This window comes from Rhipicephalus sanguineus, chromosome 4 (genome assembly GCF_013339695.2).
Source record: "Rhipicephalus sanguineus isolate Rsan-2018 chromosome 4, BIME_Rsan_1.4, whole genome shotgun sequence".
In the NCBI taxonomy this organism is placed as follows: Eukaryota; Metazoa; Arthropoda; class Arachnida; order Ixodida; family Ixodidae; genus Rhipicephalus; species Rhipicephalus sanguineus.
In genome coordinates, this window is record NC_051179.1 from 105942125 (window position 1) to 106014213 (window position 72089).

The 72089-nt window shown below is 47.0% G+C and overlaps 2 long non-coding RNA genes across 3 annotated transcripts; both read right to left on the reverse strand.

Moving 5' to 3' along the window:
- Window positions 1–8920: 8920 nt before the first annotated feature.
- LOC119390522 (uncharacterized) lies at window positions 8921–35513 on the reverse strand. 2 transcript variants are annotated; one of them, XR_007416020.1, is made up of 3 exons: window positions 35489–35513; window positions 11359–11431; window positions 8921–9115 (listed from the first exon to the last, which is right to left on the reverse strand). It is a non-coding gene; the product is annotated as an uncharacterized LOC119390522 (long non-coding RNA). The 2 variants fall into 2 exon arrangements; XR_005183345.1 differs by lacking the exon at window positions 35489–35513 and adding an exon at window positions 13717–13828 and having other exon boundaries at window positions 8922–9115.
- Window positions 32677–33794, reverse strand: LOC125758402 (uncharacterized). The gene is made up of 2 exons (XR_007416019.1): window positions 33718–33794; window positions 32677–32998 (listed from the first exon to the last, which is right to left on the reverse strand). It is a non-coding gene; the product is annotated as an uncharacterized LOC125758402 (long non-coding RNA).
- Window positions 35514–72089: the final 36576 nt, after the last annotated feature.

The window sequence follows — 72089 nt, forward strand, 5'->3', positions numbered from 1 at the left end:
TCGCAATTATTCAATTGTACATACTGATTTCCAGTGTGAACTACGTTTGCTTTTCGCGTTAATCCACATTATGCAGTTAAATAGCGCGATTAGGCATGTCCGCAACAGGCTTTAAGGACGTACTACTGTCGATATGGGAAGAAATGCGAACAGCGGAACGCGTGGCTTCTCGCACAGTCAGCGCAGTGTGTGTTCAACCCCGATATTTGTGCTTTCTGTCGGCAACACCGTAGTGCTAGAATCTTGTTCCGGCCGCCGCTATCGTACCGCGTACGTATTCTGAGTGTGAGGCATGACTGGCAGATAGGCTTTGCTTGTCAGTCTGCCCGGCAAGCAAAACGCGACATGCTTTCAGGACGGGACGATGATTGGACGCAGTGTGAGCTCACACTGGACGCAGTGCAATCCATTGTGAGCTGGATCGTCGCTGACTCGTAGGACTTCGCGGCAAAAAATAAAACTTCCAATAATAAAACGATCATAGGAAGTGGAGCTGAGCATGCGCGATTCACTCTGCTTCGCTGTAGGAGCTAAGCGGCTGGCTTGACTTTGAAAAGAAAATGATGTTCCGTCTGTCGGACGCCGACAGGATCGGAATGATCGGTTTGTATCGCAAAGCACTTTCCCAGAGAAGAAGCGCGCAGATTACCTGAAGAGCGTTTTCGACATTCCATATAGTTTTTAAAGCTGACAAAGATGAAGGTAGACTCTGGAACTTTTTCTCACCTTGTGCGGCCACGTACCAGGACCGCAGAAGAAGACTTGCAAATTATCGCAGCCGCCGCAGACAATCTTTCTTTAACAGCCGAGCCCATCAAAAACGAGCTCCGGCTAAAGGTTGGTATACAAGTATTTCGAGAAGGCCTCCCCGCAGCGGGCCTAAAAAGCATGACAGCCACAAGAAAGCCTTTGCTTTCGGACCACCACAAATCCACCTGTCTACAATTCGCACAATCGCACAAGAACTGGTCTGTAGAGGATTGGGACCAAGTGATAATTCACTGATGAGAGCACCTTTACCACATAGGGTCACGAGATAGTAAAGGTGCAGCGTCAAGACCATCATCGGTAAGCCTTTGCATCGTAATGGTCTTGAGTTTCAATGCTTTGTGCAAAGATGTATGCCTGAATTCGGTCACTTAGGGCTGACGTTTTGAGAGGAGAACGAAAATTTAAAAGCTCACAAGGTTCCTTATGCATTCACTTAAGTCGACTCGAAGGCGAACGCCATCTTATTTGTCTTCTCAGTCGATGTGTTTATGCTGCCCCACCACCTTTCGGAAGCATCTCACCTGGTTTTGCATTGCCTCCGTGATCGGACCACCTTTGGCGAACTTACTATGCCATGTGAAGACGTCATCACGTGACTATACGTCACATGACGTCACCATGATGTCATAATGGCGTCACATTTTTTATCGGCGACGTCATCGGGTGAAAATATATGTACAAGCTCCTGAGATATAAAGCTCAAACCGAGATGACCCGTTCACCCTACCGTGCCCCCTGAAATGCCAGAAAGTGCTCCGCAATTAGCCTCGCTACTTTCGGATTGCTCTATGTATTGAATTAATGGCTTGAGGTGCATTTTGATTGAATAAAAACGATGTTACCGTACCAGCGCAGTCCTTTACATAGCTGCAATATACAAGGAAAACGTTGGCATGCAGGAGCGATTGGGCTAAACGTATCATACTACTTTGAAGCGCGTAAACGTAAACTTAACTTGCCTTTCTTACTTCATGCAGCTTTGACCACACCTGCTTCAAGCGAACAAGCCATACATTCTCGGGCGCTGCTCCTTGAATGTATGGGGCGCCATCACAGCCGATGGCTTGGGTCCCCTTATAGGGCTAGATGCACGCTTCACTCACGCAGAATGCTCGAATGTAATCCAGCACGCTTTCGTACCCCTTCCTTTTGATGGGCCATTGAAAGATAGGCTCTATTGTTATCAGCATGACCTACTCCCAATCCATACTTCACGTTCCGTGGAAGCCTTGCTAGAGAGCCTTGCCATCCGTTAACTTTCGTGGCTATCTAAAGGAGCAGTCATAAATTCAATGAAAAAATAACACCATTTCCCGCAAAAGGGGACCATGAGGCGATGCGAAGCCAGAGAACCTGCACGATCGCGTTCGGTTGGCGCTCGTTGGGCGTGCTGCTCCATAAAATGACCAAGGACTCGTTTTGAGCGGCTTTTTACGCCGAGTGGGACAGGCTCCGAAACTATGAACGGCAGGCACACACCTGTTTGCTCCTAGACAATACGCATAGAAACTCTTATTCTTGCTGAAGAACTTACCAAATGTTAATGCAAAGTATTTTTTTTCAGCAGCTCTGCTTTGTGACAACCGAAGAATTTGTGCCAGCGTGTGCTTTTGATGAAGTTGTTGATATTTTTCTTAGTCTAATCAATCTGCTACGGACTAAAAGACCCGTTTCGGTTCTGTTAAGCACACAAGCAGCGTGACAGCATGAAACCTCCACGCTTTTTACTTGCCAGAAATATTGACAACTGTCGTGAACTCGAGGAGCACGAAAGAAAGCCACTGTTCACAGTGCTGCCATGAATAAAATCCCCTTATTTCACATGCGCCCGGACGATACGCTCTGTGGGAGGGCTCGCTGCGCTCCCCGTCGTCTACATTAAGCTGCGCGTGCGCGTAAGAATAATCGAGGCGCCATGCCACCAGAAGCAAAGCTTATCACTTGCAAGTCATGTCTGATCTGACATCGCAACAGACGAGCGGTGCGACAACTCCAGACGAAAATACAGATTCTAGCGCTGCGGTTGCGCCGACCGAAAACAAAGGTTCGCACACCGACAGCCGAAGCATATCGCAGTTAATTGCGCACTCGAGAACTAGCGGACCGACGTTAGGCTGCGCTTACTGCGCGGAAAGCCACGGGTTCTGTTATTCGCATTTCTTCCCATAACGACAGTACGTTAAAATGCTCAGCATGTACAGTCGCCCATTTTTTTAACCTGAACGCGCGAGCATCGACCGCCAAGTTGATAAGCGCTGTACAACGGAGTGGAGCGGTGAAATGAACGAGAATACGCGCATGCGCGCAATGAGCACTCTTGGACAGCTGCCTCCTGAGGAAAAGCCTAGCAGACGGCAGCTGCCCACGACTGTTCACAGCGCGCATGCTCGTATTCTCGTTCATTTCGCCGCTGCGCTCCGTTGTACGGCGCTTTTAACTCGGCGGTCGACGCTCGCGCGTTCAGGTTAAAAAAATGGGCGACTGTACGCGAAAACTTTACGAACATAGGAAAGCCTCACGTTTCTAAAGTCTTCATTTCAGTTGTTCCCAGATGCTCCTTGAGATTCAAGTGCTTTATCAGCACTCGTTAAGACAGACAGACAGACAGACAGACAGACAGACAGACAGACAGACAGACAGACAGACAGACAGACAGACAGACAGACATACAGATAGATAGATAGATAGATAGATAGATAGATAGATAGATAGATAGATAGATAGATAGATAGATAGATAGATAGATAGATAGATAGATAGATAGATATCACCAGCGCAAGGCATAATTGTCTGTATTAGATGTGTCATCTTTGGCACCAATCTGTCATGTTTAGCCTACGCTTGTTCGAGCAAAAACGTCCCGTGTGATTTTGGTATAGCGGCGCGTCACTCTCGATGATATTATTGGTTACAACCATAGAAAAAGTGCAAGATATGCCCACAGCCGTCATTGTCACACCCAGAGAGAATTTGCATAAATGCCCCATGCAGTTGCAAATTCTGGAGGACTCCGCTGGTGAGATAGTTATTATATGTCTTGATATATGCTAAGCACGTGCCGCGCAAGGAAATGAAGACCAAGGGAAGACACAACATGGACTTGTACTGACTTCCAACTACCCTTACTCAAAGCACGCGCTTCGCGCTTTTACAAAAAAATCTTGTTGCATTTCAGCTTATGCGTCTTCTCTTTGTATTCATTTCTTAGCGCTGCACGTGCTTAGTATATATCTATAATTATAAGGACGAGGAGGAGGAGGAGGCATCAGCCTTATTTACTTAGGCATCAACCTTAGATGGCGCGGTCCTCAGGGTGGCTCCAGGCGGGCAGGGACCCTTCCGGCCAAGGCAGCAATATCTATCTCTTTATACTTAGTCGGAGCTTTAATGAACTTTCTAGCTCATTCGAGTAAAGGTTACGACTTAACTACTTCGCCAAACTTCACATATTAACGAGGGACGGCGAACTCTTAATTCATAATACGCGTAGTGTCTGCATTACCTTCGAAAAAATACTTATGGCTAGAACGGAAACCAGCAAGCACGACTCTCTCAAGCGGATGACTGACAGGCGCGCCGCAGTACTGAGGGCGGAGCTCGTATTTATTCTTCTAGGCCGCTGTGATCTTTTTTAGGGACGACATACCTTGTCCGTATTTGATCTGTTAAATGATACGTATCCTGTTTTGCGCACTTGTAATTACATTCATTAAGTTGCTTGGGAACAGACGACATAGGAAGTATCGATGACAAGTTCACAACTGCTTGACACGAGCGCCCTGCACTCTTAGCACGGCACATCACTTGCATGCGGCATATATATTTCAATTTCATAGCACGAAACCTATGGCGGTAAGCTGCCAAGTCCAGTCTACGCGCGATGAACACTATGATTTCATTCATGTGCAACAACTACGTAACTTAACATTTTAAGTGCTTTCTTAAAGTGTAGTGTCTTGTTTAGTACTGTTCAGAAAGTCTATAAATGCCGTTGTAGCAGTCGCTAATGCTGTCTGATTGTACAGTGCGGTCAATAGGCTAGTTTCACTGAGAGTTTTCACACCGATGCCTGCCAATGCTGAAGCCAGTGTCTTCCGTTAGGACACGTATAGAGGGCAGTCGCAAAATCAGTGTGTTATTCTCTCATCCACTTACCTGCGGTCACAGTTCGGACTGTCCACACGACCGATAAGGTGCGCGTAGCGTCAAGTAAAGGCGGCGCCCAGTCGCCTTTGCTAACCTCACCATCAGTACCTAAGAGAAAATTGGCGTGGCTTCAGTTTATTTTAGCCGGGAGACTCTCAGTAACGTGTGACACACACTCGCATACCACAGCTCATGTTATGTGGGTACTCAACACAGGTGATTGACAGTCTCAGTCAACAAAGTAACAGGGAACATCATCATGAGCCTGACTACGCCCACTGCAGGGCAAAGGCTCTCTCCCATGTTCCGCCAATCAACCCGGTTCTCTGCTTTTACAGCGAAAGCTGTTATGAAATCATTTCACCGGCCGTTTTTGGTGGCGTAGTTGTCCGCCGCCGCCGCCGCCGCCGGTGTCCGTAACCACTATCGCTCGAAATAAGAAAAAAAAGACGAAATAAGAAAAAAATTCCAGGATGGAATGGGGTTCGAACCTGGGTCCTCTGGGTGGGAGCCCAGTGTTGTACCACAGAGCTATGCCAGTGCTTGGAACTGCCTTGCAAAACGACGCTATACCGGCCTCATGTCCGGAAGGAACCACATTAACATATATAATTTAGTGTGGTAGAAGAGTGAAATAACAACCACGCACCATACAACGCGAATTCTGTAACCAGGCGTCACACAATGCGAATTGCGCAACGAGTGGCCTGTTGGATGCTTCCAACCCACTACATGGGGCACTGTAATAATTCTTCATCGTCATCAGGCACAACACCAACAAAGTGCGCATGATGCCTTACATGTTTTTAGCGGGTACCACGGCTCTCCGTTGAATGACGAAAAATGGCATAGTGGCTGCTGCCCTACTTCACAGAAATTATGATTTATAGCGTAGTGGGTTTCTCGCAAGTGCACTTGCATTGGTTGCCAAGGAAGCCCTTGAGCCCATCATCCATTTCCTCAGGGTCTCAACAAAGTTCTTCCCCCCTCTCTCTGTCTCTCTTTCTCACGTCGATGCATGTATATTGCGTGGTGGGAGAGTTAAATAGCGACCGGGCGTCACACAATGCGAATTACGTAACTGGTGAGCCGTTTAAAGCTTCCAGCCCATTACAAAGAGCTGAGCCACAATTCTTCATCGTCATCAGTCGTCACGTAAGCATTTCCATTTCACAGAAATTATGATGATTTATAGCGTAGTGGGTTCCTCGCAAGTGCACTTGCATTGGTTGCCAAGGAAGCCCATAAGCCCATCATCTATTTCCTCAGGGTCTCAATAAAGTTCTTCTCCCTTCTCTCTGTCTCTCTTTCTCATGCATCCGCATCCGTGGTAGAAGAGTAAGATAAGCATGAAGCGTCGCACAACGCAAATTCTGTAACCAGGCGTGACACAATGCGAATTGCGCAGTCATCCATATCTCACGGACGACTGTTCTCATCGATAACGCGGCAGGTGTTCTGATTACGGCCAGACTCTGTAAAGCCAAGTGGTGCGTTTCTAGGCCGGGGAGTGGCAGATATAGCGATGCGTTTTTTTTTCTTTCTGCATTTTTTCCTTGATACTGTCTGCCTCATAGGGAGCCTGTTTGAGGGCGCTGGTTCCCGACGCGCGCAACACTCTAGTCACGTGTCACTTTTCATATTTCGCGGGCTTTCTTGATCAAGCGGAAAAAATGAGCGCGCAATTAGCACGTTGTTGAAAGTAGCGCAGTTAGATGCCATTTGAACATGCCTACATACGCCTCATTGACATTTTGACTATTAGGCGAGTACTTGTCGAGTTAGAAATATAATTACGACTAATCATTAAACCTCATTAACGAAAAAAATAGCAGTGGATACTCTAGTGTACTAGGAACAATATGCTGTAGGTTTGATTCGCGTAACGCCTTTCCTCTTTTTTTTAAATCGTGCTGCGTGATAGTTGGGACACCCTGTATATCTGCTTATTGCGACGACCAAGTGCTGTATAAAGCTGAGTTTCGGCGAGTGTGCGATCAGCGTTTACAAGTCGAGCGCTCCCAAAGATTTACCTCGCACTTCGAACAATTTTATGTCCCGCAGTGCACTGCCTGAAGCTTAAGATTCTAGGAGGCGTGTAGACTTCACCCTGCCAGTGAACACATGTGCAATAGCATTCTTGTGAATTCATTCCACGAGCTGTTGTTGTTTTGCTCTATGCACGTGTGCTACCAATGGAGTATATTCAGCGTTTTTGTGTATCAGATGTTGGGAAAAATAAAGCCCTATAAGCAGCCTCGATGAAGAGCTCCAATATTTACTTATCGGTATGCCGTCGGCAGTGTTGCGATAAAAAAGGCCATCGCATTTGGTGTCCTTTCTTTCACCAATAACAATGCTGTTTTTCCTGTTTATGCGTGTACGAACAAACTCAAACAAGCGCGCTTTAATAGGTGGCTTCACTTATGTAGTTCCGTTGCCTACATTGAAACCTTCGACAGACGAAATTATCCCTTAAAATTGCAATTATATTATGAAACTCCCAAACGACTTTTGTGTGAATTGAAACTCTAATTAGTGAGCACCGTACATGACAATGTTATGTACATGCTACGACGGAAGAAGAGTGTCAAAGTTGCTGATTACGAATTGCATAGTTTGTCTGTGAAATGTTATGAATCATTTTGATAAGGAGTGAAATGCGAGTGCAGAAATTTCTTATAACTAGTTTGATTAATTGTTCTGATCGGTGGAGATCTTCGATTTTCTGACTTCTGGCAGTTCGCTCGCAGCCGGAACTACGCCAGCTAGTTCCGGTCGTGACAGGAAACAAAGTCGTGGTCACGTGTGTTGCAATACCAAGGCAACTCGAAGATGCAATGACGAAAAATTGCATAGTGGCTGCTTCCCTACTTCACAAAAATTGTGATGATTTATAGCGTAGTGGGTTCCTCTAAAGTGCACTTCTATTGGTTGCCAAGGAAGCCAATAAGGCTCACATAATCCATTTCCTCAGGGTCTCAATAAAGGTAATTCCCTCTCTCTCTCCTTCTCACGTTAACGTATGTTATACATATAGCGTTGTGGGCAGAGTGAAATAAAGACCGGGCTTCACCCAATGCGAATTACGTAACTAGTGGGTCGTTTAAAGCTTCCAACCCATTACAACGGGCTCAGCAATAATTCTTCATTGTCATCAACCACCGCATCAACAAAGTGCACAAGATGCCTTACAGATGGTACCTTGGTTCTCCGCAGAATTACGAATAATGTCGTGGTTGGTGCTTCCCAACTTCACAAAAATTATGATTAGTAGCCACAAGACAGTTTACAACGAGCCCTAGAAATGCCGCTCATCCAGCTTTCGCTGTGACTGTGCTGCGATTTCCGCGCAGGCCTGGGGTTTTTTTGTAGCCACGGTATACACGCATACTTCTTAATATCATCTGCCCTCCCAGCTCTCTCTCTCTCCCTCGCGCGTTTGCCTTCACTTGGAATCCAGTCTTTTAGAGTACGTACTGTTACGTACGTACATAGTAGCTGCCATATTCTTCTCAACTTGCAGAATGAGCGGCGTCGTTGTACCAAACCTCGACTGACTTCACTTCGTCGTTGTGCGAGTCTCGTTTACGATTAGAGCAAGTATGGCGCACCTACGTTAGCTAATGCAGAACTGACACCAGTGAAATGGCCGTCTTAAACAGTGACGTCATTCTTGTCGTCTGCTAGTTGCGATTTTCGAATGTTCGGTTTCGGTTTCGCCAGTGAAATTGGTTGAATGTTAAGAGTTAAAATGCCTTTTTAGTGTATATTTTAGCCCTTTTTGTATGGCTTGCATATGGGGGCTCGGGCGCTTCTGAAGTGAATTGATTTTTACTTTTTCCGCGAGCATTCCCACATTGTGACGATGCAGCAAATAACCTTTAATTTCAACTTTACTTAATTTACCACTGCGTTGAGCCCTAATCAACAAACATTCATATTCGACACTATCTTATGATGCGGAGCGCTCGACTGTACATGAAGTTCAAAACGAGCTATTTTTATCACGTGTACGACGTTCGTTCCAATGTGCCTTTATTTGCATCGTGTTACTAGCGGCACAGGGATTCCATGCATCCTTGACTGAACTGGCGTGCCTCCTCCAAGTCGCGTTCCTCTGCGCGTTCGAAAGAGTTGGGTTCAGCCCTGGCATCGGCCTCAGCGGCACTGCTGCTGTCCGGCAGGGCATTACTCCCTGAAAAAAAAAACGAGGGACATAATGGAGCGAGACGTGAATACCTTCAATGAGCCAGAAATGACCTCCCGAAAATTCAAATTACAATGTGATTGTTCGGGTCGTTATCAGGTTAAGAAATAATCCTGAGAATAACATTATTCGAGATTGTGCTTTTGTGGGCAAGGATTGACTGTAAGTTAAGACGGTTTCCATTTGCCTACGTACAATAGAATAATGACGATAGTTATAGTACATTTTGGTGCATCGCTTAGTAACTGCCGGATAATAAGGCCTGTGGCGAGCACACGCACTGAGCTTGACACGAGAGATGTGCAATTTAGGTGTCTCTTGAATGCGTGTGCCTTCTGGAGAAAAGAAAAGAGAAGGACAAGCTCCACTCTTAGAACAGGGTTGCGCCACTAGCGCAAGCCGCCCAAATGTTTACTTGATGGCATATATGCTATTTTAATAGAATCAGCACGATGTGGCAATGCACACAGCACATATAAACAAAAGAGACCTTAAGGTCTTGTTAAGTAATTGTAGTCCACTAATGTTAGTACAGTTACTATGTTCCTAGTGGAGTTACTGCCTACTTAGAAAGAGACCCACGTTTTGAGTTAGTACTATTTTATTTATTAATTTATTTATTTATTTACTTATTTATTTATTTATTTATCTATTTATTTATATCCATCAGAGTGCGGGCCGTGGGACCCAAGCAGGAGGTGCAAGGTTTAACACAAGAAATACACGTACAAGACACAATTGAAAACATGAAACGAAGGAAAGTAAAGAGCCACTAGCATAAAAATGAAAGAAAGCAAAGAAACTTGCTGAGAAAATAGCCAGAGCGTATTCACTGTTCACTAACTAACAGCCTCACTCCTATGTCATGCATGTCATCAATGCCATTATGTACATGCCACGGTTTTGGTGCTCTCGCGGCCGTTTCGTTCAGGTGATATATACCAAACTTGCTATGGCGCGACAGGACTGCACGGCGAACACAAGTGAGAGGTTGTAAATGAATATCATGATATCCATGTCATGTACGGCGTGATTTACATGCTGATTGTGCGCTCGCGGCCGTTCCCCTAGCTTGATGCCAAAATTTGTGTGGCGTGACATGACTCTCTAACATAAATGACAAGTATTAACATGAAAATCATGGCATGCTTGTGATGTAAAGCATGATTTACGTTCCACGCTCATGGTGCGCTAGCGGTCCTTTCAATAACTTGATATGTGTAAATATTCGTATGGCATGGCATGAGTATATTAAGAATGACACAATATGCATTCTATACATCACGATATCCGTTTCATTAGCATGGTATATACCAGATCGTGCATTCATGACATGCATTACAAACATGAGACAGTCAGCGTCATGTCACAACATGAATGCCTTGTTTTTCCTCAAAGAAAACAGTGCGTTGTATGCAGGTCCTCGCTGACTGCATCGCATCACCTGCTGACCCGAAGGTCGCGCGATCGAATCCCAGCCGCCAAGGCGTCATTTTCCATGGAAGCAAAAGTGCTTGAGGCTCGTGTATTTAGAAGTTGCGAAAGCATCGCGCGGGGTGCGCATCGAGTTTCCCTTTCTCTTATGTGACTTATGAGACGGTGGTTGTCGAGGCTTTTGAATTACCGCTTGCCGACGCAGACGTTTAGGTTCGGCTTCCCGAGCCTTCCTCTGCTCCGCGGTGGTGGCGCTGCCGCTGCAACTAGCACCGACGTTGGCGTTGTTCATAGCGTTTCGCACACCGCTGCACAGAGCTCGAATGACGGAAGCCCAGCGAACTCGCGCTTTCGAAGCCTCGCAGCTTCAAGATTCGCCTGCCCGCGTTGCCGTTCACGTTCAGCTTCGCGAGCGTCCATAGCGCCGTTGCGAAGGAGAGTACAACGGGGACCAGCGCGCGCCGCATTATATACGGGCGCACAGCTGTGGCGGAGAGAGAGAAACGGGAGAGGAGAAACGAAGCAGAGGCAGAGCCCACGCCACCTCCTCCACCTCACCTCCGCGCGTGAGCGCGACGAGAGGGGGGAGAGATGGCGCATGCGCAGTATGGGTGCGGACGCCGCAGAACGGACACTGCCCCGAGCATAAGATGTTCGCATCTAATAAGGTGCAGGTTGAAGGAACCCAGGGGGTCAGAATTTACGGATCCCTCTTGAACGGTGTCCCTTATAATCATATCGTGGATTTGGGACGTTGAATCTCAGTAATTATTATTATACTATCCTCAGAAACTCACCTGCAACAATGAGACCAAGAATGGTCAGGCCCACAAGCATACCTTTAAAGTGCATGTTTGTCTTTTGTTTTTGCTGGAAATAAAACAAGGAAAATGCATTTGGCAACGCTACGTAAAACAATCTGATGTATTTCTCTTGTTCCCAAGTCGAAACGATATATCTAGGCGCAGACATATTTTAGTCTCCTTGCGGATATGGTATAGTGCTGTCAAGCAGGAGGACTTGGGTTCGATTACATGCAATATCGACAGCATTTCGATAAGGGCAACATTGCAGAATACCGACACATTGAGATTTACCCTCACAATCAAGATGACCAAGCTGTCAAAATTAACCCGAACTCGATCTCGACATCCTGCGTCGTAATCACAACGCGGTTTATGATCGTGAAGCCTATGAATTTATTCTTTGGAAAAACCTGACAACCTAGTTGGTTAAACATGATCAACTTTCTTTACCCAAATATACAAAAGTACTGGATACCTCGACAAAAAACACATAAAGTACACATCAACGCCAACTATTCACTGTTTAATGCGGAGATGAGCATTATATTATATATATATATATATATACATATATATATATATATATATATATATATATATATATATATATATATATATATATATATATATATATATATATATATATATATATATATATAGGCACAGCGATGCCTTCTGCCTTAGTTACGGGCGCCATCTAGGCTGGGTGCTATCGAAGGAGTACACACACGCGTGCCAGCTGCAACCGCTACTTTATTGTAAGCTTCCACGGCTTCCATTTTCACATGGTTTTCGTCTCAGGGACATCTGGCGACGAACTGCATCAGATCAAAGTACAGCGTTTGAAGGAACAAAAACTGTGAACACGTGAGCAACCAGGCGAAAACGCACGTCGTCGAAACTTACAATATCAGAACGGCTGCAGCTGGCGCGCGTGTAAGCGCTGCTGTCATGGCGCTGAGCCAAGAACTTGCGGCAGCTACTCACATGTGGTGCGAAGGCTAAGGAAGCAGAGGAACTCGTGGCATTGCCCTTCTCCTTTCCCTCCTCTTCTGCCTAACTTACCATTCACACCCCTTGCTATACTATATATACTATACTATACAAGACTGCTTTGCATGCTTTGCCCTCTGACATTCTCCCTTCTCTCCTCCTCACTCTCATTACTCTTTCCCACAGCTTGCTACACTACATTATACAGGGCTATGCTTGCTTTCTTTTTTCTATTTCTTTTGGTCACTGATCTTTTACAGCTCTTTTTCTCTCTGGCTATTTCTTTCTTTGACTATTTATCTTTTTCTCTGATTCTTTCGTTTCTTTATCTCGATTACTGTAATTCTATTTTTCTATCTCTTTATGTCTCTTTCGCTCTGCACTTAGTAGGGAAGCTACTGAGTACAAGTTGATGAATCATGATGGTAAGTATAGCGCGAACGTAAAGCGCAGAACGAGGAGGGAACATACACGATAACACGAGCGCTCACTATCAACTCTTTAGTTCTTGCTTTTGCCACGTATAAATACCTATACGTACCATCTTGTAGCCATCCATGAGTATAGTGGGCTGACAGGCAGATGTGTCAAGAGCATGTTAAGGGAACACCACTACAGTGTTAATGAAAGCAAACAGGGACACCTAAAGATGCATTGTCGACAGTGTGGAACTGTATCTGGGCCACAAGGTCCACCCGGGTCATACGAGCCCTTTTTTAAACGGAGTGAAATTATCAGTCGTCACACGGACAAGCATTTTCGGGAGATTATAAAGGCTTTAAACATGGCACGTGCGAGAAATAGGCATGTGAGCGTGGCATCTCTAGCACTATCAAGCAAACACTTGCGCTATTAGATCTTTGAAAAGGCTGAGTCGTCAAGTGGGTATAACATAATCTTCTTTCTTTTCCTTTGTCTTGCTGATTGTTGCTGTAGGTAGTTACATGTTCTTGTATGTTCCGTCTTCGTTCCGTGCTTTACGTTTGCGCTGTTCTTATTATCTCTGCAGTGTACTCGTTTCCTCGTCGTCTATCTCTTCCTCTCTCTCTTCCTTTTCTTTCTCTCTCTTTCGCCCTTTCTCTATCTTTCTGTCTCTCTCCGCACTCGTTCTCTCGCCCATCAGAGTTGCTGCGTCCTACGCCGGACAAATCGGCGCACATGATCTGGGGGCGAAGCAGAGAATGAAGAAGAGGATGAAGGGAACGCGTGCCGGTTCGTTATTATTATTGTATTCAGGTCACGCCACGCGGCATAAAGAAATGCTTAACCGCCCCGCTGTAAAACAAATTTGTGCTTTTTGGCATCTGTGGAACAATCGTCAGCACTTCTTTACACGAAAAAGATATTACGCCTCACCTTGCGAAATGACTCCGGCTGAGCTGTTTCCAAAGCTTCCTTGAGTTTTCAGTGCTCGTTGAATAGCTCATGCCTCGTGTTTTATACAGGTACAGGTCCACCCACGTGCACAAAAACATTTCAGTGAACATTCTTTAGGACGGTCCACCTTGTCACAATTTGACCGTATCAGTGAAGTGTAACCTCTTTCGCATTCCGGAAATTGTATCCATCTAGGTTGCTTGCAAACAGCACGACCCAGAAATAGGAACTGCGATTACATTCCGTTCATCTAGGCTGCTTGAAAACAGTGTGACAAGGAAAGTATGATCCGCGATTACTTGACAAGAATGCACTTAACGATGACCGGTTCACATCACTTGGAAATGAGAGTGTCATATAAGTTTAATAGTAAATCCCCCGTGACAGTAAGCTGATACAGCCTCTATCCGCTTATCTTACAGGGCGACGTGAGATTAGGCTTTAAAAACACTTTAATTTGGTCTCCGGCCCGTGATTCTACATGTCATCTGTTTAATTTACATCAGTGGAAAAACAACTCTGAGTAATGGGGACGCTTCTTTTCGAGTTCTGGACGTAAACAGAGGATAAAGTCCAAAGAAGTGGGACCAATAACTATGCTGACTTTTTTCTGAATTCCATGCTCGGGAAGCATAACAACAAGGTGCATGACAAAAGCATCATGTCTCAAAAGAGCGGCGACGAGTTTATATCAAATATAGACTAAATATTAGCAACCACAGTATGGCTGTGGTTGCTAATATTTAGTCCCTCCTCTTCAGTGAACACCATAAACGGAGAGCTAAAGGAAGGAGCACTTCACAGTGCTCGGTCCGCAAGCACTGCAATGATGCTCACGAAATCTTTGACGCCGCAGCTATCGCAAACAGCAGTGCGTCTGGCGTTAGCTTTTCGCGTGCGGTGTTGTGTGATGCTCATTGACTATGCAATTCTTGTTAAATCTAATGCCCGCTACCTCGAAGTATTCTCAAGCTCCTTGTCATACGCGATGGTTTAACGGCTTTACATAGCACGCATTCATGTTCCCTTCGTAATAAAGAACTCACTCATAAGTCAGCGCCTGTTTTTCGTTCCACTTCTTTGGCCTTCGTCCTTGCTCGCTGCTCTCTTTCAGAAGTGCTCGAAAAGAAGCGTCTCCATTACTCGGAGTTGTTCTTCCTGATATCTTAACAAGCGCGAAGCCACTCTCATACAAGGAAGCAACACGTGGACATGACGGGAGCTAGCCATTGGACGTTAAGCGCCCATCCTGTCTACTTTTCTTCTCCTTGTGTGTTTAATGGTCTTGTTAAGATTTATAAGCACAATGATTACCAGCTAGCCCTAACTTCTACGTATTCTCCTTGTGTGTTTTTGTACTTGTTAGCAATTCTATGTTCAGTTAGCGCCAATTATGCCAAAATTCTGCGTCTTCACCTCGTGTATTTTTTGTGAAGATTTCTAAGCGTAGTTATCGCCAAATAGCCGAAAGTTTTGCGTCTCCTTCTTGTGTGTTTCTGTATTTGTTAGGATTTCTAGGTTAAGGTATTGCCAATGAGCCCAAAAATGTGCGTCATCTATATGTGTCTTTTTTTGTAATTGTCAAGATTTCTAAGTTCAGTTATTGCCAACAACCCAAAATTCTGCGTCTGCTCTTTCTGTTTGTTGTACATGTTAAGATTTCTAAATTCATTTATCGTCAACTAGCCCAATATTCTGCGTCTTCTCTTCGTGTGTGTTTTGTAGTTTGTTAAGATTTCTCAGTTCACTTATCGCCAACTAGCCCAAATTTCAGCATTGAATGGGTAGAGAATAGCACTCGTCCGTCAAACTTGTCCTATTAGTTGCCTGGTTTTATGATATCGCTTAATTATCCGGAGATTACTGAGCATTTTATTGTTCCATAAGCACTACCAAGAACACTCAAGTTTTTCCTTGAAGGAATGGTTTATGTACAAGGTAATTACAAATACGGTGGTAGCACCTTGATTGAGAATCGAGAGTCCACTCTAACGACATGGGACCTCTTCCGCACCTTATTTCTGAACACCTTTACGAACATCCTCCGGAAAGAGAGGCCTGAAACCCTTCTGGAGACACGTGCGGTTTTCTCGTTGGGGAGCTCCCCAACGAGAACATCGGCCAAAGTGCGTTGGCGGGCTACTTGGCTTATCATGTTAAGTTTGAACAGTGCGATAGAACACGGACGGACACACACACACACCGCTGACTTTCAACCGGAAATGTTTAATTTCATATGCACGTGGCGGATATATATACATACGCGAGCAGGTGAAAACAAAGCAAAAAAGATACAGAACAAGGACCCAAACGCGCATGTGTTGCCGCAATCACAACCTTTTGCAACCAAACTAGGGTGACGGATCAAGAAATGTCATTTCCTTTTCGGACAGTGACAAAGATGACATGCTGACTCACTTATCATTCATTTTTTCTATTTCACAGGCTTCAATAATTTTCCTTGTCAATCTATCTTTAGCCTTGTTCAGAATACTCGTTTTTTTTAACATCGGGAAATAGACGCATTTTTGACAGTGAATGAACAAAAGTAATTTCAGGGCAAGGTGCCCTGAAATTACTTTTGTCACGTTGTATTTGTGCTCCTTCAACCTTTGGTTAACACAACGGCTTATTAACTCTTGGCTCATAGCTCCAACAAACGCCTCTTGAACAGCAATACAGTCGTATTTCCAAAAATCTTATGAAATTGCCCTTCGGGACTTCATGCGTCGGTAAGAGAGGGGACAACACCTCAGCAAAAAATAGTCAGGGTTCTTGTGACCCCCGAGTCAAAGTTTTTCGAGTCACTGCGTAAAATAATTGGGGTAATCGTCTACAGATCTGAAGACGCCAACGACGTCCGTACTGATTAAACGATCGTAGAGGAGCTTGTTGCGGTTAGTCAGAAATAGGTCGCTCAAACAGGGAGCGATGGATGACCGAATACATGCAAGGAAAGAATATTGATGCGCACACATATAAAAACATGGACTCAGGAGACTCGGAGGAGCGCAAACGTTCAACTCAACTTTCAAACTTTCAACGCCGCTCGTCCGAGTCTCCTGAGTCCGTGTTTTATATGTGTGAGCATCAATATTCCTTCCTTGCAAGTATGAACGAACTCGCCCAGCAGCAAGTTTTATTGATCCAATACATATGCCAATTTCTTTTTCATAATGTGGTCGTCCCAAGTTGAGTAGGTGGAGTTAACATAAAAGTGAAGGAGCTCTAAAAACTGTTCACGGGACCAGCCGGAAGCGTTCTGGAATCCGATAGTCCCCAACCTGGCAATACTCTCGGCAACACGTCACGAATTCTGTCTGGGGGACCGAGTAGAACAGATCTTAAACGTCAATCGAAAAGACGAGTAGGTCCTGGCCCTGCCTGACCTTTAAAAATTGAACAACTTGCCCCGAATTAACTACCAAATAAGGATCATTAACAGGAAGCGTCTTCAAAAGCTTCTGCAAAAACAATGTCAAACACTTCTGCCATATGTCGTTTTCGGACAGTATCACACGGTGAGGGCAGTCACTTTTATTATATTTTTTACAACAAAAAAACGCCAGGCCTGCGCTGAAATCGCAGCACAGACCCAGCGAAAGCTGGAAGAGCGGCGTTTCTAGAGCCCGTTGTAAGCTCTCTTGGGGCTACAATACAAGTACACTAGAAAGGTACCCACTACGCCATAAATCACAATTTTGGTGAAGTTGGGAAGCACCTACCAAGCCATTATTCGCCATTCTGCGGAGAAGCGAGGCACCAGCTACACGTCTGTAAGGCATTATGTGCAGTTTGTTGACGCGACGACTGATGACGATGAAGAATTATGGCTCAGCCCTGTGTAATGGGTTGGAAGCTTTAAACGGCCCACCAGTTATATAATTTGCATTAGGTAACGCCCGGTCGCTATTTCCCTCGCCCGTCATGCTGTATAACATACGTTGACGTGGGAGAGAGACGGGGGGGGGGGCGAAGAACTTTACTTAGACTCCGAGGAAATGGATCATGCGCTTATGGGCTTCCTTGGCAACCAATACAAGTGTACTTGCGAGGAAACCACTACGCTATAAATCATTGTAATTTTTGAGAAGTAGGGCAGCAGGCACTGTGCGATTTTTCGTCATTCTACGCAGAGTCGTGGTACCTGCTAAACGCATGTAAGGCATTATGCGCACTTTGTTGATGTTGTGCCTGATGACGACGAATGATTATGGCAGAGCCCTTTGTAATGGGTTGGAAGCATTCAACAACCTACTCGTTGCGCAATTCGCATTTTGTGCCGCCTGGTTACAGAATTCGCGTTGTGCGACGCTTGGTGCTTATTTTACTCTTCTACCACGCTATATTGCACATGCTAATGTGGTTCCTTCCCGAGATGAAGCCTGTATAGGACCTTTTTGCAAAGTAGTTTCAAGCACCGGCATGGCTCAGAGGTTACAAAGAAAAAAAAACCGGCATGGCTCAGAGGTTGAATACTGGGCTCCCACGCAGAGGACCCAGGTTCGAACCTCGTTCCATCCTGGAATTTTTTTCTTATTTCGTTTTTTTCTTATTTCGAGCGATACTGGTTACGGACACCGGCGGCGGCGGCGGCGGACAACTACGGCGCAAAAAACGGCCGGTGAAATGATCTCATAACAGCTTTCGCTGTAAAACCCATAAAAGTGACTGCCTTCTCCGTTTGGGTCCCGCGTGCGCATTTCGGTCCTCGTTCTGTATCTTTCTTGCTTTGTTTTCACCTGCTCGCGTATGTATATCTATGCGCAACCTGAATATGAAAATAAACATTTCCACTTGAAAGTCGGCGCTGCGTGTGTGTGTGTGTTCTACTCTGTGTGCGTTCAATCGCGCTGTTCAAACTTAGAGAACATCGGGATGTACACCGAAGAAATCACTCGCCTATTCCACCATGCTGACCCCGGCATTTCCGAAGAAAAAAAGGTTCGCTTCCTGATGCCGGTAGTGAAGGCAGAACATTTCGCCGGACTTTTGCACAACCCGCCGATGACGGTCTCCAAATTTCTTTAGGAGGTCACAACAATTGAAACGGCGCTAGAAATCCGCACCAGGCAATACAACCGCCGCATGCCCACGAGGAGCGACGGCGATGTTCAAGTTCTTGGAATCAATGACCTGCGCGAGACAATCAGAGCGGTCGTGCGTAAGGAGCTGCAGAAGATGTTCCCCAGACCGCAAGCTCAGGTGGATTCGATCACCGAAATCTTTCGTGAGGAAGTCCAGCAATCGCTGGGAATTCCCGAAGCACCACAGCCTCATCTGGAAGATATGAGCTATTCTGCTGCAGTCCGTCGTCATGCATTCCATCCACGACCAGGTGAAGACAACGCACCGCTGCAACTGTGTCGTGAAACACCACTACTCCCACCGACGCCATCCCGCCCTCCTGTCGACGTCGCTACGCTTCGAGAGAGACTGACGTCTGGCGTACCCCAACCACCGCCTGGCGGTATGTGCGGCCGTCTTCACCACTGCGGTGAAGACGGCCACACATACTGCCGCTTCCAGTACCGTGAGATGGGACTGCGTGGTTTCGCCGTGAACATGCCGTGTCTGCAGCCAGGTGAACGACCTCGGGACATCGCCAACTACATCGCCGGAGGACAACGTCAACGACGACGACCATCCCGTTCGCCGTCGCCTGGCCGCAACCTCTCGCGGCATCGCCGGCAGCACACCGGCCCAACCCTAAGATTCTCCGTCGGCGACGACGACGATTTGGGAATCACCAGACGCTACCTCGCCGTTTAGCAGACAAAGCCTTATTGAGGGGACTTCGCCAAAACTAGACCAGACGACACAACGCAGAAGTATTCGAGAAAGAAGACGCAGCCGTGATCCGACACAGCGACCTAGCCGTAACGCCAGACGACGAACTAGTGACCTCTATGTGCTTATCGACGGTCACAACATCGTCGCTTTGGTTACTCCGGCGCCGACTACTCCGTCATCAGCGGACCTTTCGCTACGAAGTTGAAGAAAGTTAAGACGGTCTGGAAGTCACCGAAATCCGCACATCTGGAGGCCACCTGATAACGCCGGCTGGAATCTGCACAGCAGAGTCACGATTAAAGACCCGACTTATCCTACGAGCTTCGTAATTCTGGAGCAGCGCTCGAGTGATGTCATCCTAGGCACGCACTTAAACCTATACGGCATAGTCATCGGCTTAAGAACCATGTCGATAACGCTATCAACAGACAAAGCGACGCCACTCTGGATAAAGACCAGTGTAACCGTTCCTTGAACGTACTCGAGTAACGAGTGCGCCACATTCGGGGGTCCTGATACACGCAGGCGCAAGAACATCACCTCACATAAAAGGCATTATCCAGAATGATCGACACCAGCTGATAGACCAAGAAATTAGTGTCGCGCGCGGAATTTCTCGAATAATGAAGGAAAAGAAATTGTGATACTGAAGAACTTCAGCCACGAGTTCAAACGCCGCAACTAGGGCACGAAGATAGCGCATCTAGAAAAAATTGGGGCCGTCAGCGATGCCTTTGCCTTCTTGGACACCGCTGGAACTGAAACGGTAAGCCGAATGCCTGAACCGATATTCGAGACCAACCCAGACTCTCCGGCTTGCAAACAGGGATAGCACCCAAGGCTTTTTCAAAATGACTGGGAATGTTTTCTGTCGTCGTCAAGGAATCGGCAGATGTCACTTGCGAAGCACCGTATCATAACTTAAGAAAGTGCTCGTCCACTCCGTCAGAGTGCCTATCGCGTTGCGACGCGTGAACGACAAAACATAAAACAAGCCTCATTGATGCTGCGGAACGACATTATACTAGCATCCCAAAGCACGATGGATCCCTGCGGTTCTGCGCGGACTATCGTTGCTTGGACAAGGTCACGAAAAAGGATGTGTAGCCCATCCCACGGATACACGACACGTTGAACCGGCTAGGCGACGCAATGTAGTTCTCGTCCATGGACTTGTAGACGGGCTACTGGCAACTTGTAGTCGATGACAGGAACCGCATTCATCACGCCAGACCGCCAGACGGCCTCTTGCAGTTTAAGATGGTGCCGGTTGGACTGTTCTCTGCACCTGCGACATTCCAATGCGTGATCTACACAGTGCTGGCAGACTTGTCTTGTCTACTTGGATCACGTCGTCGTCTTCGCATCAAGTTTTGACTAACACCTCCGGCGCCTTGGAACAGTCCTTCAAGCAACCAGGTCATCCGGTCTTACACTGAAGCCGCAAAAGTGCCGCTTTGCATACGAAGAGCCGCTCTTCCTTGGACATTCGATCAATCAGTTGAGCTGGAGTGCACCCCGGTCCCCAGAAAACCACTGGCACCGCTACATTACCACCACACGGTTACATGAAGACGGTACGCCGATTTCATGATCTGTGTGCCTATGCCACGCGCTTTGTAAAGAACTTTTCCCGCATCGCCGAGCCACTTACTAACCTAATGAAGACAGACGTCGAGTTCTAATAGCAAACGTGCCAAGATGAAGAATTACAAGAACTCAAAGGACATCTTCAGTCCTGACCGATTCTTGCCCACTTCCACAAAGATGCACACACCGAAATACACACTGACGACAGTAGTGTATGCCTCGGTGCTGTGTTAGTTGAGAGGAAGGATGCACTTAAAATAGGCGTAAGTTACGCTGGCCGGTCGCTTTTAAAGTCGGAAGCAAAATATTGGACGATAGAAAAGGAGAGTCTTGCCACTCTAGTGCCATCATAATCGCCCTTCATCATCATCATAACTTTCCAGTCACCACGCCGCGCCTCTCGCGCAGCTCATGCCCAGAGCTCGAGGCGCGAGACAGAGTAGAATGCGCTCACGCTCCTGGCGAACTTGACGCCTGCAGCGCCCGCCGCTCCGCTTAGCCTTGTAATAAAGTGGCGAGACAACAGTACGGCCACGTCGGTCGCCTTCACTTCGTTTCACGTCTCACGCTACATTGGTGGCCTGGAAAAACACGCCCTTCGACGAGTGGCATGCTGCCATGCTTACGCCACTCTGCCCGCCACTGCCGCCGTTCCGCCTGGTCTACCCCGAGCGTGGTTAGTGCAGCTTTATGCCATTTGCGCATTGAATGACGTCACCACACAACCGCTGATGCGCGCCGTCTTCCTGCATGCCCTCCCAGGTGAGCAGCGTCATCTCGCTGCCGCGTCGACCTCCAGCCCGCTGCTATACGACCACTTCTGCGCTGCGGTGCTGGCCTGCTACGGGGAAACCTGCCACCCGCTTCCAGTGAGCCAGTCTCCCCGTCCGTCGCCGCGAGCAGTACCAATTGGGCCACAGCCCTCCCTTGCCCAAGACGTAACCCCCCAGCTACGCCTCCTATGACCTCACATCCCGCCGCCAGCGCATCGATTCCCGCGCCCCACCTACCCAACCCACGAGGTAGAGGTCTTTGCTGCTGCCATCGGCCATCATGTACAGGTCGTTGCTGCTGCCATCTGCCATCATGTTCACTGAGAGGTCACTATTTTCGACAGCCTTGACCGATGGTCCTTCAGGCGTGCCGGCCATCTGACACCTTCAGAGACCTCCACGACCTTTGACACGTGAGGCTCCACGACGGCTACCTTGCCGCACGTGGAGTCTACCACGGCCACGGACATCGTCTCGCCCGCTATTACACCCCAGTCAGAGAGGCATCGCCGTCCACGGTGTCCAACCAACCCGACTTTTCATCAAACTGGACACCTTACGAATCTTGCCAGCGGCGACCACCATCGTCCTCGAAATCTGCCGCAGCAGAGGTTCCCACCCCTCACCAGCCACAGCCGAACGCGCAGGATGCTGCAAGCGCGACCAAAACTCTCGAGGACCGCTGATCTGGCTCGCTACAGGTAGAGCAGACCGCGTGTCTGCCACGCAGGCGGACAATCAGCCTGCCGCCCCTCATAGTGAACCGGCCACGCAAGCATTTTCAGTTACTGTAGTTGACCCACTTTCCCGGTTCACTTCCCTGTCCAGTGCGCTTGCTGTCATCCCCAACATCCGTTCCCACGAGCAACTGCCGCTCAAGAGCAATCGGACCAACATAAGGCCACGAGCTTATAGAACTGCAACAGCACCCACGCCCCTCCCCAAGTGTCGCCATCGTTCAGGCCAGCATGGAAGTCCGCCGCTGTGGTATAGCGGTTACGGTGCTCGGCTGCTGACCCGAAGGTCGCGGGTTCGATCCCGGCAGCGGCGGTCGCATTTCGATGGAGGCGAAATGGTAGAGGCCCGTGTACTTAGATTTAGGTGCACGTTAAAGAACACCAGATGGTCGAAATTTCCGGAGCCCTCCAATACGGCGTCTCTCATAATCATATCGTGGTTTTGGGACGTTAAACCCCAGATATTATTATTATTAGGCCAGCATGGAAAGTTTCGACGTCAGATTGAGCCACAGTCGGTCTCGCTACTGACCCAGTTCAGAGCCACTCTGCGTGCCAGCGTCCATCGATGGCCACGCGCGTGCAGGAAACCCCGACACCATCCCGTGTGGTTCGCGTTGCGCGATCGTTGGAACCACTCCCATCCGCCCCCCGCGTACGTCCACCACACAACGCGGCGCTTGGGTTTGGTATAACGACTTCAACGTTTCTTTTACTCTACCGTCCATGGGGTCTCCCGCCTTCACGCCACTGTGTGCTCGAGTCGCCTGCACCAGGAGAGCGCACAACCATACCGTCGTCGATCGGGCTTGTGCCGTGCCCAGCGGATTTCCTTCGTCCGACTACGACACCTACGTCATCAACACCACCTTCTACTTCCGACAGCTTGTTTTCGTCACGACTCTCGGCCGCTACGCAGCTCCCAGAGCCACCCGCCAGAGACCCACTGGTTCCTGATGGTCCGTTCACGTTGACGACCTGGACTGCCCATGTACACTATGTTTCGCGTTATGGACACTTGTATATACGCGCCCATATTTTAAATGCGAAGCATTTCTTAGCGAACTTCTGCGACTTTGAGCGTATCTATCTATCTATCTATCTATCTATCTATCTATCTATCTATCTATCTATCTATCTATCTATCTATCTATCTATCTATCTATCTATCTATCTATCTATCTATCTATCTATCTATCTATCTATCTATCTATCTATCTATCTATCCGCCTACGACTTTGTGCTCTCCTGGTCGCTTGGTTAATCGAATGTACACCAAAATTGGTATGGTGTAACATGACAGTATGACGAACAGAAATGACAAGTCATAACATGAAAATCATGACACGCATGTCATGTACAGCATGATTTACATGCCACGCTCATGGTGCGCTGCGGCCGTTTCACTAGCTTGATATACACCAAAATTGGTATCTCGCGACGTAACTGTGTAACGAACATAAATAACACGCGTTAACATGAAAATCATCACACGAATGTCATGTACAGCATGACTTACGTGCCACGCTCATGGGGCGCTGGCGGCCGTTTCTCTAGCTTGATATATACCAAAATTGGTATCTTCCGACGTGACGGTGTGACGAATATAAATAACAGGAGTTAACATGAAAATTATGACACGCGTGCCATGTACAGCATCACTTGTGTACCACGCTCATGGGGCGCTGGTGGCCGTTTCGCTAGCTTGATATACACCAAAATTGGTATCTTGCGACGTGACTGTGTGACAAACATAAATAACACGAGTTAGCATGAAAATCATGTCACGAATATCATGTAGAGCATGGTTTACGTGCCATGCTCATGGTGCGCTGGCGGCCGTTTCGCTATCTTGATATACACCAAAATTGGTATCTTGCGACGTGACTGTGTGACGAACATAAATAACACGAGTTAACATGAAAATCATGACACACGTGTCATGTACAGCATGACTTACGTACCACGCTCATGGTGCGCTGGCGGCCGTTTCGCTAGCTTGATCTACCCCGAAGTTGTTATTGCGCGACATTACTGTGTGACGAACATAAATAATAGGAGTTAACATGAAAACCATGACACGCATTTTCCTTACTGACAAAGAAGACGATGTATGCAGCTCTTTCCTGGATGCTTCGCATTACATCGACTCCCACAATGCGTGGGATCTGCCGGCTTTTTTTCACTTCGGCGTCACTTCTGCGGGCGAATTTAGCATCATCGTGGTTTACAAGTCCGGCCGTAAGGATTCTGATGCCACCTGCTTGTCCCGCACACCTGTTGACCCACCGCCCCATGATTATCTCGACTAGGACACCTTCCTTGAACTCATCAGTGTCGACGACTTCGTCGAACAACAACGAAGTGATACAGACCTGAGGTTCTTGGCAGTATGCTTAGAAGGCAATACCACCGTTGCATCCAACGCATTTAGACGAAGATTGACGTTGTTTTGCTAACAAAACGAAGTTCTTCTAAGGAAGAACTTCTCACCGGTCCGAGATAACTACTTCCTCATGGTACCTTCAGCACTGCGACCAGAAGATCTCCAGGCCCTACACAAGACCCGAAGGCTGAACACGATGTTTCCCGAACGCTTCCGAGAATTTAGGAAACGTGCTACAGGCCGCGCCTTGCCACCGGCATCGCTCGCTATGTAAGGACATACCGAGACTATCAGCGACGCGAGAGACTGCCTAAAGGTATTGCCGCAGAAGTAGCGAAATTCTTCGTTGAGAACGTCCTGCTGCATCACGGTGCTCTGGACGTCGTCGTCACCGGCAGATGTTCAGCTTTTATAGTGGGCCTAACTAAGCCATCTTGAAATACAGGGAGACAAGTCACCGACGGACAACTGCCTACCACCCACAGACGAATGGCCTCACCGAGCGGCTAAATAAAACCGTTACCGACATGCTGGCAATGTACGTCGTCGTCGACCACAAGCCATGAGAAGCCATCCTTCCGTACAAAACCTTCGCTTATAAAACTGCAATGCAAGAAACAACGCACGTGACGCCGTTCACGGAAGAATCCCCTTAACGACGCTTCACGCCGTGCTACCGACTGTCAGCGACGAGGACAACCTGGACGTTGCACTCTACCTTAGCGCCGAAGAAGCCGTACTGCTCGCCCTTCTATGCATCAAGAATCAGCAGACGATCGACAGCCACCACTAGAATCTGTGACGACGCCACTTGGAATACCAGCCCGGTGAACGTGCGTGGGTCTAGACGGCGATACACCGACGCGAACTTAACGAGAAGCTTCTTTGCCCATCACATACGTAGCCTAAGTGGAGAGGGGGTCAACCACGCCTCTTGGATATCGGTTTGTGTTGCATGTATATATCTACACGCGCGCAGACAAAACCACGCACGAACACACCTAAAACATCGTTCAACATCCCCCCCTCCCTCGGAAAGAAGTTCGCTACTGTCGCTGATAGTTCAGCCTCAGCCCTTACAACGTACTTACACGTCTCGGTGCACTGGACTACGAGGTCGTTCCGGACGGCATATTTAGCTCTCAGCGGCACAGCGCACGACCTGAATTTGTTCATGTCGTGCGCCTTAAGCCCTTCCATGGGCGTTAAAGAACCTGAGCACTCTAGATTTTGCTTGCTGTATTTTTGTTCCTTCGTATTTCATGGATTTTTCAATTCCATGTTCTGTTTTAAGCATCGGGGTGGTGCTTTTTTAGGCGGGAGAGGGGAGGGGGGGCATTGTTACGCGCGTTTATCGCTGTTATGACGTGTTCGGGTTTCACCCACAAATACTGTTAATGACGCTCGCCAAAAACCGCAGATATATGGGAAGCTTCGCTATGGTTTGAGGTCATTCTCTTAAGATTACGCACAGGAAGCTAACAGTCAATTTTATTTAATAACTTACGTAAGAACCAGCGATAACGCTGGAAGGTTCGATTACTGATGTATAAATGACGATGCGTTCTACCGATAAACAGATTAACAGCGACCGACAACAGTGCTTGCCGCTATCATTGTACAGGCTGTATCACTCGTGCTTTAACTTTTATTGCGATAGCAATAAAATGTCCCGGATATGTATATGTATATATATGAAGAGGGCACAAAGAGAAATAAAGCAGAAGACAAAAATTCTGAAGTACCCGGCCGCGGATTCGAACCAGGAACCCCTCGCTCCCCAGCGCTCTGCGTTAGACAACTCAGCCACACGCCATGTATGCGCCCGCGAAATAACGGCGAGCTATTTATATACACCATGTACCGCTGGTGGTAAGCAAATCTCGGAGGAGCGTGAGCGTGTTTTCCATCACACAAGGCTCCTAATTTTCTTTCAATTTGAAAACTGCCCTTGGTTCGCGCACGACAAAGTGGCCCTTTTCTGTACCCACTCGTGATGTAGAAGGAAAAAAAAAAGAAAGAACATCGGGAACACCTTGCATCATAACGCCTCCGTGTGGCTGGAGACGCAGGGGGTAACTCCACGCGCCACAGTTTAAAAGAAAAAAGAAATATCTAAGAGCGTCTGAGTCTCCATTGTCGACACTTGCAGACGCAGCGCTCCTAATTTTATTTCACTTCGAATACTGCCCTTGAGAGTGGCCATTTTATGTACCCACTCGGGATGTCAAAGGAAAAGAAAAAGACAAAGGACACCGGGTACACCTAAAGTCCCTCAATAAATTCAAAAGTATCGAAAAGCTTTCATGAAGCCGACGGCGCCCGCGATAGGCTGATCTGTGACACGTGACCTTGCCCCGCCATGAAGGTTCCCGCGCCCCTGGAGGAGAGCGCTCGCTTCGCCTGTTCCGCTATGCACGTTGTGCGGTGATTTTGTTCTGCAAAGTCCGATATGCCTTGTTGCTGCGCGTTTGGGTGCCGAAACCGGACGGAAGACGGCAAGAAGTTATTTTGCATCCCGCGGGGCAAACAGAACCTAACCAGAAGAAAAGTGTGGTTGCACAGAATTGGACGGAAAGACTTCGAACCGTCGGCCACTGCACGACTATGCGAGGTAAGTAGCGCGACACAAAGGCGCAAGAAAAAGCATACGCGTGCATGTGCCGAGCTGCAATAGCATTTTATTCGTGCGCGCTGGTTTTGATGGCCCACATTTGTCGAGATTATTCATTCTAGTGCTTTATGAACCCGCTGACGTAGGTCATGCAGTACGAACCTAGCATGCAAGTAAATAAAGCGAGGGAAGCGCACTAACTCGCCGACAGATATCCGCATTGTGTTGCACGCGATCAAAATTTGTCCGCCGCCGTGGTATGACAGTTACTGCGGTTACGGTGCTCGGCTGCTGACCGGAAAGACGCGGTTCGATCCCGGCCTCGGCGGTCGCATTTTCGATGGAGGCGAAAATGCTAGAGGCTCGTGTACGGCGCGTATTCAGTGCACGTAATAGAATCCCAGGTAGTCGCCAAATTACAGGAGCAGTCCACTACGGCGTGCCTCTTACTCATCTCGTGGTTTTGGCACGTAAAACCCCAGCAATTATTATTATTGTTATAGAGATAAAAGTTCATAAATTTCGGCAGTGAGTTCTACTGTTATACTTTTCTATCTCTGCGCGCGTTGTTAACTTCGTTTTACAACATGTTGAGAAAGTCGTTTCCAAATGCAATGTAATACGAGCGCGAATAAACGAGATGTAAACGTGCCAAATGTAGGCGACGAAACATTTTTTCCGCTCTCTTTTTCAATGTTTATTTGAAATAAAGGCACAGCTTTAGCATTTTGGGGCCTTATTTCGGCCTTCATTACAGTCAGGCATCAGTAGCTTTTATTTCCTAGCATGTGCAGATATTTTTCCACCAGCTGAATGCCCTGCTTTAACCTGGGCGTCGTCTGCTACAGGAACTTTCTAGGTGGCGCGCGCGGCAGATGTCGCTACCTTAAAAATTATGGAGGGACCTTAGGTACACCTTGCATCGACGCCCCCCGTGGTAGGAGACACAGAAATTCATTCCACGCACCGCAGTTTAAAAAAAAAAGAAGAAATATCTAAGAGCGTCTAAATTCTAAATTTCCCAACTTATATTAACCGCCGGTTTCATGGCCAATCCCCAGTAGTGAGCAAGAGCCAAGAATAAAGGGTCAAGCAAGCAAGCAAGCGTCTGATTCTCCATTGTCGACACTTGCAGCGTGTTGCTCAAGCACATAGGCGTAAGAACTGTGACAGTTGGTAGTTCACGCTGGCCCTGTTCATGCCTGTGCGTTCTTTAGGGCGCCCTTCTTTGTGCTTCAGCGGCACGCTGCAAGTATCGAGCTGCTTCTGGTTCTTCGTGTGACATTTCCATTTCTTGCTATCGCATTCATTGCTTCGCCCTTGCGGCGAAACTGTGAATTCTTATTGCCCTGTCTTTCTGCCAGTTACATCCGCCTTTGTGCACTTTCTTTCTCTCTATTCCTCTTTCTTTCTCGCTATCACTGTACTCGTTCTCTCGCCCATCAGAGTTATTGCGTTCCACGCCCGACAAGTCGGCGCGAGTGTTCTCATAGCGAAGCAGAAGATGGAGAAGACGACGAAGAGAGGGCGTGTCGGTGCGTAACGATGACAGTTTTCTGTTCGCTTTGCACCGACTAACGGTCCGCTTAATCAGCTGCGTTGTTAAAATGTCTATACGGTCGGCATCGTGCGCCTCTGCACCTGGCGCACCTGGTGCCTTTACTTCCGCTGCGTTCTGTGTTAATCCAACTGGTGTTTCGCTTCCGTTTTGCGCTTGGCCCTGCACATTACCGCGAAACCTGAGTACCACCAATGATATCGAACATCAGAGAGAAGGGTAACATAATGTCTCTGCCGTGACCGAGAAAGCAGAGCCGCACCAGACAGCGCGCCGACTTCGCAGCTTATTCTACACTGCGAGGCACACGAAGCGCAGGCCACTAAATCTTGCTGCCTTGGCTTCGCTTGACCGCCTTGCGACACCCAATGTCGCTCTGACGGCGTTACGATCTCAGAGGCCACGCCCAAACCAGGTGGGGGGCCCTAACGATGCAATAGTCATTGCTCGTCACCGCACGTAATCAACGGCTCGCCATTGCATTTACTCTCACCTTTCTACTGCTCGGCGTCCTACTACTTAGTTAGGCGCGACTTGTGAGATTCTACGACGCCATATCGAAGGCCATCCTTTGTTCAGGCCAAGGCACCAAAATCTCGGAGTTCATGCCCCAACCTCACCTAGATGCGTCGGCCTGCGCCGAAAGCCACAGAGAAAGAGGTGGGAATTGTCTCGTCTTTCTACCTGTCTCTACTGCGTGTTGAGGTTTCTTTATTGATCTCACTCTTCTTTAGTTAACTCTATTCGGAATGCATTCAGTTTTGTCAATTCATTGAATAAATTGATCGAGATACCACGTCCTACTTGGTATCAATACACATCGCATGTGCGACACATACAACTTCCATAAAATGCTTGCTTGCTGATGTCGTCTTGGTGTGCACTTGTGTCTTTGGCAAACACGTCTTCCCGAAGTTGTGGAGGCCCCGAAGGAGAAGCATGCAAAATGGTATTTCTTGTTGACTTTGCTGTGATGGTGTGCCGTAGTCGGTATGAGTTAATCTTTTCCTTAGTTTTTTTTTTTTTTTTTTTGCATCGCATCAAGAACAATACGGTATCCCCACACTGAATAAACTCATTCTCGAATGTTGCCAGTTTTTTTCTACAGTGGAGAGTCCTCCTTTCGTTGTCCAATGCACGAATATGCATTTTTCTTCAAGGCATACTTTCACCGGGAGAGTATGTAAGTACTCTGTGAATGGTTAGTCGATAAATATTTCCACGTGTCCAAGTTTATGCACGTGGAGGCAAAAGTAGTGTTTAGTCGGTTAAATGCGGTGTATCCTGTTTCGCATGGTCGTAATTGCATTCACCTAGTTTGCTTCGAAACTGCGTGACACAGGAAGTACCTGCCCGTCTACTTGACTGATAGCTGAGTGAGGAACTGCTGTCATCAGAAAATTTCCAGCGGAATCTGAAAACTTGAACCCCCCTCCACCCACGCCTCTGATACAGACATGTGCCCAGCATATCCAATTCCTTAGTGTTGCTGGCCCTAATGTGAATAACTTTGCAGCACACGTGGTATTTGTATAGGTTAATGCTAGTGGCATTGGTACATCAGGAACTATGCCAAAAGTAATAGGGATAATTACTTTCGGGGACAGATATTTTCCTCTTAGAAATGGTGTTGTATTGAATAGGTAGGGTGACCTAAACTCCGGAGTATGAATAGCTAGAACTCCAGCTTTTCCGTGACTACCGACAGGAATGTGCTAAGAAGGTCATTCTGCAGTAGCGCTAATTGACAATGTTGATTGATACTTAATGAGTACGACTAACCTGCTTTATGTTAGCTGAATTCTGCTAGACAGAGTTTTCTTGAGAAAATTTTGAGAAGGTGTTCGTGAATGTAAACAGATACCATAGAAAGCACATTAGCCTTATTAGACAGCAAGTTGTCGAATGGTGATAATCGCTCGCCAAATTTCAATGAAACACCTCCGAAATGCTGAGTAAAGCAACCTTTTGGTTTATCGCTGTAAGAGCGTTGGTTTTCAATTGGAAGTGTTGTCGACTATGCTCCTCCCTCGCGCCGCAGTTGCCATTTATATTTTGATACTGACACAAATGCTGCCAAGGCGCAATGGACGCGCAGCTCGCGCGCTCATGTGGTGCACCCCACAGCGTGACGCATAAAGTAAATCTAGCATTGAATTAACGCGAACCATTGTCTTTACAAAGCCAGTATTACGAACGTTGGGATGAGTGCTATGTCAGCTGAGAAGCAGGGTGAAAATAAGTGATCGCGAATGGTACCTTAAATCGAAACAGACAGTGAATTAACCCAGCAGTGGAAGTCTGGCCCCATAACTTTTCGGCATATGTGCGGGATAAACGGGTCGATATGAATATCACTACTGAAGATTTCATAGGTCAGGGCTATTCGGAAGGGCATCGGAAGAGTGCTTTGTCGGGAAATGGATATAAAGTAGGATAACTATTTTGATTAACAATGCACATAGCGCATGCCTGGCGATGGAAACGGCTTCAAAGATATGGGTTGCCTGTGTACTATGGCGGCCTGCAAAGGCAAGTTTGTGCAGCCGGTTGATCACGTAGCAGAATCTAGAATGAAGCTCAGATAGCCTGATCGGTCATAGCAAAAGGGCACAGGAAAAAGTGTTCCTTACTGCAAGTACATTGTGCAGCGTGCTGTATTCATGGGTGGTGTGGCTCGTTTCCGCGGCTATGAGCATGTGCATTCACGGTTGCTCTATGACGCTGGAATTTCAGTTGTCTGCTTCTTGTTTCCCTGCTAGAGCGTAGGGAGGCCCATGAATTTTCTTTTCCTTAATGCGGAAGTAGTCTTGTTGCCTTGTATTCTCCGCTGGGTCTCTCAAAAACCGCATATAATGTACGATACCTACATTCAGAAGCCATCGGCTATCAGGGCAACGCCTTATCAAAAGTTAGACAATAAGGAAAGCTTCAGTCCGACGCTTGGTTAGTTTAGATATCTCATTGTTTCAAAAGGGAGTCAGGCTTTGAGAGACTCCGTAGTGAAAGGCTCCGGCTAATTTCGACCACCTGCGGTGCTCTAACGTGCACTGACATCGCAAAACACACGGACTTCTGGTATTTCCACTCTCTGGGAAAGCGACTGCAGCTGCCGGGATCAAACCCGCGTCTTTCCTGTCAGCAGTCGTGTACCCAAACTGCTGAGCCACCGCGGGGGCATGCAGTGAGGCGGTAATGTCTCGTAAAGAAGGCAGAGAGGACGAATGTGTCATGCAGTACAGCTGAATCATAATTTGACATCACACGTTCACCCACTGTTGACCACTAAGTATCCGTCTTCCAGTGACTCCGTTATATTCTTTCCATGAAGTATTTGCGAATACAGTTGTCATAAGTGCATTTTTCCTGGGAGTTACCTAGGCCATCTGAGAACCGCTCTTTTCGGAGCAGGTAGCGCTTCAAAGGCCGTGCCACTGTAAATACTTTCATCCCTGATCCACTGTGCCATTTGAAGTCCCAGCACGAACGCTTTTTTACGAAGCAACTTTATTTAATTCAATAGCGCCTTCAACATCAATCAGCGGACATCAGCTTTCGGCACTGGAATGTGATGTGTAGTGGTCGATTCCGCGTTAATTTCTAAACGATCTAGTTTTATCGCACGTACGACATTCTTGCCAACATGCCATTTCTTTCCAGCATGTTACTAGCCGCACAGGGATGCCATGCATCCCTCGCTGAGCTGGCGTGCCTCCTCAGCGTTGCCATGCTCTACCCGCTCAGCAGGGTCGTATTCAAACCTGGCTTCGGCTTCATTGGCACTGTTGCTGGTCGGCACGGCAGCGCTCTCTGGGGAAAAAATGAAGCAGATGATGGAGCGAGACAACCACACCCTCAACAAGACATTTATGACATCCCGAACAATCACAATAATATTGATCGTACGGGACATTATTAGCACACGCAATGATCGTACGAAAAATATCCTAGATTACGCGTTCATGGGCATTGGTCTTCTTATAGTTCGTATCGTGTTGAAAGACTTGGGCTGTAACAGCAAATCAATCACAGTGTTCTTGTTAAAGCGAAGTGTACACATTGTCGCGCTGAACTTGTTTCTGTCATTTGTAGCTGGACATGGGTAAATTCATGTACTCGGGAAAGAACAATGCTTTCGTAAAGAAAACACATGAAAAGCAATATGATGTCTGCGATAAAAAGAATGCGCGTCGCCGAAAACGTTAGCACAATACCATTACTCATAACGAAAAAGGGAAAGGTTATCCGATTTTCCCAAAAATATTTACTTACGGGGGCACCAATGAATAGCGACCGCCAAAGACATAATGTCGCACTGAGCACTTGAACCAGCACGCATGAGAAGTTTTACAAAAAAAGTCTACAAACGACCTGAGATACTTTTCAAGCTTCCGTTTTTTTTAACGCTGCTTCGCTACGATGTCTAGATTCCCAAGGTACAGCGAATGTTCAGAAGCCGCACACAACATTACGAAGGTAATGTTCTTGCTTTTGGAAGGCTGTTGTAACCCCAGAAAAAGAGAACTCACCAGCAACAATGAGACCCAAGATGGTCAAGCCCACGAGGATAACTTTCAGCTGCATGTTTTCCTTCTTGGCAGTAACTGGGGATCGAAAATGAAGGGCGCTAATTTTGTCACTGCTGCATTATACTAGTCCCATGTATTTGTTGCTTTCACATCTCCGTATGTCGTATATTGTCGAACAGACCCACCCTCGTCCCTCAACGGCTATAATATCGCGCTGCTAAGACTGAGGACTTGGGTTCGATTCCTGGACATGGCGACTGCTTTTTGATGAAGCCGAAATGAGAGAACACCCGCATTTACTTGCAGGAGAAAGAGCCCCAGGTTAATCCGCAGTCGCCGACTACTCCCTGTGCCTTAACTATATGGTTTTTTTGCTCTTAAAAGCACAGCACTTAAGGCATTACGACAACATTTAAACATTCTTCAAATACCTAAGCAAGGTAGAAAATACGGCCCCTCTTTACACGTACAGGGTCGACCACATCTAAGCTGAACACCTCATTAGTATTCAAACCGGTAAAACTAGAACGTTTCTTATACTTCACGAGTGCAATGCCCGTTATAGAACGTCTAATCGTGGTGTCGACAAACACAGTAATGATTTTCCGAATTATGTATTAAACAATAGCTTCAATGAGGTCTTGAATACTAATGAGGTGTTCAGCTTAAATGTGGACGACTCTGTACATCTAGGTTATGACCGCGGATGCAAACAAATAGACGTTCTCGATTTCCGGTTGTATAAAACGAAAGCACTGACGTGGCTTCTTGACATGGCGCAGAGATAGCGTTGGAAGAAGTGTCTTGCCTGATCCGCATCATGCAATACTTTTCCGAATAGAGCATGATGTTTCCACATTAGAACTTGTTATATTTCTCTGTGGTTGCCTGCACTTAATGTTGCTTTCTCTGTGTTGGTTTTTTTTTAACAATTTTTCTACGGAAGCAGCTTTATGCAATATTATAGTTCTTTCAGGTTAAGCACGTAGCCTATGCGCACGAACTCCACACTATTAGGAAAGTATACTGACTGCTCCATTTAAGTAGGAACCATCTCTGGTCAAGAGGATGTGTCAGTGTAAAACTAACAACAAAGTATTCATACAATTCTGGGTCATGACTTGCATCATTGAATTAGGTGCTCGAACACGTCATCGTCCCGAATGTGGGATCACTTTGTATTAACTGCTTTGAAGCGAGACTGTATTAACTGCTTTGAAGCGAGACTATAAGGCCTCACTACAAAGCTGGTACACACAAAATTACCGCCAGGAAAACCACAACTACCACCATTTATAAGAAACATTGTTTAGTTTGAAAAAGTAGTGCCTTCCCATTTCTTCCTATCTCGACGATTTCGAAGACACAAGAAAATTATTCAGGTCAACCGATCAAATCAAGCCTTCTGCCATGTAATATTTAATAATTACGCCATACAAATTGAGAATGTTTGTCTGTCATACTTGGAAAGTAACCGCATAAAGGCTTACTTAAAAAAATATCACCTATTGTTGAATGCTTTAATGTGTGTCCGAACGTAATATTTCATATCAATTGCTTTAAAATTGGTAAACTTGCAGTTGCGTACATCGATTCCTTGTACGAATGACGTGTGCCTTTTGTGCCAGTCAACCTTAAGAAATCAATTGCGCTGGCTATCACAGGGAAGTTTTAGTCTGCTAAAGCGAAGAAACAGCTGCATTTATACTTTAAGACATGTAAGGGCCAGTACTAACCACACCTTCACATTGAGAATGAAATGACGCCTTACCTTTCGAAAAACCGAGGCCTCAGTTGTCTCCGAATGCTCCTTTAGGTCGAAGTGCTCTGCGAGCATTTGGTCGCTCGTGTTATATACCCGTACAAGCTCATACACGTGACGACCAAGATTGCAGACAAACTTTTTTTAGAACGACAATGCTTGTCAGAATTTGATCTGTTCTATGAAGTGAATCCTGTTTGGAACATTTGTAATTGGATTCATCAAGTTTGCTTGACGGAAGCTTGACACAGAAAGTATATGCCGCGAATGCTTGAAACGAACGTACTGCACTCTGACCAGCGCACGTCACTTGCACATGACATTCTTAGCTATATTTGATATTATAACAGATAGGTGACAGCCTAGGCTAGTCGTGACTGACATTTTAATTTGATCGGAATTAGGGAACGGCCTGCTTGCTATATATTAAAAGAGGATGAGTAGAAAATCAGCTTAAAAAGATGGCAAGGCTTGCTTTCGCATTCACATAGGGCTTTGTGTATTTTTTATTGCGATATAAACTTGCCGTTAAGGCATTAAACTCTGTGTCTATATCTCTATTACATGTGTGCTGCGAGTCCTTTGCAGTGCACGAATTAAATAAGTGCTTTGTGGAATTTGTTGTCGCGTATCCAGCGGTCACAGCTCTCTGAGTATGTGTGAACTCTTTTGACAGGTTCATACATCTTGACGGCGCCACGCCCTCGTCCGTGACGTCATCTTTCGTCGCACCAAACAAAAAACATGAATCTATCGATGAGACCATCTGCTTGAAATGATGCCTGTGACCCTTCTATATTACACATGCCTCATGAACGCTGTCCAAGGAACTAATTTGTTTGCATAAGCATCACCTGTAGGTCATTGTTTTGGCTAATCGTAGTTATAATTGGGATTGGTTCTAAAGTTTGATGTTTTGTTTTCATGATTTAATACTTATAGCTACGCGTACAAAGCGTCTAATTTGCATTCTTACATATTAACAACGAAATAGCGCCTTTTCTAGAGCTCGCCCAGATGATCTCGCTTCTCTCTCAAGGTCACTTGAAATGGCAGACAACACAAGCAAAAATCCTTTCAGGCTTGGACATATAGGATATGAGATGCTGCCACGCCCGCTTCTTGTTTTATTTTGATGTATTCCGGTTTGACTGGCAAGTACAGTTAGCAACGCTCGACACAGACTGCGCCGCAGCGTTTCAGAAGCTTCGCGATTTTTATAGATCACTCTGTTAAGATTGCGCGCAGGACGCGAATAGTCTAGATTACTCCAGAGCTTGCGCGACCACCAGTGATAAGAATAGAAAGTTCGATGCCTGATGTATAAAAGACGGCGCGTCCCAGCCATGATCATTTGTTATCGACGGTCGACGCTAAGTTCGCCGCTATCAGTGTACAGTGTGTATGGCTGTAGTTTGAGTGTTAGTTTCCCGGCCACAAGTCCGGCCTTATAAAGAGTTTCATCTTGGACACGCCGACTGCTGCCTTCGTCGACGTCACGACTCCGTGACAATATGATTACAGCCGTGGAGATATGAGCGCAATATTCTAATTCGCGGGACTAACGTACAGTTTTCTTTTCTGCATCTGTAAGGGCCCTACTTGCCTATGTGACCATGCACTCTTAGGGATGTGTCTGTAGTTGCAAAATAACGTCGTTGTTGCCAGCGCATGCACGTGGGCACTTGGTAGCGTTTAAATTCCAAAGCACGGCTTCTGATCTCGAGCAGGCTCGAGGGTTCCAAGTACAGCTCGCAATTATTCTGAACATACATTAGGAGTTCTCGACGAATGGAGTCCCTGGAGTGGTGATGCGATGGCGAAGTCGCGCATGAATCACCGGAAGTATGAAACGAGGCCACAAGGGCTACGAAGGACTTTGGAGTGTTGAGGCCGGGGTAACCGAAGGATAAGGTTATTGTTACCACAGTCTGGCTCAATTTTATCCTCGCTGGCAAGGCAGCCAAGTATGTTAAATATTTTGCCAGCGAAGAAGCCCTCCTTAGGAGAAGGTCAGCATTAAAAGGGCACTCGAAACTTCATAATTATGTCATCAAAGATACTCTTGGAACGCATCGTCTATGGCAGCCAGAATCAAAGTGCATAGGTCCGAGAAAGAAGGTGTGGTACAGGTGTCTGGCTCTAAACAAGTGGCTTACAGTTCGTCCAAATAGTGGCAAATCCGATGGCATTCTCCACGGTACGACGATTTTTAACGACCAATGTGTTAAACGCGAGGTGTATGATGCTTTTATGGTGTGACGAGCACCTATCGAAATCCTTCATAGTGGAACCGACGCGGCGACAAAGGGTGAGGAAGTGTTCGATGTAAGAAGTGTATGTTTGGGCAGGATGTATTACATGCCTATGAGCTTTTCTCTTCGTGACTTCAGGGCACACATCTGGAGTTCTGAAATCTGCCGAAGCATGTGCTTGAACGCACACCAGTCAGCGAAAGTGCATCAAGATATACTTATGGTTTAAAAATTGAGTTTTACCGACGTCGCAAAGCTAGAAATGTAAGCTTTGGACTTTTTCACTCGCAGTAGTTGTTATAGGGTCATTCCATGCCAAACGTCTCAGCCATTTTGGCGACCATCTTAAATTTCATAGAAAAAAAAACGTTGCAATGGCTTAGCTCGGCTATGCCAGGATAACGTAGCGTTAGCAAAGGTTCAGCTGATTGTTTTAGCTTTCCTGATTGTCTAGGATTCGCTTGATTATCATGCTTACTGCTGCTCGAATGACAAACACATGGTATACATATTAGGTGGCACATGTATATTTCTTTTGCCAGGCAACTACTTCGGGATTCGATGAGTCAACCTTCTCCGCTCTTCTGCACCGTTGAGTAGCATTTGCGCTCTCCTTCTGCATGGCTAAACCACACTGGCAAACGCCAGTCAGAGGCGCTTTCAAGCGGCTCCAGCGCAGTGTCAGACGGCGACTGCACAGCGAAGGCAAATAGCTGCGCGCGCGACGGCGCCAGTACGTCTACCTCGGCTACGACGTCGCTCCTCTGGAAAGCGCAGACTGGCGGAAGCGAATCGCGCGCGGCAGCGGCGGAGTGCGCGGGCGGTGCCGGCTCCGATGCACCAGCTGTGTGACATCACTGATCTTCGCGCATGCGCTGCACGGCTCTTGAGGAGCCACGCGAAACTGGCTTGGCTAGGCCAGTGTAGCTAACGCTACAAAACTCCGGTTACTCAATGTACAAAAAACAGTGAATTACTAAAATATTTCGGAGCGAAAAAAAGTTTTGCTCATGTTGGCGCCTTTCGAGTTTCGCATAATGTCATCTGAAAGATGTTTGTCAGCAAATTTATTCGGAGAGTATTTTTTTCGCGTTTCAGTAACAAATTTGGTTTACATATTAAACAAACATGTCTGCGTAAGTTGTTCGAAGCTCAATAATATTACTAGAATTCTTGGAATTATGCTGCCATCTACGTCTCCAAAAATCTTGCGAAAATATTCTATGCTTGCATTGTGCAACTTGTAATGTCATGCTATGCGCGAATGTCTTAGTGAGCAATACTTACTCTACGGAAGGTATATTTGGAGTTAAAAATATATGCAGGCCACCGAAGTTTTCAAGTCTTACGAGAAAAATCACGAATTTGAGAATATCTTCATTCTGGTTCTCAATGAAACGCAATATACGCCACCTGTTGCTCCCATTAAAAGTCGGGTGCCTACCTAAATCGAAAGTAAATAAATCGTTCTTCTTATATGCCAGGTTTTATAATCACATTTTTTAAGGGGGTATGGTAGGGTAGGTCGACCAAAAAAGCGATTTTTTGATTTCAATACTAAAAAATAATACACTCTGCGGAGCAAAACTATGCATCGACGAGCACGTTGGAGTGCTCCAAGGCGTTTACGAATGGCGCCAAAGACCGCGTCTCCAAATGAATGCACGGGCTCTTTTCCATACTTAATTCTTCGCTCATGCTTTTTTAAATAAACTATGGCTACATCAGCTGAATATATTCACTTCCTGCCATTTTCATACTTTTTGATCGCGAATATTCCCACCCAAATGTTTTCCAGCGTAATTGTTGATGTACGTTGTGAGCACGTTCCCCGCGTATTTTTAAACATAAATCTGTGTTTTTATTACGATCAGTTTCTCGAAAATTTCTCAAACTTGATGTACTTTTTCTGGAAGATTATCCGACCGATCGGGCTCACACTTTCTCAGATTATACGTATGTTCCTTTCAAATTGTCTGAACCTAATACATTGAAATTTTTAAAATTTATGATTAAGAAAGGAAATGATTAATTGGACAGTCTGCCTCACGGCACATGACAAGTGGGCGCAATATAAATTTTCTTGTGAGATAAATGTAGGAGCCCGCTTTAGGTTCGGATTAACACCAATAACCATGTTGAATGAGGGTGCCAAATTTCAGTGTCCTACTGTTCTTGGTTTTTGAGAAAGGTACACTTAATTTGTGCACCTGTCTGAAATTTGGTACTGAACCAGAAGCAAGTAAGAAAAGCTGCGTGATTGAAATTACACAGACTGAAGGCCACAAGCTGCCCTAATGAGCGCGCAAAATCTCACAACAAAATGTAGCACAGTTCCTGAGATATAAAGCTGAAACCAGGACAACTTGTTTACCCTACCAAAGCCGCTTAAGAAAAAAAAATCATTTTTAAGGGTCCTCCTTGATGGCTATCTACCCGTGTGTTAGAGGGGCAGCTTCAATGAAGTCCCCCATCGCCGTCAATGGGGAAGTTCAAAAACTATTTTATTCCTTAAAAGAACAAAAGATGTTACGATAAAACTTGGCATATCAGAACTATTTATTTGCTTTTGATTGTGGTATAAACCTGATTTTTAATCCTTCCTTTTATTGCGGCCTCCTTTTATTGTGTATCCGTTGTTTTCGCAGTGATTTTCGAAGAGTGCATCGATTACAACTGGCCCACCTTTCTACCCCTGTGTATGTATCTTTTTACGTCGTTTCTGTGAAAATGTCATCACTCTGAAAACGCAGGTAATTTTCTTTTGCCACTACATGTCAGACAATATGTCTGACATGTAGTGCGAAATGTCATATTTTTTGTTACATAACACTTAGGGGTCAGAAAAGTGTCTTCTCTTATTTTTGACAAAATTTTACTACAGAAACCACCTTAAAAGCAGCTATTGGCGAAGCACTTAGCACTTAGGAAACGATAGTTCTCCTAAAATGTTCGTTCACTCCAAAAGTGCAAACAGGGGAAAATGAGTTCAAACGTTTCACAACACGCTACTTATTCGCATGGTGGAAAAATTTTATCAAAATAGCCTGACTCAACGGTTGGGCTTTGCATGGCGCTCTTCTTTAACAATTCCATTCAATCTTCAACTTTATTTCGCATCCTTCTGGCTGTCCATGTTGCTCACAACACGGACCGCCCGCTAATGTCAATGAACTCACAAGAGAAAGAACGAATAAACACACTTAGAGGACGCTTCAGCTTTGTCTTCAAGAGTAGAACGCGGTAGCGCAATCGGGTCCCGTGCGCATCGCCTTTTCAATTGCTAGCCTGGCTTCGGTTCTCGGTACATGCCTCAACCTTGCCGTAAGGAAACGAATGGCTGCGCGCGTAACATTGGCCCTTTCAAACTATCCTAGAATGCCCACGGCAAGTACTGCTGTTAAATGTCCACTACGCCATAATTGTTCCTTTTGCGAATCACGAAGGGCCCACTACGCGTCCGTAAGGCAACACGCGAACCTTCGCTGCATCTCACTACCTAGATGCTTTTGCAGCTGATTATGATTAAATATATCTGAGCGCTTAGTAATCGGAGGGCTTTTAAAACACCCGCTCAGTTGCGCAGTTCACATGTTTTGACGCCTCGCGCTATTCTACGCTTCTGCCACGCAATATAACATGCGTTAAGGAGACTCCTTCCACTACATAACATTCATATACTCGTCTTTTTTTTCTGGAGCAGTTTCGAGCAATAGCTTGCCTCTGTGGTATAACACCCGCTTGCCGCGCAGACGGCTTGGGTTCGATTCTCACATCACCTACCTCCATAAAGTCTGACGACAATAAAGTTGTGTTCTCTGTCTCCCTCAACCAAAGTTTTTTATTACTTATTTTATTTGGAACTTTCCAGATTTTTCGGACAACCAACGACGCAGACACCGACGCAGCAATTCCTGCGGAACGAGTTTTTTAACGCTGTTGCATTAATATAGCCCGCGTAGCACACATACACAACAGGAATAACTCAGAATTGGCGCGACACCACCGCCGGCTGGTCACGAGATATGTTCCCGCCAATGCGAGCGTCAGTTTCTGCACGCCAGGAACTTGCCATCGCCGCGGCTAAAAATATGCCACTCTTCTTTTCTTTTTTGGTGTACTTTTGATAGGAGGTGTCCCGTTGTTAAATGGTGCGAAAAACAAACGTTCTAACGCGGCTATCACTTAGCCTTGGGCTTCTTGCTCGTTCTGCAGCCGCGTCTTGAAAAGGGCATTTCAAAGACGCTTTCGACACCTAATGCGCACCACCGCCACGTGAAAAGAATTTATTTCATTCTTTTCTACTGCTAAGATAACAACCAAACTTGGTGAGCACATTCTTTAATAAACCGGCAATCGAAAGCAACTCGAGTTGGAGAAGACACTTTTTTTTTTTGAAGATCGCTTTTTAGTCCCGTATCTCTTCTTAAAAACACTTGACATTTCGCAAAGCCTACGCCTTGGTTATTTTCAAAAGGTCCTTTAATTTGGAAAGCCATGAGAATTGTTTGTCGCTCGCAAGTAACACATGTGCAGTTTCATCCACGAGCACGAAAACATTTCAGGGAATATTTTTAGACGACCTAGCTTGTCGGAATTTAAACATACCCGTGATGTGTATTCTGTATGGCATGTGTGGAATTGCATTCATGAAGATTGCTTAAAAACAGCATGATGCAGGCAGTATGGACCGCAATTATTTGATAAGAATACATTCTTATATGGCAGCTGTGCATCACTTGAACATAATAGAGCGATATCAGTTTGATAGCAAAGGCCTCCTGCAGGTAAGCTGTCAAAGCCTCGTGCCGCCACGCTGACAAGATCAGGCTAGCCGGGATACATGGAAAACTTTTCAATTGCTTTGAGTCACGTGAATGTACTTACAAACTATTTACCTAGGATAAGCAGTAAAAACCCTGAAAAATGTGGATACTTATTTTTCGTAATCACTTGCCACTTTCTACTACGTTTTCGTCATATTTTCGAGTGCACCATAGAGCTGAGTGAGGTGACGTTACCACCGATAACAACCCTCAACTGTTGTGTCACTCGAAGCGCAGAATGTAGTCGTGTGCTTGAAATTACGTAATTCAACTTGGAAGATATTAGACTTACCAAATAAAGGCTATGCAAGGAGCTCAATATTCGTTCTCGTCATACTTCTAATCGGTCTGCTGCGGTGTATTACCATTGGCGTAGTGTTATTTTGCTTTTACGTCTATATTGCCAAGCACGCTCCTTTTGTTACTTTATGTAACTAGCCCGTTGCACGCGTAGCCGCTGGCTTGCGCAGGCCGCGTCCTAATGTCTGAGAACCTTCAAGACTGTTTTAGAATCTTCTAATAGGATTGAGCGCACAAATGCGAACATTTGAGATTATTGTGGAACTAACGCGGCAACCTACGATAAGGCTCGAATGTTCGATGGCACATGTGTAAATGCCGACGCGCCTTACTGTAGAGCAGTTTTATCGACGGCCGACGCTCTGTTCGCCGCTATCAGTGTACAGTGTGTACTGCTGTCGTTTGACTTTCCGCTTCCCGCCCACAAGTTCGGCCAAATAAAGAGTCTAGTCCAAGACGCCGACCGCTGCCGTCGTTGAAGTCACCACCACGTGACAACATAGCAAGGAAGTGCCTGAAATGCATTCACTAGAACTCGCTACAAAGAGGACTCTTGGGCGCTTAACACGGCATTAGTCTCCAAAAAAATACTTAAAGTACGGCGAAGGCCACCTGCAACATTTCCACATTTATAAATTCAAAATAAACCACACCTATAACGCAAAAACGCCAGACCAGCGCGGAAAGTGCAGCACAGTCATAGCGAATGCTGGAAGAGCGGCATTTCTAGAGGCCGTTGTAAGCTCTCTTGGGGCAACTAATACAAGTTACAGCACTGCACGAGCTCGGACCTACCCGGCCGAGCCATGCCGAGCCATGCCTGGCTGGGCTTGGGTCTGAAGCTCCGGGCTTAAGGCCAGGCCCGGGTTTGTGGTGGCCGGCTCGGGTCGAGCTGGGATCGGACTTCGCTCAATTCTTAAAGGGATGCATAGTGAAACAATGAATCGGTTTAAGACTGGTAAAGTGTACTCTGAGAACTGAAATGTCATTAATTTTATCATCATCAGTTTATTATTTATTAGAGGACAAAATCAACGTGAAAGTTCCATCTTTAAAAATTTTGCGCCGAAATCTCCGCACCTGACGTCACGGATTTCAAACTGTATGTGTCGTATTTTTGGGGACATTGGCGCAACAAAATTTCCTGAAACGTTGTAATTGAAGTTTCATTTTTGCCTATTAAGGGACTACGTAGGTCCCAATAGACGCAGTCAGAGTCCGTGGCGTCACGGCGTTTCCTGCGCGAACTTCAAGGCGGCGCCACACGCATTTTGTTTTGTTTTTTCCGTGCTCTCGCTTACCAAGAGTCTTGTCGCTTGCCAAAAGCCTTTGACTGACTTTCTCGGCCCGGGTCACTTCTGGCTCCTTTTTCTTGTTTGTCTTCAGCTTCTGCTCCTCGAAACGTAGCTGCCCCTCGACCTGTTTCTGGAGCGTTAGCGCTTCCCGGCGCCCGGAGGGGTTCCCTTCGTCTGTTGAGCCCATTCCATTTCGGTCACCACTTTGCAGCGTTCTCTTCTTACTCTCACTACGTAGGCTATTTGGTACCGCTGATTGCAAGCCTTGTCACCTGTGGGGTGATCTTCACTGCAGAACTTGCATTTGGGAGAGCATATGTGATCCTCCCCTGGGTCTTGCATACCCCATCCCCTGCACTGCACTGCATCAGGCGTGGGACAAACGTACTGTCAAAAGGCTAATTGTCTTAAAAACAGAAGAAGTGTTTGTTCTGACCCGATGAAAAGAAGAAGAGTTCCACATGGATAACTGTCGCACATGGCGTTTAGCACCATAGAGGCAAAAGAAAGAGCTCACGACGCAGGACGGAGCGCGCCAAGCCTCCACAAGGCGACCCTCCTCCGAAGGCGCGGCCTCCTCATGCTTATGGTAGAATTCCCATCATGCCCCTCTTTCATTTTCTTTTTTTTGCCGGGCTCATGAAAATAATTTACGAGCGCGCGCGCCGAGCGTACACAAGCCAAGCACCTACGACGCCGCTCTCTCCTCGTGGTCCTTGTCCTCAGTAGAATTCCCAGCATGCTCCTGTTTCATTTTTTTTTTTTGTGGCTGAGCTTCAAGATTTTCACGTGACGCTCCCTCCTAGTTTTTTTGTTTTCTCCATGTTTCGCATGATGCGCTCCAATTACATCCTACTGACCAGTATACTGCACCTAAATACATTCCAAATAGAGACACCATTATAATATGGAAAAAAAAGAGCACGGTGCAAACCATTCATAGGGTACACTGCTGAAAACTGCAAGGAGAATTCCTCAAATAGGAGTTGTATAGGCGATATTGAAGACTGGCTCGACGCTCGGGAATGAGGGGAATGAAGAGATGAGCTGGACAGCTTTCTTCATTCTGCAGAGTTCCACAAAGACATCCTAAGTTTGCTCCAGTGGTGGAAGCTAAGAACAACGACTGCCGACGCGTTCACAATTCGCAAGGCAGATATGCGCCCCTGCGGGTAGCGCAAGCAGTGCAAGAAACTTTAGCGCGGCAGGATATGTGATGTAACAGCGCATGGCACACTTAAACCCGGAATCTCTTGATAATTTAATTTTTTTGTACAATAACATGCGAAGAAATAGTCTATAAAGAAGAAACTTATACTGTAAACAGTAGCAGTGGTTTTAAATATGAAAAGTATGCCAATAGCTTTTTCTCTTCCTTTCGGCGGCCTATACGTATTTCTAGCGGCGAGCTATTTATATACACCATTTACTTCAGCGTGCTTTCTTACTCACCAGCGAAATGGCGCGAAGTGCACGCGGGGCGCGCTTTAAAGGTCTTGGCCCCGCTCCTGCGAACGCCGCCCTACAAGGAGAGGTCGCCTTCGTGCGCTTATCTCGAGAAAAGAAGGAAGGCGAGCGGGGGGGGGATGGAGAGGGGGGTTGTATGTCTTGTACTTTCCCCGCGATGTTCGCGCTGAGGTCACAGAGCATACGAAGGTCACTTCGCTCGCTGCAGCGGCCACGTTCGCGAAAGGAGCGCGCTGTTCAAACAGAAATAACAACTGTGACAGTTTGCGCTCGTCTTGTGCGTACCTGTTCGTTTGTTTCGTGCGTCCTGCTTTATGTTTGAGCAGTGCGCTTCAAGTGTTGAGGTGTGACGCATGATAGTTCGCGCTCGTCCTATGTGCGTTCTTTTCGTGCGTCCTTTGAGTTCAAGGGTCGCGCTGGCAATTTCGAGCTGCATTCCGTTCTTCGTGTTACATTCCAATTTGTTGCTATCGCATTCATTGCTTCGCCGTTGCGGCGAGACCGTGACCTTTTTATCTAGGTATTATATTACCTTTATTTACAATAAAGGTAATATATTTGGCTTTTTTCCTCTGTTGCCCTTGCTTTGGCAAGGTGATACTATGCTGAAGGCAGGTGCTACATATCCAGAAGGGTGCACGATTGGCTTTGCTTTTAAAGACGATAGTCTTTCTTGGGGAACTTAAACGCAGACATTTTGGTCTCTCTGTCTGTCTGTTTGTCACACGATTCAGCCACCCGGCCAAACCTTAAGCACTTGCTGAACGCCTAGCCATTTGAACTAGTAGCTGCGTTCATACTTGTGAACATTGTCGATCAAAAAGCAAATATTACGCATATCTGAGGCGCAACATCAATACTTAAGTATTAGGTGGTGTGTTCCTTTACTATAAAATACATAGATACGTAATTGTAAAGACCCTAGTGTTTCTTAGGCTGCGCCGAAAATGCTATAGCGTCTTAGGCTGCGCCGAAACGGCGCAGAAACGCCGTGCAGAAAAAGAAACGGCCGGCAGAAGACGATGGTCTTTCGACTACATTTAAAGCGGCGCAGGCAGATACGCGGCCAATTTTTTTTTGTTAGAGTATGTTTTAAATTTTAATAGACAACGCAGTGAAGAGAGCGTTTGTTCTCATTTTAATGCGCTCCCTATCGAAACTCAACTCATGCCGCAAATCACTTGCCTTAATACAATATCTACTAATATCTTGATCATCCCCATTGTACTTGCAGAAGAAATAGGTACGGTATACCACTGCCGGGAAAACATACATCGTACCCACTATGCCCGCTCAACAGTTTCCACTGCGAGCCTCTTTTTACAAGAAATTACCGTAGGTTGAACTATAATTGTTAGCCAAGCCTGCGCCAATAAAGCGTAGATATTTGCCCTTTTAAACGCCCTGCTTTCAATTTATATTCGGGCAACACACCTAGATTATTGGATCGGACCCCTGCCGGGCCCGATCTGCGGTCGGGCCGGGCCGGGTAGGTGAAATTTTATCTCGGGTTCGTGCCAGACCCGGTTCTCGCTTTGAGTCACGGGGACGGGTTCGGGCCGTGCATCACGGCCAGTGCAGTACTATACTACATGTACACATGATTAATGAGCGCTAACGGACAATAATGCCAAGGAAAGTATAGGGGATGTTTTTAGTAGTAAATGTAAGGTAAATGTGAAGAAAGAAAAGTGGACGAAAAGATAGCTTGCCGCGGGCAGGGACCGAACCTGCGACTTTCGAATAACGCGTCCGATGCTCTACCAACTGAGCTACCGCGGCGGCCATCCCCCCGTCCACTTTATTGGGTATATATGTACGTTTAAACGTGGGAGCGTCAGTCAGCGCCGCCAGTAGCCATGACGGCGAGTGTGGAACACTCTTTTTGCCTGTGGGCTTCACGTAGCACATTAACTTATTAAGAGATGGCAGCTGACCAATAATCCCTCACATACTACCTGAAAGCATCAAGTCTGCCAGAACGACACGCGTTATTCGAAAGTCGCAGGTTCGGTCCCTGCCCGCGGCAAGCTATCTTTTCGTCCACTTTTCTTTCTTCACATTTACCTTACATTTACTACTAAAAACATCCCCTATACTTTCCTTGGCATTATTGTCTGTTAGTGCTCATTAATATTGTGTATAACAAAGAAAACGAGCCCTTAAAATTAACACTTCTTTCCTTCATTCATAGCAAGCGTGTCGTTCTGGCAGACTTGATGCTTTCAGGTAGTATGAGAGGGATTATTGGTCAGCTGCCAGCTCGTAATAAGTTCACGTGCTACGTGACGCCAACAGGCAAAAAGTGTTCCACACTCGCCGTCATGGCTAATGGCGGCGCTGACTGACGCTCCCACGTTTAAATGTACATATATACCCTATAAAATGGACGGGGGGATGGCCGCCGCGGTAGCTCAGTTGGTAGAGCATCGGACGCGTTATTCGAAGGTAGCAGGTTCGGTCCCTGCCCGCGGCAAGCTATCGTTTCGTCCACTTTTCTTTCTTCACATTTACCTTACATTTTCTACTAAGAACATCCCCTATACTTTCCTTGGCATTATTGTCTGTTATTGCTCATTAATATTGTGTATAACAAAGAAAACGAGCCCTTAAAATTAACACTTCTTTCCTTCAAGTACACATGAAATGTATACGCTACGCCTTGAATCAGTTTTTGTGAAGTAGTTAAGCGCCCACTATGCCATTATTCTTCATTATATGGATAAGCGAGGTACTCGCTATAAATGTGTAAGGCATTATGTGCACTTTGTTGATGCTGAATGTGGCTGATCACTATGACGAATTATGAATTGTGGAAAGCACCCCCTATGCGACTTTTCGTCATTCTTTGGAGAACCGCGGTACGCGCTACAAATCTGTAACGCGTTATGTGCTTTGTGCTCTGGCTTATGGCATATGCACAAAAAGACCAAGAATGGCAGAGTGGGTACTTCCCTACTTCACAAAAATTATTATTTATGGCGTAGTGCATACCTTTCATGTGTAACTGTATTATTTGCCCCAAGAGTGTACAACGGGCTCTAGAAATTCCGCTCTTCCAGCTTTTCATGTGACTGTGCAGTGCTTTCCGCGCACGCCTGGCTTTTTTCTCATATCATTTTTTTCTTCTTTCGTGTGATAGCGGTTACGGACGCCGGCAGCGGCGGCGGCGGAAACTAGGGTGCCTAAATCCGCTCTTGTGACCTCATACCTGCTTTCGCTGTAAAATGCACCAATACGGCATACCTAAAGTACGGCAAAGGCTACCTACTACCTTTCGATGTATATGAAATAAAAATAAACGATATGTATTAAAAAAATCTTCAATTCGGCACACCAATACGGTGGCAGCGGCAGCAAGGCGAGGCCAGTAGTGCTTTTCTTGTATACAAACTTTTTTTTCACGTTACCACGCGCGGAAGCATGCTGCACACTCAATGTCGATGGAAATGTCATTATGAAGAAGACGAAAGTGCATCTCAAAACGACATTTAGCACCTTCAGCAGTGCAGACACAATGTTCGATCAGCAAACAATGACGCTTGAGAACTGTTTGCATCCCTCATTTTATGGGAGCTTGTAGAACAACGCGCATAACAGGTGCCACCAGGCTAACTAGCACTTTGAGTTGGGCATCCACAACAGCCCCGCGGACGCAGGTTGCTGTTGGAAATGGCTGGCAGCCTAATTCCGCAGAGCTACTGCAGGCGCCCAGCTAAAATCGCATAATTAGTACCTACGAAAGCAGTACACTCACGGTTAACAGGCGCACGTACTCCGTGTCCGCAGCTCCATGAATATGCCGCCCTCCAAGCGTCACTTCGGGCACGGAGCCTGGCGTCACCGCCACAGAAGATGCGCATGTTCGATCGAACACAAAACTGCAAAACAGGCAACTGACGCAACACGCGCCAGCCCGCGCAACCAACGCAACGCATTCCAAAAGACCGAGGAGACTGAGAGGAGGCGGAGGCGCCGCGCTAGCCCGGCTACGCTGGCGGGCCATAGCGCGCCACAACGACGCCGAATGGCAAACGCGCGACATGTACGGCGTGTACGGCGGCGCCTTCATCATGGAAGGCAATCGAAACGCGCTTCATGAGAGTCCACTGACTCCTTCAGGAATGCTAACTCTCCTTTTCGGCTTCTACCTTCCAAAAAGGGTCAAATGGATGCCCGAAGAGAGTCACCGTGACACTTTCTTTTCTTAGAGTGTGTTTGGGTTGCCGATTACTTAAGTTTCGCGCCAGACAGAACAAAATAAAATCATGACTGATTGCTGTAATGTAATAGAGTTCCTGCTGAGTGATAGCCTACTCTGCAATGCTTGAGCGCAATGTACGAAAACGTGGAACAGGCATCACTTACCGCAGAGAGCGTACAGTGCGTCGTCATGGCACACGGAGGACAGTCGTCACAGCAGAATCGTAGGACAAATTTTATTACATAATTACGATATTGCGGCGTTCAAGCAAAACTTTGCCTTTCTTGTTAGTTTGCCAGCCTGCAGCTGGCAATGACCACTGTCGAAAGTAAGGGGGAGGGGTCTTCGCTTCCCTAACATTTCTCATCGGGGCGGCAAAAGCCCTCCTTGCCCCCCCCCCCCCCGGTAGATACGCATATGCCCCGCGGAGGTGTCTCATTGTACAGGAACCACTGGGTTATTTCCTAGAGTCGAGCTCAGCGACTTCAAAGGAAGTGAGACTTCAGATCGAGGATTCTTGTGGTATCGTTTCTCGGCGAAGTGCCGGACTACCTCATTCTCGTAGTCGTCGTTCAGGTCACAGATAGCCAGATCATAGATACTAATACTATCGAGATGCGAGAATCGTTGCGGTGCGCGGGACATGTATGTACATACAGTATGGACATGTACAGCGGGGACATGTATGGACAGTGTCCTTTGCATTTTACCCTACAGGGCGTAGTCGCCCGTGGGCTCGCTTATCTCTTGCGCTTTCATTGGAAAATTTTCGTTGATATAACAGAGCGCGCAATTATCACTACGCTCGCTGCAGCGGCCGCGTTTGCGAAAGGAGCGCGCTGCTAAAACACACGGAAGTGAAAACTGCGACAGTTTTTAGTTCGCGCAAGTGCTGCATATACCTGTGCGTTCGTTTCGTGCGTGCTTTGCGTTTGAGCAGCGCGCTCGAGCTGTGAGCGTTGTGGGTTGGCGCTCGTCCTGCGCGCGTTCTTTTCGTGCGTCCTTTCTGCTTCAGCAGCGCGCTGCGCGTTTCACGCTGCTTGCCGTTCTTCGTGTAGCATTGCACTTTGTTGCTATCGCATTCATTACTTCGCCCTTGCGGGAAACTGTGACTTTTTTGTGAACAATTTTAGCTTCAGCCCGATTGGTATGCACTATCCAATAAATGCGTTGCTCTAATAACCTGTTAGAACACCGTGGTATTTGAAACCTCTTTTTGTGTAAAGCTTATTGTGCGCTGATAGAGGCGGCCCTGAATATTTTTTGTACGCTATGTATATACATTAAGCTCATTTGTAATAAATAACATGTAAGGAATAAAACAATGGCGTGCATCTGTGGTCGAACACCTGCTTGCCACGCAGAAGGCCTGGGTTCGATTACCACTTCAACCAGAGATTTCTATTTATCTGATCTGCAACGTTCTCGTTATTTCGCTCACAGACAACGCTGATTTATGCCGGGGTCCACCAAGACTTCAGTGACGTATTTCCGTCACGGAAATGACGTAGAAAAAATTTACACGATCAGATTTCAACGAAAAAAGGTTCCGTCAACGGGCATCGAACCCACGACCGCCCGGTCCGCAACAAAAGATGCCGGGCACGCTATCCACTGCGCCACGGCCACAGACTCTGGAGTCTTTACAAACGCGCCTTTTATTGCGATAGCAATTGTATGGACAGTCTCGGCTGGATTTTGCCGTCGCCGTCGCCGTCGCCGCCGTCATGCACCGTATATGTATAAGTATGTATATATATATAAAGGCCCCAAAGAAAAATAATTCAGAAAAATGCTTCCGAAGCGCGGAACCGAACCAGGGACCTCTTGCTCCGCAAGAGGTCCCTGGTTCGGTTCGAGTGCACGAGTGGTGCTATCCACTACGCCACGAAACGCAGATCTTCCACGTAGCTAACGACGAGCGTTATATACACACCCTTTAGTGCTGGACGGACCCAGAGACAGCAGGCGATAATAAGCGTTTCTTCATTACCAGCGAGATGGCGCTAGGAGCCCGACGGGCGCATTTAAAAGTCGTCGGCGAGCTCGCTCGCTTCTTCTTATATTTGCGCATGGGAGAAGCTTGCCCTTCCGCTGTCTGCTCGCGCGGTTTTCTCGTGGCGAGGGGTAGAGGAATGTTTCACGCTTTCACCGTGATGTCCGCGCTCATGTTACGGCGCGTACGAATGTCACTCGAGCTCAGGGACGCCGCTAAACGAACAAACAGAAGATGAGCGCGAACTATCAAGTGTCACAGCTCGACACTTGAAGCACGCTAGTTTCCTTCGCTGCTTCGGCCGCCTTTGTAACAGAAGCGCTGTTCAAACTGAGAGTATCCATTGGCGAGCCTCACTTCGTATAGCATTAGTTCCTTTTATATCTACCACTCTCCCAGTCGGCGGGTTGGTGTTCACCTCTGGGAGTGGTAAAGTAAAGTAATTCGTCATTACTGTGGCGATTAGCACCTGCAACGCGTTACACGTCCGTCCCATTCGGCGCGTTTTCAATAGAAGTTCAATTTTGTCACTGCCCTAACACACCGTGAGGTGGCGATCTTAGACCAAGCGTCATAAAAGCGTCGGCCTCGCTCATAGCATCACGCTAATCGAAACCAAAAATAGCTTTGCGACCGCTAATCCAAACCAAAAATAGCTCTGCGACGCGCGCCTACCTCACCTGACTGTCCTAGTGGTGCGAACGGAGGAGCCTGGCAATGCAGCGGCTGAAACCGAACGCGTCTCCTCGCCGCAAGGATCGCGGCTGCACTTTTTTCTAGCGCTCCGATGCGTTCGCCTATAGTGGAATCACTATGCGTTGCTCTTTTCGTTGCCACCCTGTAGTTATTTTTTTTTGACAAGCGTCCAGTGCTGACAGCACTGCTTAGCACTGCTCGGCTCGCCCCGCCGTTGAAGAACGGTGAGACGTCGTGAGCTGGTGTATCACTGGCGTCTGAAATATGGTAGCTGCGCCTTATTCGAAGCAGCTGTAGTGAAATGTAAAGAAAAATATAAGAGTATGATAATAAATTATAACGATTCCTCTTCACTACAGACGCCGCTTAGACACCGCAGTTGTACGTCCTCAACCGAAAGCGGATAAAGCGCGCATCAAGGCACCTTAATGTGTCCGCTGCCGTTACATCGTTAGTTGCTTTCCAGATGTTAACTAGCTTAGTTCGGCATGGTTCCTCAAGAAACTGCTTAGAAAATCATCTCGCGTGTGTCCATTTGTGAAGTTGCTGCTATGTAGACATAATGCGCACGATGGAGAAGAGGAAGACGGATTCTCGCTGTTTCGTTCCGGGATGCAGAAGCGGTTTCTCTGGTTACAGTGTTAGTACACTGTACCCTGGTGCTCCTAAGGCGTCTTTGTTCGCTGCCCCCAGAGAAAGTGAACTGAGAGAAAAGCCTGCCAGCCATTCCCAATGACAGGCTGCGTCCACATATATGTAGCGGGCGCTCAGCTAAAACTACAATGACTCGGAACACGGAGAAATGCAGACAAGAAACGCGCGCAAACGCCCACAGCAGAAGGGAGACTGCCACCTGGATTTTTCTTCGCCAAGAGGAACGCCTGGACCCTCCCGTTCGCGCTACTATAGTCGGTGACAAGCTAAGAATAAAAAGTAAACTGTACCGCTCTCCATTTGTATTATGCGCGTCCAACTACGGCTGCTCTTTACCATGACGTAACGGTTAAGACGAACCAATGAAAAATGCAACATGGCGCCGTTCGCGACGAGAGGCGAGGTACCGCTGCACCGAGACCGAGATCCGTCAATTCGAATTTCCTGCGGTGTTTGTTTCTTCCAGAAGAAGCTATTTCCCACTGTTAACCGCACGTAGCCTGCATCATCCTCGCCGGTCGCCATCCGATGCAGTTGAAGCTTGTGAGTGGGTCGCGTTTGAAGTGCACCGAAGCGGCAGCAGCTCGGAGTGTTTTACAACGCTTTGGTGCGTTCCGTCGTTTCGGCAGCGTCAAGTTGCAACACGGCGTGTGTTCCCTCCATCGCTCGGATACATCAAGAATATCGCCTGAGGCAGGGGCGTAGCCAGAAATTTTTTTCGGGGGGGGGGGGTTCAACCATACTTTATGTATGTTCGTGCGTGCGTTTGTATGTGTGCGTGCCTGTATACGCAAGCAAAACTGAAAAATTTCGGGGGGGGTTTGAACCCCCCCAACCCCCCCCCCCTTGGCTACGCCCCTGGCCTGAGGGTCACCACATCGGCGATTGTCGTCGCGTTCATTCGTGTGCAGTGAGGTGAAAGTAAGTCGGAATGTGCGCGTCTGTGTACGATTTACCGCCCGCAAAAGCCGTGGCATTAGCGTTGCTGCATGTGCGCGTGTGTGTGTGTTACTTGGAGCTCGCAACATGGGAATCTTGGTGATCTATTGTGATATACTCCGTGCTGTTTGCCTATATAAGTGACGTATGTGCGGACAATGCGTGATAGAAAGAAAGTGACCAACACAGCCCGTTAGCGCAACACAGTGCGAAAGTAAACAAACCAGGTGTGGAGAATATGCAGTGGTGTGTGCATTATAAGAAGATAATTGTGGTCATTTGGTGCGTGTGTGATTATGCGACGTGTGCCTATTGGCGCACTTGCGTCGTCTTAACGGAATTCAGTTCCACCGGCTCAGAATGATGTGCTAGGTTGAAGTGCCCGTCGCGTAAGTATCGCGCTCGATGCACGAACGCCTTGCAATGAGAAACGCCGTGCGAGGTAATCGTTGTCTACAAATCGTGAAATGATGCACTCGCTGTGACACGTCGATTGCATGGATTGTGATTGTGACTTAAGTGACGCCGCTAAAATTATTGAGTGAAAAAAAAGAAAAAAAAGCTTTTGTTTTTAATGGCGTTGCGTCATACTTCACGATATCATATTTGGAATTCTTGTTCTTGTCTAACGTGCGTTTTTTAGCATTCGTTTGTATTGTGTGCATGTATTACGCAGGGATAATTTGTTTATATTAAACTCGTCAAGCTTATAGTGCATAGACCCTTTTTTAAGCGCTTATCCCTTCTTGTGAAGCCTCACCCCCTCACTATGCTTCACGAACAAATGAGGAGGGGGGATCCGGAGAGGTGGGGCTTGACAATGTACGAAAGGAATGTACTTACTGATTGTGTCCACCGAGATTATCTATATAGACATCTATATGATTTCCTTTTTTTTTCTTTGAGGACGCACGCGTTTTTTCTATGTCCGAGTGTATACGTGTGGTCTTTTGGCTACTGATTTTTTTTATTTCAACATTTTTTATTATTTTTTCTCTCGCTCTACCTGCACGGAGGACGATGCTTAGAAGTGCATCAAAATCTCGTAAATTTTGCCTTGATAAAGATCGGCCTCCGATCGAAACGTTGGCAAATAAACTGTCTTTTGAGAAGCGTGTATCCTTTTCCTGTTAGTCCTACGGCAACCGATGACAGCCTCGTCACAATCTACGTAAATATTTATCTACCTTTGCACAGACACGCACATATATAGAAGGCAGGGGTCCCTCTTCTAGCAAAAGTGGGTCCCCCTGCTGTAATGCCCACTGGGGCGACACAGGTATGTATTAAATAAAGAATTAATTAAAAACTTGAACGTACAAGGGATTAAGGGGTAATGGCAGTGCCAGTGCAAGTTGTCGAAGCGAGAAACAATCCCACGTAAAGCTTTTAGTCAATGCCAATTTAGCCGCGTACAATTCCTTGGCGTGAACGTAACGGCAGCACATGCAATGGCCCCCACAGTTAAATGCCATGTGTGCTACACGCTTTTATTTTGTTGAAACAAGACGTCAAATCAAGCCTTGGCATTTTCCTTAAACACGATACAAGCACGGCAACTAGGGACGCGAATGCGGTATTTATGGCAACACAAGAATCGAAATTCACAAAGGCAATCTCAGACCATTTCGCCATACTTCGCTTTGAGTCACAGTTGCCATAGTTACGGCAGACAGTGAAGAAAAGTGGCGGCGAGAGTTTCACAAACAAATTACAAACGACCTTATTAAATGTGTTTAATGTGCCTGTTTTGTTCTGTGAAAACGTAAAATAACGATTCCTTTATTTTAAGTTTTATGTCAAATCTAGTTTTCTTTGTTTTATACCATAATAGGTAGTGCTCAGAAACATCACCTTTGAGATTTACATCACTTCTTCGTATAGACTCCGAGATGAACGCGGCGAGGGGTGCGATTTAAACAAAACATATAATGTTATGCTGTCGCTGAACTCCGTGCCTTCACAATTTATTTTATCTAGATTTGCTTTCTTTATTTCAGTATTAGTGCAGTATCGCAAAATAACGTTTATATGCGTGAAAATTATTGCATTGTTTAGGAGCTACTTCGTTTGTAGCGCGGATGCATGCAAAATATGAGCAATGCGGCCTCGTGGGCGGAGCTTATATTTATTCTTAGGCTGTCACGGACTATAGTTCACTATACCTGACTGTAACACCGCGTTGACCGCTGACGCGCTCGTCCCGAGAAAAATCGCGGCTGGGCTACCGGGGTGGCAGGACGCGCTTTGCGTTTCCCTCTAGTCCGGCCGTGGTGTTCAATCACATTTCAACATGCCGCGGGATGGCGACCAAGTTCAGCGTCCAATATGCGACGCTCTTCTGGCTCTCACACCTCGTTCTCTGATTATGCTTTCACCGTTAACTACTATAGCTACTACAAGGGTTTGTTTAATCATTTAACATGGACGTTAGTCGTCGGGATGGAGATGTACCACCAATCATCAAAGTGGGTGCATCCATGTTAAACGGTGTTATAATAATAATAATATCTGGGGTTTAATATCCCAAATCAACGATGTGATTATGAGCGACGCCGTAGTGGAGGTCTCCGGAAATTTCGACCACCTGGGGTTCATTGACGTGCACCTAAAGCTAAGTACAACGTAAACGGTGCTATAGCTGCCAGACATCAATATACATTGTGCGAACTCTCTTATATCAATTCAGTTACTTCTGTAAACGTTCAGTTACTTCTGTAAGGGCACGCTTTACTTTCGTGTTATTCCAATTCCTATGAAGGAGGGATCAACCATATTTTTCAGAAACGAACTATTTAACACTATCGCGTCAAGATATAACTACCAATCCTTAACAAGGCACTTCAGCGCTATCTAACACATATATATTTATTGCTTCCTTATGACACACAAAACTGGCTATTAGTCGTCGTGCAGTGAGATGGAGTTACTTCACGTTTGAGTGAGTAAAATACCTATTTTACTTAGCAATCGGTGGCTGATCATGAAATATATTGTTGCCTGGGCCGTAAGTGATTGCAGAACAGCCGGTGGCAACCATGTCCGCCGAAATGGGGACGTAGAAATAAAATATCAAATTACAATGTTGTAGTCCAACAGCCGACAAAACCGCAAATTAGGAAGACGCCTTGCAACGGTGTGACGTTTCATAATTGAATAAATGATAAGGGCTTGCAGCACGAGAGCCAGATATGGCTTAAGCACGTTTTACAAATCATGATGAGTTGAAGGTGGCGTAGTGGACTTCGGATGGTACGTGTAACGTGACTTTTAAGTGAGCTAAATCTTCGTTGAAACCGCATTAAGTAAAGGTAAAATTATGCTGCCTAAAGATGAAAGGCTAAGAAATTAGCATCAGTAACAGTTCCCCCTCGCTGGTGTCTTCGAATACAGGGGTCAGGGGAGGGTTGCTATAGTGCTACAGCGCGTGGTACGTGGTACGAGAACCGGCAAGCCACATTGTCTTCCTGCGATGCATTTCGTCAGCAACTTCTCGGAACCTTTGCAAACAGTGACCGCCGCGATTCCGCTCAGCAACTAATTGAGTCGCGCATACAGAAGCTGAATGAGAGTGTCGCCATTTTTGCGGAGGATATGACCCGCCTGTTTTGCCGAGCTGACCCCAATATGCCTGAAGCTAAGAAACTCCGATATTTGATGAGAGGCGTCAAAGAACTGCTTTTTGCTAGTCTCCTTCGCAACCCGCCAACAACCGTAGCGGAATTCATCAAGGAGGCTACAGCCATCCAGCGAGCACTGCAGCAACGGTGCCGCTACCACGACCTACCAAACAACGCATCGATAAAGATCTCTGCTTTGACTGCCGGCAGCGAGTGATCTCTGCGTGAGCTCATTCGCGACGCCGTTCGTGAGGAGATCCGCAACCTCCTTGCGACTCCGCAAGAACCCGCAGTGGCTTCTGTCGCAGAAATTGTGCGGCAAGAAATCCGCCAGGCATTGTCGTTGCGGTCTGTAAACTACGCATCTGCCGTCCGTCGTCCAACTCCAGTGACACACAACTCGTCACCACTGCCTTTCTACAACGTCACCACTGGGCCTTGCGAGTAATTTACCCCAGCGTACAAACCGCCGCCGCCGACTACACAGCCTAATGTGCCTACGGAAGCATTGCCGCTCGACCGTTCGCCTACATCTGCAACTTGGTTGCCAAGGATGCCCACCAGTCGACCAGTCGTTCGTAAGATGGACTTGTGGCGCACTGTCGACCGGAGTCCACATTGCTTCAATTGCGGGGAAGCTGACCATGTTTACCGCATTTGCCCGTATCGTGAACATATATGTGAGACCTTTGCACCGACCTTCCCTCGTACTCGTTTTGAAACCGACGTGACAGCAACGTAGGCCCACAAGCACAGCTACTCGATACGCCGCATCGTCGATCCCGCTCTCCGTCTCCTGCACCAAACTCACCGCACTACCGCAGTTACGCCGATGTGGTCCGGGGCAGACCACCTAGCCCTTGTCGGGGAAACTAACAGCAGCGACCATTGGGGGGAAGGTTGCCGCCCGTCGAGATGCTACAACACCCCCAACGTCTTCACTACGACGCAATACGACGGACAATACGCCAGACGATACCACGTTGCCGACAGCAAAGGAAATCGTAAGCTCCAACTTAGACGTTTGCATAGACGGACGCCCAGTAACAGTGCTGGTAGATACTGGTGCGGACTCTTTATTATTAGCCGGAAACTCGCCGTCTGCCTAAGAAAGTAAAAACATTATGGACGGGCCCCAACATAAGAACAGCGGGGGTCAATTGGTGACGTCAACAGGCCAAATGTACCGCTCTAATTAATATCGGCAGTTCGGATTTCGTCGCTACTTTTGTAATTTTGCCGGAGTGCTGCAAAGATCTGATCTTGGGAATGGATTTCCTGCGTGAATACGGCACCGTTATAAACATTCCTGACAGATCGGTTACGTTTTGGGTGGCCCCTGGCCAGATTGCGGATTGGCCCTGCACAGATCAGCGACGTAAACCTCTGCGTGTCTTCTACGATGAGGTCACCATCCCACTGCGGTCAAGCGCACTTGTGGCTGTGACGTGTGACCTGTAGTGATGCAGAACTATCGGTAAATTGACTATCAATAGCATCGATACATCGATAGTTTTTTTGAAACTATCAATAGTGTAAATAAACTATCGATTGTACTACTACCGACAAACTATCGATAGTCCAATCGGTAATACCATCGGTAATACTACTAGCGATGTTACTGCCACGCGCGTTTATTGCTTTGTTTTGATGTATTCGGGTTTCACGAACAAATACTGTTCGCTGCGTTTGACGCAGACTGCGCCACAATGTTTGAGAAGCTTCGCGATTGTTTCACATGATTTTGTTAAGATTACGTGCCGGACCCGAATAGTCAAGTTTATTCGAAAGCTACGCGAGCACCAGTGATAACGCTAGAAGGTTCGATGACTGATGTATAAAAGACGAAGAGTTCCACCGATTATCAGATTACTCGACGGCCTGCGACTGTTCTCGCCGCTATAAGTGCGCAGCGTGTATCGCTTGTATTTTGAGTTTTGATTTTCTGGGCACAAGTCCGCCCAAATAAATGGCTTCGTATTACCAGTCTTTCTGCAGCATTCTTCACCCTCGCAGCCACGTGACAAACTATCCATAGTGCTGTGAATAATGGTGCTGTTGCTGGCTGGCCATATGCCAAAATATTTTCGATAGCCTATGATCAGTTTCGCTTAATTTATGAGCAATTTTATGGCGAGAGAAATAAATGATATCCGCAGTGAAAATGACAGAATGTGTCCATTAATAAATTCATATTCAAAACCAACCAGTTACACCTTATAATTAACAAACTTAGTTCTTGGTAATATTTTTTTTATTTTAAAATCATAAAATGCAGTATAACTTTCAAGCTGCGCATTTCCACCGTATGTAACGGCTTCCTTTCCGCTACAGCTGAAAAACCTGACTTTATGATCATGTGTCAGCGAAGCACTCTAATGAAGAACAGAAGCGTGTCAACTTTCTCGCCCTTGAGCCTGCTCCTCCGGCTCCACTATGTACCACGCGCGGAGGGAACCAAGTTTATGCTGCAATGAGTTGGCGCTCTTGATTTTATACTATCGATAGTACTGAATCTCGATAGCGCTATCGATTGTATTCTTTACCATCGATAGTTCGATAGTGACTCCGCTATCGATAGTACCGATAGTACCTTCGATAGTTCTGCATCACTAGTGACGTGCCAAGCAACTCTCCAAACATCGCCGAGCAAATTCCGACGCAGCTATTCTGTCAAGGATTGTCTATTACAAGAGGCGTCGAGAACATAAACTGCGGGCACCTTGTCCTTGTTACGAGCTTCAGCTCCCAGCGCCGACATCTTACGAAAGGTATGGCAGTCGCGTACGTAGAATAGCTCGCTGAGGTGACAGACTGCTTGACTGTTCAGCAAGAAGATTCAACTGACCCGCCGCCCAGACCTCTATCCGTTGATGTTGGCCCAAGTTTGCCGCCTGCGCAGAAGGAAAGCCTCCTGGAGCTAATCAACCAGTTTCAGGACTCTTTCTCTTCGACTTCCAGAGTCCGTCAAACGCCGTTGACGAAACATAGAATCATAACGGACGACAAGACCAGACCCATACGGCAAAACCTGTACCGCGTAGCTCCGCGGAAACGAGAAGCCATTGTAAGTCAAGTGTGACAGATGCTTTAAGATGATGTTATTCAGCCGTCGAAGAGCCCTTGGGCATCACCGGTAGTATTAGTGAAGAAAAAAGACGGCCCCTTACGATTTTGCGCGCATTACAATAAGCTTAATCAGGTGACAAAAAACGACGTTGACCCGCTACCACGTATCGACGATTCACTCGATAGACTACGGCATGCGCGTTATTTTTCCTGGATAGATTTAAGGAGCGGATATTGGCAGATAGAAGTCGACGACGATGGTCTTTATAAACTTAAAGTACTTCCCTTCGGCTTATGCTTAGCACCGGCGACATTTCAGCGACTAATGGACACCGTACTCTCAGGCCTCAAGTGGCAGACGTGCTTAGTGTGTTTGGACGGCGTCATGTATTTTCTGCGATATTTGAGAAACACATGAAGCGACTGCACGCCGTATTTCAAGCTATACGGTCTGCTGGGCTAAAGCTTAAGCCGGAAAAATGCCACTTTGGCTTCGAAGAGCTTCTGTTCCTGGGGCATATTGTCAGCAGTGATGGTGTGCGGCCTGACCCCGAAAAAAAACAGCTGCCATTGCAAATTTTCCGGCACCAACTGACAAAAAGGCAGTCAGACGATGTTAGGACTGTGCGCCTACTACAGACGCTTCATTGAGAACTTCTCACGCATTGCCTCGCCATTGACGCGCCTCACCAGAGAACACGTCGCATTCATATGAGATGACGAACAGTAAAAGACGTTCAACGAGCTGCGGCAACGCCTCCAAAAGCCATCTGTCATCGGACTCTTTGACGAAGACGCCCTGACAACAGTTCACACCAACGCTAGCAATGTCGGCTTTGGAGCTGTACTCGTGCAGTGGCAAGATGGCGCTGAACGAGCAATCGCTTACGCGAGCAGAACCCTTTCCCGCACGGAAGAGAATTATTCCACCACAGAAAAAGAGTGTCTTGCGATGGTGTGGGCGGTTATAAAGTTCCGCCCATATTTTTACAGCCGTCCTTTTAATGTTGTCAATGACCATCACTCCCTTTGTTCGCTGACGACATTAAAAGACCCATCAGGACAATTAGCGCGCTGGAGCCTTAAGCATCATGAATTCGACATGGCTATTGTCTATAGATCGAGGAAGCGACATTCAGATGCCGATTGCCTTTCTCGTGCCTCATACGAACCTGCGAATGCAGAAGATGGCGCCGCAGCCTTTGTCGGAGTTGTAAACACGACCACAGTCGCACGAGACGGCTGCAACGAGACGGCGTTGAACTAGATCCCATCATTCGTTTTTTGGAGGGTCGCACTTCAGCTGTGCCTAAACTGTTTTCGAGAGGACTATCATCATTTCGCTTGCGCAACGACGTCCTGTATTAGGTGAACTTTACGCCGAACGAAAACGACTGCTTACTCGTCGTTCCCACATCTCTAAGGAGCTAAGTATTACAGGCATACCATGATGAACCAACAGTTACACGCGAGCGCTGTGCAGAGTGAGGCAGAAGTACTACTGGCCAAGGCTGACGGCAACCGTTTAACAATACGTTCGGACATGTCTTGATTGCCAACGCAGGAATGTCCCGCCCGTCAAACCAGCAGGCCTGCTCCATCCTATTAACGTCCCTCCATCCTACTGACTCCATTCGCTCAAGTCGGAATGGATCTCCTAGGCCCATTTCCAACCTCGTCGGCGGGTAACAGATGAATTATAGTAGCCAGAGACTACCTCACTCGCTACACCGCAACCAAGGATCTGGAGAGAGCCACTGCAAGTGAAGCAGCTCGATTTTTTGTATAGAATGTGGTTATGAGGCATGGTGCTCCATCAGTGGTAATAACTGACACGGGAACTGCATTCACAGCCGAGCTATTAGAGACAGTTTTAAGACTTAGTGGCACATCTGACCGGCGAACAACGGCGTATCATCCGCAAACGAATGGTCTGACGGAGCGCCTCAACAAGACACTCGCGGATATGCTTTGCGTGTACGTCGATGTGGTGCATAAAAACTGGGACGAGACCTTGCTGTATGTCACGTTCGCATATAACACGGCTCACCAAGAAACAACACGAATGACAACATTCCGTCTTCTCCATGTTCCTGAAGTCACAACTATGCTAGATGCTATCCTGACACACGAGTGTGAAGGAGCCGTAACGGATGCTGATTACATCACCCAGCTTGCTGAAGAAGCCCGACAACTTGCGCGCATACTTATTCATCGCCAGCAGGACTACGATTCAAGGCAATATAATCTTCGTAATCGACCAGTTTCATTCCCGCCGGGAGAGAAAGTTTCGGTCTGGACTTCCATTCGCCGTCGTGGCCTCTCATAAAAGCTGTTCAGACCGTACTTCGGGCCGTATAAAGTTCTTCGGCGTCTCACTGACGTCAACTATGAGATTGTTCCTGATAGTGCTCATTGCTCAAGGCGTCCAAGGCATGTACCAGAAGTCGTGCAAGTGGTTCGGATGAAGCCTTATTTGTCTGAATGAACTAATGCGCTGCCAATGAGTACAAACCCCTATGGTTGTAAAGCATCGGGACCATGCCTTCTTGGAAGAGAGGCTGATGTCACGAATAAAAGCTGGCAGGTTGACAGAGGAAAACGAAGTTAGGAGCTCGAGCAGCAACTGCCGTTTTTCTGTCTGAGGAAGACGACGTTGAAGCGTCTGCTCTTGATCTGTCAATACAGACCTTGTTTTACATGCGAAGCATTTCTAAGCCAAACTCAAGCACTTTGGCCGTTTCTATCTACGTATCTATCTACCTATCTATCTATCTATCTATCTATCTATCTATCTATCTATCTATCTATCTATCTATCTATCTATCTATCTAGCCGCCTACGCCTGGGTGCTCTCCTGGCCGTCTCCATAACTTGTAATATGCCAAAATTGGCATAGCAGGGGATCAGTGTATGACGAACACGATTCACTGGTCATGACATGATTAATACAAAATACATGTCGCGTACGACATGAAACCCTTCCTCTCAGTCACGTGTGGCACATACCCGCATATCACAGTTCATGTAATGTGGGTATGTGCCACAGGCGATAGAATCTCAACCGACACAGTAACAGTGAGCACACACATTGACAAGCAATGATAGTGATAATAATAATAATTGTTGGGGTTTTATGCCCCAAAACCACGATATGATTATGAGAGATGCCATAGCGAAGGGCTCCGGAAATTGTGACCATCTCGTATTCTTTAACGTTCACCGAGATCACACAGTACACGGGCGTCTAGCATTTTGCCTCCATCGAAATGCGATCGCCGCGGCCGGGATCGAACTGGCGACCTTCGGGTCAGCAGACGAGCACCGTAACCGCTACACCACCGCGGCGGATGCAAGGAAAGGGACGGAGCTCAAGACGGAACACCTCTGGAAGACGCTCAACTATCATTCACTCGTCGACGTGGTCCCCAACGTGGACCACGTGGATTAAGAAAAACTGGGGTCAGTGCTTCCCTACAATAAATATGCCGATAGAACCAGGCCTCTCATCATTACCAGTGACTTCAACATTGACTTATGAAGACCCAACAGCGCCTGATCTCTATACTGCGTGAAAGACTGTGTGGGTGTGGACAAGGCATCAAAAGACCTCGCTGCCACGTCCAGGACAGGAGGCATCATAGATCATTCCATCGTAAGAGACAGGATTTCCACCACCTGTACTCTACCACGCACTTCACTACACTTAGACCCCTCGTAGCCGCAATAACGAACGGATTCGATAACAAGTCCGGTCCAGTCTGGTGCTCACTGATCACCGTGATGATGACCTTGTTACAGAACTGTCAAGAGGCCCTTCTACCATACGCACAGATTCGTGAAACGTGCGTGCATTCTCGGTCCTAGCGTGCAAGTATAAGCATAACAAGTGTAACACAACTGTAACAACTGCAACTGTGACTGTAACGTACGTGCAGTGTGCCTGCGCGCCTCACTCGGCTGCGTACCATATATCTAGGGAAACTTTCCTGAATGAAGCTTAGTTGCGAGTAACGTCTGTCCTGTGCATCTCTGTTCCTTCTTTGTCCGGTTTGGATTCGCGCTATCCAGTATTGGAAAATACAAGAACTACAAATCAGCTTACCGCGCCTGGTGTTGGTAACACCTACAATGCTGTTGGCATCGTTACACAACTGTAAACAACTGGTTATATAATACATATGCGACTCTTCAACATATGAGTGTGCCTATGCCTCTTCCACATTTCTCTAGCGTCATTCTGTAACGTTTCGCTCAAAGTGAAAAAGTACGCCACAGTCACCATCCCATGCATGCTTCGCATAACATCGATTCCCACGGTACGTGGGATCTGCCGAACTTTTTCCTTGTCGCACCGTGGTCCTGTGTCCCGTTCTTTCCGCGTTGCGAGAATATGCCTCGCCGTAAGTATTCTTGCATGGCCGCCAGATTGTAAAAAAAGATGGTTGATCCCTTCGTCGTAGGAATCGGAATAACACGAAAGTAAAGCGTGCCCTTACAGAAGTAACTGAATGTTTACTGTACATTGATATAAGAGAGTTTGCACAATGTATATTGATGTATGGCAGCTATAGCACCGTTTAATGTTGATGCACCCACTTTGATGATTGGTGGTACATCTCCATCCCGACGACTAACGTCCATGTTAAATGATTAAACAAACCCTTGTGGTAGCTGTGGTAGTTAACGGTGAAAGCGTAATCAGAGAACGAGGTGTGATAGCCAGAAGAGCGTCGAATATTGGACGCAGAACTTGGTCGCCATCCCGCGGCATGTTAAAATGTGATTGAACACCACGGCCGCACTAGAGGGAAACGCAAAGCGCGTCGCGCCGCCCCGGTAGCCCGGCCGCGATTTTTCTCGGGGCGAGCGCGTGAGCGGGGAACGCAGTGTTACAGCCATGGTGAGGCAGGCGCGCGTCGCAGAGCTATGTTTGGTGTGGATTAGCGTGTTGCTATGAGCGACGCCGACGCTGACGCTTTTACGACGCTTGGGCAAAGGTCGCCACCTCGCGGAGTGTTAAGGCATTGACAAAATTCAACCATGGCCTCCGAGATTAGCCGGCGGCGCGCGCCGCCGGCCGATCTCGGAGGCCATGATTCAACCATGGCGCACCGCCAGCTAATCTCGGAGGCCATGATTCAACTTCTATTGAAAACACGCCGAACGGGACGGACGCGTAAACGCGTTGCAGGTGCTAGTCGCGGAGGCCACAACAATTACGAATTACTTTACCTTACCACTCCCAGAGGTCAACACCACCCCGCCGACCGGGAGAGTGGTAGATATAAAAGACGCGTTCGTAAAGCCTCCAGAGTCTGTGACCGTGGCGCAGTTAAGGAGGTTATTCTAAGTGTACGCTTTTTATCTGTTAGATTTTCTAATGAGTATCTGTTTTCAGTGACACGTAAAAAGCTCTACAAAGATGTATGTGATGCTGTTCTACCTGTACCTCTATGCCGAGCCATATACATTGGAGGTCAAGGGCAAGATGTGCTTCAGAGGGTGAAGAGAATGCAAGTGGATCCTGCCGCGAAGTCTTTCTTTTTTAAGCTTCACACAGGTACAATATTTGTCAAGGCATTTCAAGAAGACCGTGGTCTTCTCTTACCTTGGGGGCCAGATTGCCTCATCTGTAAAAAACCGGAAACTATAGACCACGTTTTCTTACATTGCTGGTAAGGAGCTTATTTTTGGGATGTGCTTCAAAGGACGATAAAGAAGGAATTGCCGTTAGATCCACATGTTATAAGATTTCTGCCAGTAAATGATGAAGAGGGACTCCCTTTTGACTTGATTATGCTAATTGGCCTTCACTGTTTATGGCGGGCTCGCATGGCGGGGTTTTATTGCGATCCTGACGCACGGCCCGCACGGATGTATTTTCGTGAGTGTATGACTAAGTTTGTGGAACTCCAGAAAGCTCAGGACTTTGTACCTGAGTGGTTGTCGAGGGTAGAACCCTTGACAGCGCTCAAGGAATTTTAAATTTGTGTCTGTCCAGTAGGACTGACACAACTTTTGTCTTTTCTTTCATGTCCTTATTGTTTGATGTACGTGTCTAATAACAGGCAATAAAGCAAAAAAAAAGACCGTGGCGCAGTGGATAGCGTGCAGGGCATCTGTTGTTGCGGACCGAGCGGTCGTGGTTTCGATGCCCGTTGACGGTAGCTTTTTTTCTTTGCCATCTGATTGTGTATATTTTTTCGACGTCGTTTCCGTGACGGAAATACGTCACTGAAGTCTTGGTGGACCCCGGCATAAAACACTTTCGTGTGAAAAGGTGTGGCTTCTTGCATTGCGCCAAAATGGTGTCTCGGGCCTAGTTCTCATAGCGCCCGCTCTCGCGCCACTGCTCCAGACATAAAGATGAAATCAAATGCCTTAACAGTTATCTTCCACGTAGACCCCCACGCGTGACGGATTGATAGGTTCGCCTGTTGCATGGGCATGCACAGATAAGTTTTCGTGGCTTCGTTCTTTTCCGCCGTTGTGCGTCTCTTCAGTTATTAGTCGGCGTTTGTGGTGTACTGACTTCTTTCTTTCGTCCGTATTTGCAGGTCCTGTCTTTTTAGAATGCTCCAGACAGCCGTTCACGGAAAATCGCTTCCACAGACGCTTTGGTACGTGCGACAGTGACTCTAATCAAGCCGTAAATAACGCGTTTTATAGTTGTATATAACAGATTGAATACTGAAGCCGTTATTAGAAGTGCCGATTGCCCCACATATGTGAACAGTATGCCCTAGGAGTGCCAATCTTTTGTAGAGTAGGACTCAATATTCTCCATGAACGCTGCCCGCTTGACTTACCTGAAATGAAAAGAAGTGCTCTGTTACGAATAATCGTGAGTTAAAACGCACTCCTTCATTTCATCTGGATCCGCCCGCAAGTTTTTCCACTGTTCTCCTTCACGAGCAACTTTCTTTTTTTTAATCTATTCACTGATTTCTTTGGCTGTTTCAAGAGATGCGCAAGATCTAATGTGGTTTTGCAGGCCTGGTCTCCAGGAAAGCTATAGTATACGTTCCGTGCGCAATACTGCGGCCGACTGTGGAACAAGCGCTTCGATCTCGTCTTTCCCAGGCTGCAAGGAACATTTGATCTTGGGGCTTTCTCCTGAGCTTTCACATTCACCTTCCGAAACTATTGCGCCCTTCGACGGCGTTTCCTGGGCTGCGTGTTCTTTTTTTTTTTTGCATGTGGTGCGGATAACCGGACAACACAGTCGGGACCGCAGTCGGAAACATAAGCCTAACCTTCGTGTTCTTTTTGTAGCCATTATCAGTGAAATCTGATGAACATACCAGCGACTTGTCGTTTGGCTCCCACTTGCTTCCTTTCCCTCACGGTCTTTGGAGAGAAATATTCTTCTGGCACGCTTCCCGACGCTGTATATCGCAGGAGAATTCGTGGCACTTTACAGTAGCGTATTTTCTCGCGTTGGAGTTGCACAGCTGCACACAACAGCTTCGTGGCATCACACCACTAAAAAAAATCACAGCATATCCACCTGCTGAATGATGATGAGTGGGGTGAAGCTCCGGAGGAAATCATCGGTAAACCGTGAATCTTCTGTGTAACGCCCATCAATCATCATATAAAGAGTGAGAAACACTGTGTGTATATTACAAACATCAAACTTTTATTTTTCTCAATTAGATGATGTTTGGCTTGCGTTGTTTCTTCATTATCACGGCTTTATGGTCCGTGAAATGAAGGGTCCTTCTTGATGGAAGATATTGTGACTATATTGTTTGAGAAACACAATCTGTCGCATACACCACAACTATGGCCGAAAGTGTTGTCAAGGAAGGCCCGCCGGAAGCGCGCGTCGGCGCCTTCGGGCACAGCCCGCCTGATGCGTTTTGCAGCCACTTCACGTGCTCGCACAGCCTCGGGCTCTGCCTGCCGGTACGCGCGCTTTCTCGCCGCTTCACGGTCCTTCACATTTTGAAGATTCGATTCGCGCCGCAGCCGTGCAGCTTGTCGAGCAGCTTCGGCCTTGCGGGCTCGAACTGCCGGGTCTTTTCGCCGCAGCCGTGCAGCTTGTCGAGCAAATTCGGCCTCGCGGGCTCGAACGGCGGGATCTGCTTCGCGGCGTCGCGGGCTCTCACCTCAGGATTCTGTCTGCGAGCGCGCGCTGCCACCGCTTTCCGTGCCTTCCGTTCCGCAGCCTTGTCTTGTATCCGGCGACTCCGAGCGAAAGAGAAAGCGCGCCAAGAGGGAGCCTCATGGCACGTTACTTCTGAAATGTTGTCTTCGGGCGTCGTTTAAAACACGAGGCGTAGTAAAGAAGGATAGAACGCCACACAGGCGAATACGCACGAGAGTCTCACTCGTCAACGTCGTCTTCTTCTTCTACTGCATACCAGAACGCGCGCTTCTCACGAACTAGAGGTGGCTACTACAAACAAACAAACGGAGGATGAACAGACCCACGGCATAAGGAGCTTCGCCCCTAAAAAACCGTCTGCAACTCACGCGCACACCAAAGAACCGTACTTAAGCACACAAAATATGAGGCGAGTTGCTCACACGCACCATCATACAAAAAAAGCACACGAGAAAGCGCACGCAAAAGCACACGAACTCGTATAAATCCTGAGATGACCACATAATAGCACGAACCGGCGTCTGCCTTCAGTACCGGAGCAGTGGCGTCCTCATCAAAAACAGCGGCTACAACTACAACTGTCAACTCAGCTGAGACGCGCTCGCCCATTGACGGCGACGCAACGCAGCAGGCCGCGCCTTTTTTCTATAGCGGCCATGATACTTGTTTCGGTATCCAGAACGTCCTATATTGAAAAAAAGATGCTCCAAGTGCTACATAGCAGAATGTCTATTTGGGCTCAAGTTCCAGAAAGTGCATTTTTTTTTTAATTTCGAAAGTTTGCCCAACGGCATACATAGTTAAATGCATTTGAAAGTGAGTTTCTGGGGGCATGCGTTGAAGCTATGTGAAGCGACATATCACATGCCTTTGGTAAGCGACATGTCACTTCTTTTGGAAAGCAGCTTTATTGCATGCTAACATGCGTTCTGCAGCGATTCACAAGTCCAGGTAATCAGCACTGGGATATGGCATGGAGTCCTGGAGTGCACATCAAATCCTTTCAGGACATTCAATTTCGTCGTGCGAGAGACGCTCGTTCAAACGCGCCATTTCCCTGCGTCAGGTTGCTACCCGCACAGTGATTCCATGCATGCACCACCGATGCGTGCCTCCTCAGCACTGCTTTCCTCTGCGCGCTCAGCAGACCGTGGAGCATCCCTGGCTTCGGCCTCATTGGCACCGTTGCTGGTAGGCATGGCACCGGTCTCTGATAAAAAAAAACAAGCAGAAGACAGAGCGCGGATCACGACGCACAGTAAGTCATAAATATCTTGGCCAACATTCATACCAGAATAGCTGCATTAATGACTGCGTGTGGAGGATTATCCAGGATGGCGCGTTTCTGGCCCCTAGAGTTCATATTGGTCTTTGAGCGTAGACGCGCTAGGCCCTTAATAGTAACGAAATAACGCCAGGCCTGCGCAGAAAGCGCAGCACAGTCACAAGCGAAAGCTTAAAGAGCGGCATATCTAGAGTCGTTTGTAAACTCTCTTGGCGCTTCTAAACCAAGTACCCCAGCATAGTACCCACTGCGTTTTAAATAATAATTTTTGTGAAGTTCCGAAGCACCCACAACAGCATTATTCGTCATTCTGCGGAGAAGCGAGGTACCATCTGTAAGGTATTATGCGCAGTTTATTGATGCGACGGCTGTTGACGAAGAAGAATTATGGCTGAGGCCTTTGTAATGGGTGGGAAGCTTCAAACGATCCGCTAGTTACGTAATTCGCCTTGTGTGACGCCCGGTCGCTATTTCAGTCTCCCACCATTCTATATAACATACGTTAACCTGAAAGAGAGAGAGAGAACGAAAGAACATTATTGAGACCCTGAGGAAATGAATCATAGGGACCTTATGGGCTTCCTTGGCAACCAATACAAGTGCACTTGCGAGGAACCCACTACGCTATAAATTATCATAATTTTTGTGAAATAGGGACGCAGCCACTATGCCATTTTTCGTCATTCTGCGCAGGAACATGGTACCGGCTAAACACCTCTAACGCATTATGTGCGCTTTCTTGATGCTGTACCTGATGACAATGAAGAATTATGGTAGAACCCTTTGTAATGGGTCGGGAGAATTCAACATCCTACTGATTGCGAAATTCGCATTGTGTGACGAGTGGTTACAGAATTCACGTCGTGTGACGCCTGGTTGTTATTTTACTCTTCCACCACGCTATATTACACATGCTAATGTGGCTCCTTCCCCACGTGAAGCCTGTATATATGGGGTCTTTTTGCAAAGGAGTTTCAAGCACCGGCGTGGTTCTGTGTTAGAATACTAGGCTGCCACGCAAACGGCCCAGGTTCGAACTCCGTTCCATCCTGCAAATCTTTTTCTTATATCATTTCCCGCGGCGGCGCCGGCGGGAAAGTACAGCGCCATAAACGGCCGTTGTTGTGATCTCATACCAGCTTTCGCTGTAAAAGCTCAGATGCGTAAATGTTGGTTTGTTGAATAGCTCCAGGTGCAGGAGAAACAAGGGTGAAGCGAGGTTGTGAGAACGAGCAATGCTTTCATAAGGAAACGCATAAGAGGATAGTAATGTATAGGATGGTGCATATACGGTAGACGTCAGGGGCGTAGCCAGAAATTTTTTTCGGGGGGGGGGGGGGCGGAGGTTCAACTATACTTCATGTATGTTCGTGCGTGCGTTTCTATGTATGCGTGTATATATACGCAAGAAAAATTGAAAAATTTCGGGGGGGAGGGGGTTGAAACCCCCAACACCCCCCCCCCCTTGACTACGCCCCTGGTAGACGTGGCCTGCTACTCATGGCCGGCCACTTACCACTTCTCCCAAAAGTGGAAAATATATAAACATTGCATATCACCAATTGCAATATCTGGCAGAAATCTCGAGAATATCAAGGAAGTTCAAAAACACCGCTGGGTCCCTGAAGCATCCGCCTTAGTCGACTCGAAAGCGAAATCCATTTTCTTCTTCTTCGTCTTAGTCAAACTATTGAATCTCCCGCGTACCCCTCCTAAAGGTTTCTGCATCTAACGTGCTTTTTAAATGCCTCCGAGATCGGAGGCATTGTAAGGCCCACCTTTGACCAAGCAATCATATTATGTGGTGCAATCACCATGTAACGTCACGTTATGTGAAGTCACGAATATTTATTGCTATATGACGTCGCGATGACGTCAGGTAGTGACG